Source organism: Primulina eburnea, chromosome 1, assembly GCF_022965805.1.
Source record: "Primulina eburnea isolate SZY01 chromosome 1, ASM2296580v1, whole genome shotgun sequence".
Taxonomy (NCBI): domain Eukaryota; kingdom Viridiplantae; phylum Streptophyta; class Magnoliopsida; order Lamiales; family Gesneriaceae; genus Primulina; species Primulina eburnea.
In genome coordinates this window covers 27,067,625-27,139,713 of record NC_133101.1, presented here as the reverse complement: position 1 = coordinate 27,139,713, position 72,089 = coordinate 27,067,625, and the positions used below count along the sequence as shown (strand labels likewise).

At 38.2% G+C, this 72,089-nt stretch overlaps 2 protein-coding genes across 2 annotated transcripts; both read left to right on the top strand.

The window, feature by feature from the left end:
* The first annotated feature begins 18,423 nt into the window (after window positions 1–18,423).
* On the top strand, window positions 18,424–20,223 carry LOC140806365 (uncharacterized). Its single transcript, XM_073162981.1, has 3 exons — window positions 18,424–19,782; window positions 19,831–20,069; window positions 20,166–20,223. Exons 1-3 carry the CDS (start codon window positions 18,424–18,426, stop codon window positions 20,221–20,223), a joined length of 1,656 nt encoding a protein of 551 aa, XP_073019082.1.
* A 4,865-nt stretch (window positions 20,224–25,088) lies between these two features.
* Window positions 25,089–25,721, top strand: LOC140806355 (uncharacterized). The gene has a single exon (XM_073162969.1). The coding sequence runs from the start codon at window positions 25,089–25,091 to the stop codon at window positions 25,719–25,721; it is 633 nt and encodes a 210-aa protein (XP_073019070.1).
* The last annotated feature ends 46,368 nt before the right edge of the window (window positions 25,722–72,089 follow it).

Here is a 72,089-nt window from a genome sequence, read left to right as displayed (position 1 = left end):
AGACCATGGCAATGAGGGAATCCAAAGATCTGAACCAAATCGAACTTCATGATCTGTTTGCTGTTTTAAAGGCCTATGAATTTGAGCTGCAGACCAGAGAAGGAGAACCATCTACCTCTGCAGCCACAACTGCTCTAGCTGTTGTCAGAACCGAACCAATCAGTTCAGTTGAAAAATATGCTGATCAGTTGAGTAATGATGCTATGTCATTGTTCATCAAAAGTTAGAAGGTTCATGAGAAAGAATCAAGGGAACTTCCAGAAGCCATAACAAAGGAACAATTCCAAAAATGAACCAAATGCCTGCTATAACTGTGGAAAACCAGGTCACTTTATTGTTGATTATCCTAAACCCAAGAAGGACAGTCAAGGCTCAACTGATAGAAGAAAGAAATCATATGAACACGAAAGAAGACCCAAGGAAGATAAGAAGGTCTTCATAAAGAAACATGAGGTACTCTTAGCTGAAGAAAACAAATCTAAATGGGCAGAAACTGACAGTGAAGAGTCGGAACCAGAAAGCTCATGCAGTTCTAGTGATGATGAGGAAGTAAAGTGCTTGATGGCTAATGATGCAGCAGAAGAATCATCTAGCCAACAGGTATTTGATTTCAGCTCAACTGATTTCACACGAGAAGAACTCATTCTAACACTACATGACATGGTAAATGAGTATCAAAAGCTTGCATCATCATTTGAAAAAATCAAAGAAAAGCAAACTGATCTCACAGACAATAAAACTAAAACTGATGAATCAGTTGATTGGTTGATTCTAAAAAGGGAAATTGCTGAGTTAAAAACAGAAAGAAACAAAAATCAGTCATTAACACAGAAGTTGATGCTTGAAAACTCAAAACAGACTGAGCTTATTCAGTCTTGGAACAAATCATCTACTGCACTAAATGAGATGCAGATTTCACAAAAATCAGTTTCTGATAAAACTGGTTTAGGGTTCAACACTCAAGGAGAAATGTATCCAAATGATACTCAACCAAAGCTAACAATAGACAAAAGGAAATACATTCTCTTTGTCATATCAGCAGTGGTACAAGAACAAATTAAGCCCAGTAAACTGATTGAGCAACCTACTAAGAATATGAACAAGGCTAGAAGATATGGGATTGGTTATAGTCAAAAATTCTCAACTGATTCACAAAGTCCGTCATCAAAGAGATTTTACAAAAACTATTCGAATGGCTAGTCCAATTACTATAACTGCAAGCCAGTTCAGAAGAGATATAGACTGAACAATCAGTTGAATAAAGATAAAACACATATTGTATCATCCGTACACTACACAAGCACACAAAAGCCGAGAAAAACCATTTGGAATACAGCTACTGGAAATTCTGTTAGACTAATCCAAGTATGGGTTCCTAAGAGACTAATCAGTTCAGGACCAAAATAGATATGGGTACCAAATTATATTATGTGTGTGACTGAAGGTAATAGGTACAAACAAGAACTCAATATTGTATTTGGACAGTGGATGTTCGCGAAATATGACAGGAGATTCAAGTGTGCTATCTCAACTGATCAAATACAGTGGTCCAAATATCAGTTTCGGGGTACAATTCCAAATGTAGAACTGTTGGTAAGGGTAAGCTTATCCATGGTAACTTTACTTTTAAAGATGTTCTATTAGTAGAAAACCTGAAGTATAAATTGATCAGCATCAGTCAGTTATGCGACAGTGGATTCTCAGTACATTTTGACAAAAACTCATGTTCAGTCAAAACTTCAATTGATGAAATCATACTAACTGGCAAATGTTGCAGAAACACATATAAAGTCAGTTGGAATGATCAAACTTATGCACCAGTTTGTTTTATTGCTTCCAAATCATCTAAAAACTGGTTGTGGCATAAGAGACTAAACCATTTAAACTTTAAAACCATTGCCTATCTGAGTAAACATGAACTTGTAACTGGTTTGCTCAAAATAGACTTTTCAACCGAAAAACTTTGCTCAGCATGTCAGTATGGTAAACAAGTACGATCTTCTTTTAAAAACAAGGGTTGTAAATCTTCATCCCGATGCTTAGAACTGTTGCACATGGATCTCTTTGGTCCTATACCAGTCATGAGCTTAGTGGGAATGAAATACACCTTGGTATTCATAGATGATTTTTCAAGATTTACTTGGGTTATTTTTCTCAAATCTAAAGACCATACTGATTCACAACTGATAAAGCTCTTCAAAAGACTTTTAAATGAAAAATCAGTTGGAATTGATCGAATCAGATCAGATCGAGGAACTGAATTCATCAATCAAACTCTTTCAAATTTTCTAGAGAATGCTGGAATTAAGCATGATCTCTCAGCAGCCAGAACTCCTCAGCAAAATGGTGTAGCTGAGAGAAGAAATCGGACCCTTAAAGAAGCTGCTAGAACAATGCTTGCTGATTCTGGTATTTCTCAAAGGTTTTGGGCAGAGGCAGTAAACACTGCGTGTTATACTCAGAACAGATCGATGATTAATAAGAATCATATGAAAACACCATATGAGATCAGGCATTGAAGAAAAAGTATAATTACTTATTTCAAAATATTCGGCTGCAGATGTTTTATCCTTGATAATGGTAAAAATTATTTAAAAGCGTATGATGCTAATTTGTAGAGGGAATATTTCTTGGATACTCAACAGTTATTATAGCTTATAGAGTCTTCAACAAGAAAATCCTAAATGTTGAAGAATCAGCTCATGTTGATAAGCCAACTGATCAAGAGCTAGTCGATCGATTTACATATATCAGTTTGGAAGATGATGACAAAAATGAATGTCATAATAATCAAAACATATTTCAAACACCTGAACCAGAAGTACTGGATCAATCAGATGCACAGGAAGTCGTTAGTGATGATCAGTTGATAGAGCATAATGATAACACTCAAATACCAGTTGACGAATCACCAACTGAGACTGAAAATTGTGTTCAGTTACCAACTGAAGGAATTGCTGATACAACAAATACTGAATACAGATGGAAAAATCACATCCACCTGAACTGGTAATAGGAAATCCATCAGATCCAGTAAGAACTCGAAATCAAATGCTAAACTTATTTATCCATTCAACTTTTGTTTCACAACTAGAACCGAAGAAAACTGATGAAGCTCTTGTTGATCCTAACTGGGTAAATGCAATGCAAGAAGAGCTAAATCAGTTTATACATAACAATGTCTGGAACTTAGTTCCAAGATCGATTTCAAAAACGATCATAGGTATAAAATGGGTTTTCAGGAACAAACTGAACGAAGATGGTTCAGTTGGACGCAACAAAGCAAGATTAGTAGCACAAGGATACAGACAAGAAGAAGGAATTGACTATTATGAGACATATGCTCCAGTTGCAAGACTGGAAGCAATCAGAATGTTTCTTGCTTATGCATCATACAAGAATTTCAAGATCTTTCAGATGGATGTAAAGAGTGCATTCCTGAACGGTCAACTACAAGAGGAAGTATATGTTGAACAACCCCCTAGGTTTTTTAAATCACAACTTTCCTGATAATGTATATCATTTGAACAAAGCATTATATGGTCTTAAACAAGCTCCCAGAGCTTGGTACGAAACTCTCTCAAAATTTCTAACTGATCATGATTTTTCTATTGGATCAGTTGATAAGACCTTGTACAAATTTACTAAGAATAATCACATTTTATTAGTTCAAATTTATGTTGATGATATCATATTTGGGTCAACAAACCCCAAATTATGCGAAAAGTTTGCTAAGATGATGCAGGATAAGTTTGAAATGAGCATTATGGGTGAAGTGACATTCTTTCTTGGACTGCAAGTGATGCAACTGGAGACTGGCATATTCATCAGTCAGATTAAATATACAAAGGAGCTGTTGAATAAATTTGGCATGGAATCATGTTCAGCTGCAAATACCCCTATGAGCTCATCAGTAAAATTGGACACTGATCAAGGGGAATATCAGTTGAGACTGACATTATATCGTGGTTTAATAGGGTCATTGTTATACCTAACTGCCAGTCGCCCTGATATTGTATTTGTTGTGTGTATGTGTGCTAGATTTCAAGCAAATCCTAAGCAAACACATTTCTCAGCTGCTAAAAGAATTTTGAAATATATTAAGGGTACACAAAATGTTGGGTTATGGTATTCTAAAGACTCTACTTTCAATTTAGTTGGATATTCAGATGTAGATTATGCAGGATGTAAGCTTGATCGTAAAAGTACAAGTGGATCTTGTCAGTTTCTAGGAGACATGCTGATCTCTCGGTTCAGCAAGAATCAGACATCTATAGCTACCTCAACAACTGAAGCAGAATACCTTGCTGCTGGTAGTTGCTGTGCACAACTGATCTGGATCCAGCAACAACTAAGAGATTATGGAGTAATTACAAATAATTCGCCCATATTTTGTGACAATACGAGTACAATTGCCATCACCTATAATCCAGTTCTTCACTGAAGGACAAAGCATATAGATGTCAGACACCATTTCATTAGAGATCATGCTTTGAAGAAGGACATTAGACTAGAGTATATATCAACTGAGCAACAAGCAGCTGACATCTTCACCAAACCATTACCCGAGACTAAGTTTTCTTACTTTCGCAATATTCTTGGTTTGATTGATTTGTCTTAAAATTATTACTAATGTTACTTTACTAATAGAATTATCTGCAGAAAAGAAGAACACAACAAATTGAAAATAATACTTTATTAAAAATACCATCGATCTCAGTTTACAGAAGATATCATAGAACCAACTGAATCCTGCCATTCTCTAATCCAATTATTCAACTCATAAATTTGGATTCTAGAAAATGACCTAGTTGTAGAAATCTTCTCAACCACATGCCATTCCTTCTATAACATTGCTTCTAACAGACATTTGTCATCAATCAGATCTGTAACATGCCTAACTTCAAAACGATTAATGTATTTTCTTGTTGTTGCTGCTTGAGCACGAGTAGGAACAGTACCACTACTTCTTACCCTCTGCAAATCATGAATCTTGAACCATGTTGACATCACTTTCATCAAGACATATTCTTCCATTGTCTTCTTCAATTCTTCTAAATAAGGACTTAATTGCTCATTAACTTGAATATGCGAACTACTGCATGCATCAGAGTTACTTGAATCTGACATATTGAACTGTTATTGTCTCACATTCTATCATCTTATTTATAGATAGATGAAATTTAAATGTTGAAGAAACTGAAGAGACTCAAGTCAACCGAAGCGTTTTTCTCATTTACCGAGGCTTCTTAACTATCAGTTGATCATTATTAACTGATATCAGTTTGACATTTATTACTTAACGCTTAACCAATCATCAGTTCATCTGTTTATGATCGTAATTCATATATAACAACTAATGAAACTTATTATTGGCAGGAAAAAGCAAAACAAAGTTAAGCCAAAATAAATGTTTCATTCAACCATAAATATTTGCTTGGATTACATCATTATATTTCTCTTCTACAACAATTATCCACATTTTCAACCAAGAAGATAAAGGTCCAGTAGATGTCTTGGAAAAGCTGTGAGAACCAGCTATGCGCCTAAGGATCTTCAGCTCCTTTCGAAGTATCAGCTGATAGATATGACCATCTGTGAAGACGTCTACCCACACAGCTATGTTCAAGTGCTTTCGCACTTTCTTCAATTCTGCCACCAGTTCGGGAGTGGTAGCCTCTCCAGAATTATACAGGAACGCAAGCTCCTGTAACTTTTCCCAGTAGGGAAGACTCTTGTAGAAGACTTCGTCTTCTATAACAGCCTTCCTAGCTTCCAGAGTAAACGATGAATCACTTGAGCTACTAGCATCTGCTATTCTTTTTACTTTGAATATGTTTTTCAATATGACTGAAACTAACCATGTAACTTCTATTTATAGCCAAGAGTAATGGAAGATGAAGGGTCGTCAACGTTTCAGCAAACGATAATCTTTCTGACCTTTAAATTTATTTTTATCGTATTTTTAATTATTCTATGAACCGATTAAGGGGGAATATCAGTTTTGAAGAGGTAAACTGAGAAGACAATTGTTTGTGAACTCTCAACTGAAATGAGTCAGTTTCCCAACTGATCGTTCAGCTGGATATTTTACAAATCTTCTCACATAAGTTAACAAATTTAAAACTTATTATATTCCAAATCAACTGACGTGACTGCAGTTTCATAACGTGGCCTATTTTAAACCGTTCATTGTTTTTACAAACGCTCACAGCACACGTACACATAGTTTTAATCAAATTTTTAATGGACTGTCACGTGTCCCGAATTTGAACAGTCAGGAACAACTGTACTAAGCCCGCTTCATTCAAATTTCTTACGCATACAATCAGTTTCTAAGAGCATACTAATTCCAGAGCTTATCGTTTACGAATTTCAGATCATTTTATCTATCGAAATGGCGAATCAAATCCCAGCTTACTTGTTGAACTCTATGGCCACTGATTTTGACTCAGTTTTTCAGTTCAAGAAACTGATGTTAAGAACGTTTTTCTAAATATTGAATCTGCTTGTCTCAGGATGTTTTTGGGACAATTTTCGCAGGAAATATACCCCAGGAAGTAAATGAATTCTATATGAAGGGGTTTGTCACTGCTGATGGAAGCATCTCTGTAACTGTCAATAATCAGCTGTTGATCCTATCTGAAGAAACCTTCGGAGAAATTTTATCTTTGCCAACTGATGGGTACGTCAACTTCTCTGAAATCAAAACATCTGACATTGAGGAAATGCAATATTTGCTCTCTGCTGATGGACGGAAAATCAAAGTTTCCGATCCAAAGAAAGAGCTAAAACCAGAAATACAGTTATTAGCCGACATTGTGGCGAAGGGCATATTGGCTAAGGCCGGATCTTATGCTGCCCTTACACTTGAGAAATTCCAGGTGATGACCATCATCATGGGAGAAAAGAAAGCCAACTGGAGGCATATTATTTTCAATATTCTGAAGAATATTCTTCAATCAACCAAACACTCAAGAGGCTTTGCCATCCCAATCAGTTATCTTTTGAGACTAAAGGGATTGGTAGCTGACAATGCTGGACCATCATCAAGTTCAAAGTCTTCACTGCTAAAAACATCTTGCCACTAAAAACCAAACAGGAGATTGGATCGCAATCACCTGCTCCAAAATCAGCTAAGAAGGCCAAAACTTTGGCCCAACTGAAAACTGCAAAACGAAAACTGATTCTCAATGAATCAGATTCGGAGAAAACTCATTCTCCTAAGCTTGTCAAGAGACCGAGGACGCAGAGAACTAAACCAATAACAGCGGTGGAAGTCATTCCAACAGAGAAAATTACTCAATAAGCTGCCCAATAGCCTATTCAGGCTATCCCTTTGCAGGTAGTCCCACCTGATGATTCAGTTACTAAAGAAAAGGCACCCGCTGAGTTAAGAGCTCCTTTGACTCTTGTAAATCGACCTACCATTTTGCATCGGGCCAGATCTAAAGATGTTATATTGAGGGAACCAGTGGAAACCACTCACTCTGGTTTGGATATTCCTCACATTCTCACAACTGAAAAAGGAAAGGGCAAGCTAGTTGAAGAACCAAGGCCATCTAATACCATCTAAAATCACATTGACCTGGTTTGTGAACAGGTCAACGCATTTGTCACTTCGAAATTAAAATCTTTTGATAATTTGAAAAAGTTTTAGGACTGAGATTTTTGCCAAAGAGTTGAAGAACAAATCCCAACTGAAAAGTTTAATAAACTTGAAGCAATTGTGCTGAAAATAGTCAAAGCTGCTACTATTGGCCAGGCATTGGAAAGGAAAAAATATTTCTTTGATCAATCAAATTCGAGCCAAAAAGCTGACTAGAATGGTTGCAAAGCTGAAATCCAACTACAATCCCACAGGTCCAATTGCATATAATGATAGAGCTGTGTTCACCCAACTGGACATAGATCTCAGTGGTCTACAAGGTGAAATCAGATTTTGGGAACAGGATCAGGAATTGGTTCTTTCTGACAAATCCTCCAATTCAAATGCAAAAAAAGATTCATCCTCCTCCCAACAGAACGAGCCATCTCCACAACTGGCTGCTGAAGAGCCAGTTCAGGATATGCCTCAATCTTCTCAGGTTTAACATCAGCTGTATTCTGAAACTGAACTATCTTTTGCAAACATTGATGAAATCATTCAGGCCGTAGCTCTGGAAGCTCAGCTAGAAGAAATACATTCGATATCAGTTGCTCCTTCAACTGAACAACCAGAACAAGAAGTTCAGATACCATCTGAAAAACTAGTTGAACCACTTGCTGCTGAAGAGCCAGTCCCAGAGTTAATGCAAGAACAACAAGAAGCACCAGTTCAGCCAGAAATCTCTGCTGAACAAGTCACTCAAACTGATGAACTAGAAAAATCTCCAGGTCAAGCAGTTGCTGAAAATGTGGTGAGTCGATTGTTGATTCAAACAAAGGAGCCATAACCAAGTTAAGTAAACTCTCAACAAGAGGCACCAGTGGAAACTGACCAAGCGTTATCTGTTGATCAAAATCCACTTTCACCATCTCAAATTCACGAAGATATTGCTGCAACAGACATTCCAGCTCAAACTATTGCTGAAACAATGGAAACTGACCAAGCATTAGTTCTTGTTGATCAAACCTCGAAGGAATCAGGAACTTCTCATCTAACACCTCCTCCCTTATCAGAAATGGATCTTGTTCTTGAAGAAATCAAGAAAATGCAACACAATATGCAGCAGATGAACACTGAAATCAAGAAAATTCAATCCACACAGTTATCTCATACTGTCAAATTGGATTCTTCAACTAAATTTGATTCAGCAAAACTGAAAGCTATTCAAGCAAACGTGGAGTCTCTTACTCGAACTGTGCGTGAGTTGAAGAATAACAAAGTTCTAGCTCAAAGTCTCTACACAACTCAGGACGTCATCACTCAAAGAGTTGAGCGATTAGAATCTTATGTTTCAAATAAACTGGAATTGCTGCAGACTTTTTTTCCAATCTACTGTCTCAATTATCTCCTCAGATGTCAAAATTCTTTCCATTGACGTTCGAAGATTATCTGAGAAGATGGATCTGTTTGACAAAAAGGGGAAGAAATCAAAGAAATGCTAGAACAGCAGAAGAAATCCTCTTTTCTGTAACAGCCTTTTCTGTACTCAGTACATGATTCATTTGATCAATCTCTACAAAAAGTTCAGTTAGTTTATGATTCAATTGATCAATCTCTTATTTTATCTACATATATGATTCAGATGATCAATCTCTTATCTATAAAGAGTTCAGTTATTATTATTTGCTAAGTTTTGTCAAACACCATAAAGGGGAAAATGTTGAAAACCAGATTCTGGATTCTAGAGTTTGACAAACTGATCAACCAATTGATATGCGCAAGTACATTCAACAACTGGACTTAATAACTGAAATCAGGTGACTGATCAGTTGGAAACTGATCAGTTGATATATTCAGCCGTATGCTAAGCACCCTTCAACTGAACATGTCTCGGGAAAGACCAATCAACCAACAAGAGACATAGAATATTGCAACACCGCACTTCAATCAATACAGCTTAGAACAACACATTTCGGCGAAAGCAGTTAAGACGCCGCATCACAATAAATGAAACATGAAGCAAAAAATGTCCAAAGAATAATCAAGTAGAAATCAACGGATACAAAGATTCAAATTCATCTCAAGTTACCGTTGGAGAAAAGAAGCTTATAGATATGAGAGAAAAATAGCTGAAGGAGTGAGTTAACACTATTCAAAAGCTTGTTGTCACTCTGTCAAAATCTTAGCTCACTTTTACTTGGTATATTCGTAGCAGTTAAGGCTACAATTTGAGCTCACTAGCAAGTTGTAATAATCGTTGAAATTCGATAGTGCTAAGATCAGTTACGCACTGAGAACATTCTGTTAAACTAAGATTTTCAGTTTTTAGCAGTGTTAAGTCCAAACTGAAGTGGGTCATTACAATTCTTGTATTTGATCAAAGTCTTTTAGTGGATATCCTATCCTCGAGATAGAAGGGGTGACGTAGGAGTAATTAAATTCTCCGAACATCCAGAAACAACCCTTTCCTACTTTATTTCAGTTTCGTATTCTATCTTTCAGTCAGTTGTTTTCCGCAACTACTTTAGTTTAACTGATTGTCATTGACCAACAAGATTCCGAGAATCAGTTTGTCACTAAACTGAACTAATAATTAGAAAATACCAGTTTTAACTGTGAGTGTTTATTCAACCCCCTTTCTAAACACTCTTGATACGTTAATCGATCCTATCAGGTATATATACTTAAAAGATAATAATATATAACATAATATAAATATTATTATTTAATATATTGGAACCATTTTATTAAGTGGATTTCAATAATGTTCATTAATGTTAACATTATTAAAATACCAAGAGTGGATCCTTTAATCTCAACTACTTAAATTAAAATTTGAACAATTAAAAATTAGCAATTAAAGATTCAAACAATTAAACGAAAAAATAACAAAAAGACATTGTAGTGGACTTGTGATTACCTTAGCTTCCTTGTGGATACGATATTCGAATTCACTAAATTATACTACTTGTGGACAACCTGCTCTTGGGAATGCAACAATCAAAGTCGCATAATTGAGCTATGATCCTTGGATACCTTTATAAATTATATCATTGGATTTTATTTTGGGATTTGTGAGCATGATGCTATGTTTGACATTATGTGGCCCTTAAAATATGGTCATTCGTGGCCCCGATGATTGATGATTGATTGATTGAGATTTGGGATTTGATGACGCTTTGCCGATGCTATCATACGATCATCCCCTATACTTGATTGAGGCCAGTGTGCCAGCTCGAGCGTGATTTGATAGCGATTCAATTGGTTCTAATACATGCTCAGTTGATGGGCATTTGACCTGATATCTCCACGACATGCCTGCATTTCATATCATATATCATTGTGTTAAAGTTATGTATATATTATTGTTGTTCCATACGGAGCTTGTGCCCACCCCCAAGGGGGGCTATTGTTGTCTTTGTGTGTAGACAATGGCAGGTACTCCAGGTTATCAGGAGACCGGAGATGGTACTTCTGGAGGGAATAACATTTGAGTGGAGGTTGAGTGGTCTATCCCAGTGTATATATGTATCTATATACGAGGCATTTCCCGAGGATATGAGTCATTGTATGTAGTTGATTTTGATTATGTGTGAGCATATTTTATGATGTGATATGTTTAGACGAGACTTTATTATATACTATTTTGAGTATTATAATTATAATTATAATTGACAAATTATGTGCTCATTGTAAAGAAATTTTTTACTCGTTTCCCGTTGTCATTAACTAACTCTAATCAAATTTCATTGTAACAAAGATTAGGAGTTAAGGGCCTCACAATCCAGCTGATTCAAGCTTGAGAATGATACTTTGAACATCTTCGTCCTTAACAGAGAGGTCTGAGTCGAAGTCAATAGCCATTGCATTAAGGATGTATGCAAGAATTTGGCTTGTCGTTGCTGAATGTTTGGATATCTGCGAAGAAGAAAAGCTTGGTGTGTTTTATATGCTCTAAAGGTTGAAATGCTCGTGAAGAAATTGAATAGAAACGGCACAATTACTTATATTGGTGACTATTCAAATTTTTGGACACGTGTCAGTCCAAGATTGACTGGAATAAAATGTGTGTATGTGGTGTGTAATTGTGAATAAGAGTCGATATGACTACGTGGGGCCACATTACAAATTTATATTCAATGAATGACCCATATAAATGCGTTATTTAACGGTCACATCATTTATTGTGGAATTTCACGATAATCAGTCAACCTATATGATAAATTCTGTTAAGTCAATAACTGAGTGAACAGTTGAGAACTGAATTAGTTCAGTTGAAGACAAATTGAAAATTGTCTTATCAGTTAACTAATTTAAAAGTGACATTACCACTAAATAAATGCATATAAGTAAAAAGAGTAAGATAATCTCATCCTCGATGAATTAATTGCATTTGACTCTCTTCATCTTCTTTTGTTTCTTCAGTTAGAGTCTGTTTATAAATAAGATCAAACTTATTAGATACAAAATATTTTAGCAGATAATATTGATCAAGCGCAGATGAAAAAAATAAGCAGTTCCAAAAATTCCAAACCTGCAGTAAGGCTTTCATTCGTGGAAACTTGGAAGAAATATATCGAAGACTTTGTCTTTGATGAAGTAATGTCAACCTGGACGAATATTCCTGATGTGCAATTTATTTAGAGAGATAAATTAGTTGCCACTGATAAACAAAAGGCAACTAAAGTCAAGTATAAGCGGCTTCTCTCTGTCATTCATACTTCAGACCTTGTAACTGATTAAGGTCTCTACTACCTGATGCTCGGCAAGGAGTATATGATTCTGAAGAAAACTGTTTTCACAAAATATTTTAGGAAAATTTCCAAGAGGATGTCCCTATGGTTATCTGATTGGATAAATGCAGTATAAATAGAGCTAAACCGTGTAATAGCAGCGATGAATTATCAATAAAGTTTTTATTTCAATTCATTTTTATTTATTAATTTCACTTCTATATTCTCTGCAACCTAATTGATACTAACTGAACAAAAATTAGTAACAACTGAATAACCACTGACGGACAACACTAGCTGACATAAAATAATACAACTAACATTAAGAAAAATCAATTAAACCAAAAATATTACTAAATTAAGAAAACTTAGTCTCGGGTAATGGCTTGGTGAAGATGGCAGCAGCTTGTTGTTCAGTTGACATGTACTCCAGCCTAATTGCCTTCTTTAGAGCATGGTCTCTGATGGAGTGATGTCTGACATCAATGTGTTTGGTCCTGGAGTGAAGAATTGAATTATATGTGATCGCAATTGTGCTTGTATTGTCACGGAAGATTGGTGATTCTTCTACTAACGTTTTGACAACCTGGCTAATAAATTCACAAACTTTATTAAACGAAAGATTTTAATTAAGCACTAATGGGCCTAATTAACCTTTTTAATAGGCCAAGGCTTGATTAGAGTTTTAACTAACTATTTAATATTAAAAAACCCTACCGCATGCATTCTAACCCCACGCCTACTCTCCTAGCACACACAAACTCTTTCTTCCAAGCTTAAATACGCACACACAAGGAATTGAAGGGGTAAAATCATCGAGTTTTGCATAGTTTTTCAAGCCAAGGATCTCCTCGTCGGCGTTCTTCAATCGTCACATTATTTTGTGTGTAAAACACGCAAAGACATGCCACATTCTTCCTTTAATCATCTATCACAACATAGTATTTATTTGATCATGTTTTGAAAGAAAACAAGGCATACAACATATTATTTTCACAACTGTGCACATACATGTTCTAAACTCTTTATTTTTCATTCAATAACATGTTTATTATGTTGTTAAAGTAGCTGCCATGGTTAGGATATGATCAAGGATGTCTTTAGATGAGTTTATGGTCCTAGAACACACGTGAGTCATGCTGCAAACAAGAAACGGTCAAGCTGGAACCACCCATCGGTTGTTCGATCAAGGGCTCGGCTTTGAGTTCTTTTGAAGCATGGCTGGGCACGGCTGGGACCAAGGATTTCTTAGGTCATGTGAGGGGTCATGCAAGGAGTCCTAGTCATGATAGGACTCGATCACCATGGCCGAGAAAGAGACCTAGCAAGCTAGGACTCCAACCCAAGAGGGGTAGCGCATGTGTGCGCTTGTGTGCAGCAGCCGAGTAAAGGTTAGGAAGCTCGGCCAGGGGGCTTTGTGCTGGGCTAGGGTGACTCACTAGGGTCCTAATATGTTGCACAAGGGGCTGGTTCAGGGTCTGGATCGGTTGGCTAGGTCCTAAGCGTTGATCGAAGAATCCATGCCACAAGGGAGTTCTCGGCCTTGAGCTTGCAGCGGGTGTGTGGCTTGTGGTTGGGGCTAGGGTCAGGTTATTTTGGTGCTTAGGGTCCAATAAGGTACAGGAGAGGGGTGGCTCGAGGTTGGCTCATGATGGTTTGAGCGTGGCTCGATAAAAATTGGAGATGGCTCGAGGTTTAGGCTAGGTGCTCGGTTAGGGTTTTCATTGAGAAAATTAATTCGAAACATGGCTCACGGGGGTCGAGTCATGGTTTACGAGGTCTAAAATAATATAAAAAGTCTAAGTTTTTAATTTTGAAATTTCATATTAAAGTTTGAATTAATTTGGGATTAAAACACATTAAAAATGAATAATTAAGGATTAATTGAAAAGCCTAGTATTTTGCTAAATAAAATTATGAGAAATTTAATTTAAGCTTAAATAATTATTTGGGACATGTTAGAGTCAATGAAATTAAGAAAAAGTCAAATTCGAGGATTTTGACGTCTAGAGATAAAACATTAATTTTGCACCTAGAAAACAGTAAACGTCATGACAGTGCTCTAAATGTTGTATTATATGTTAAAATTTTTATTTTAAATTTTTATGGATTTTTATGAATTAAATATGGACATTTAAAAGATAAGTTTCATGCATTGCATATCATATATCATTGTGTAGATACATGTTGTATATATTATTGTTGTTCCATACGGAGCTTGGACCCACCCACAAGGGGGGGGGCTATCATTATCTTTGTGTGTAGACAATGGCAGGTACTCCAGGTTATCAAGAGACCGGAGATGGTACTTCTGGAGGGAATAACATCTGAGTTGAGGTTGAGTGGACTATCCCAGTGTATATATGTATCTATATACAGGGAATTTCCTGAGGATATGAGTCATTGTATGTAGTTGATTTTGATTATGTGTGAGCATATTTTATGATGTGATATGTTTAGACTAGAATTTATTATATACTATTTTGAGTATTATAATTATAATTGACAAATTATGTGCTCATTGTAAAGACTTTTTTACTCATTTTCCGTTGTCACTAATTAACTCTAATGAAATTGCATTGTAATGACGATTAAAAGTTAAGGGCCCCACAATTCAGCTGCTTCAAGCTTGAGAAAGATACTTCGAACATCTTCGTCTTTAACAGAGAAGTCCGAGTTGAAGTCAATAGCCATTGCATTAAGGATGTATTCAGAAATTTGGCTTGTCGTTGTTGAAATTTTGGATATCTGCGAACAAGAAAAGCTTGGTGTGTTTGATATGCTCTGAAGGTTGAAATGCTCGTAATGAAATTGAATTGAAGCGGCACAATTACTTATGTTGGTGACTGTTCAAATTTTTGGACACGTGTCAGTCCAAGATTGATTGGAATAAAACGTGTGTACGTGGTGTGTAATTTTGAATAAGGGTCGATAGGACTTTGTGGGGCCACGTTATAGATTTTTATTCAATGAATGACACAATTAAATGCGTTATTTTAACGGTCACATCACTTATTGTGGAATTTCATCGATAATCAGTCAACCTATATGATAAGTTCAGTTAAGTCAATAACTTAGTGATCGGTTGAGAACTGAATAAGTTCACTTGAAGACCAATTGACAATTGTCTTATTAGTTAACTAATTTAAAATCGACATTACCACTAAATAAATGCATATAAGTAAAAAGAGTAAGATAATCTCATCCTCGATGAATTAAATGCATCCGTTTGACTGATGTCTCTTCATCTTCTTCTATTTCTTCAGTTAGAGTCTGTCTATAAATAAGATCAAACTTATCAGATACAAAATATTTTAGCAGTTAATATTAATCAAGCGCACATGGAAAAAGTAAGCAGTTCCAAAAATCCCAAACCTGCAGTAAGGCTTTAATTCATGGAAACTTGGAAGAAATATATCGAAGACTTTGTCTTTGATGAAGTAATGTCAACCTGAACGAATATTCCGGATGTGCAATTTATTTTGAGAGATAAATTAGTTGCCACTGATAAACAAAAGGCAACTAAAGTCAAGTATAAGCGGCTTCTCTCTGTCATTCATACTTCAGACCTTGTAACTGATGAAGGTCTCTACTACCTGATGCTCGGCAAGGAGTATATGATTCTGAAGAAAATTGTTTTCACAAAATATTTTAGGAAAATTTCCGAGGGGATTTCCCTAAGGTTATCTGATTGGCTAAATGCAGTATAAATAGAGCTAAGCCGTGTAATAGCAGCGAGGAATTATCAATAAAGTTTCTATTTCAATTCATTGTTATCTATTAATTTCACTTTTATATTCTCTACAACTTATATACTAACTGAACAAAAATTAGTAACAACTGAATAACCACTGACGGACAACACTAGCTGACATAAAATAATGCAACTAAGATTAAGACAAATCAATTAAACCAAGAATATTAATAAAGTAAGAAAACTTAGTATCGGATAATGGCTTGGTGAAGATGTCAGCAGCTTGTTGTTCAGTTGATATGTACTCCAGCCTGATTGCCTTCTTTAGAGCATGGTCTCTAATGAAGTGATGTCTGACATCAATGTGTTTGGTCCTGGAGTGAAGAATTAGATTAAATGTGATCGCAAACGTGCTTGTATTGTCACGGAAGATTGGTGATTCTTCTACAACAACTTCATAATCTTTCGGTTGTTGTTGAGTCCAGAGCAGTTGAGCGCAGCAACTTCTAGAAGCTAGATATTCTGCTTCAGTTGTGGAAGTTGCTATGCATGTTTGCTTCTTGCTGAACCATCAAATCAGTCTGTCTCTTTGAAACTAACATGATCCACTGGTGCTTTCACGATCAAGGCTACATATTGCATAATCTGCATCTGAATAGCCTACTAAATTGAAAGATGGGTCCTTATCATACCATAAGCCCACATTTTGTGTGCCTTTTAAGATATTTAAATATGCGTTTGGCAGCTGAAAAGTGCAAGAGCTTAGGAACTACCTGAAATCTAGTGATAAGTGCATTTTATGCACTTATATTATTCCTATACTTCATATAGATTGTTAGTCTTTTTGGGCGGAATTACGCGCTTTTGTTTTTTTTGGTGTAATTGCAGGAATCTAGGTGAGGATACACCACGTGCGTGAAAACGAGCTAAAACGGCGCCTAGGAGAAGAAGTGTGAGAAATGCTCGAGGTGGAATGCAGTAACCCCGCGCATATGCGCGACTTATTCCCGCGCACATGCGCGCAACTGGCAGAAAGATCGGCGCACATGCGCCCCCAAAGCCGCGCACATGCGCGACCCATACAGTGAGTCTCGCGCATATGCACGAGCAAGGCCCCAAGAAGCGCCGCTCATGGCGCACATATGCGCGCGTAAGAAGAAGGCACGCACAGGAGACCCGCGCATATGCGCGAGTCTGTGTCGCGCATATGCGCGCGGCGCAACCTTTCGGAATTAAATAGGTTTTCGCGTGGATTTTTAAGTGTTCCGTATTTTTTACACACAGCCGTCATACCACTCGAGAAAAGGAGATTAAAAATCAGAGCACGGGACGCGAAGAACGGAGATAGAAGACGTTGAATCCGGACACGAAGACGCACTTTCATCTCTCGCCAACACGTTCTTAATTTGGTTTCTTACTTTTACGTTTTTAATGATTACAAACAGGTATTGTATTGATTTAAATTCGAGTATGAACTAATTTTATATTCTAGAGATTGATGTAGTCTTGGTTGAACCTATGTTAGTGGCATTTTGAATTTTCATGAATTAATTCGTCGTGTTTATTTGTGATTTCTCGTGATTAATGCTTTTGGATTACTGGCCATAATTCGACTGATCTAATAATTGAGATCTAACACTCGAGAGATGTGATCGAAATTAGGACAGGAGAAATCACATCGTTAGATATTTATAACGTGCAAAAGACGTATAACTCTGACGAATCCATAAGAGGACCTTGGTTGCATTTATTATGTGTTGCTTGAGTTTGAATAGACATATTAAAATCGGTAATAGGTAATACAGTTCTATTTATCACTCGACAGAGGGAATAGAAAACAAATTGCGAGTTATTGGTTAGTAAATACGATGCAATTTAATAACATGTTAGTTAATTTTGATTTAGCATAGGGGAAGCCAGACGAAATCATATCTCTAGATTTATTTCCTCAGTGAATTTTCTATTGCGTGCTAGAATTACAGGAATTGTTATTTCATTTGAATTGATTATAAACCAACAATTTGATTTGTCTAAATAAAGTCGAGCTATGTTAATTATGGTAATTAATATAAAATTTTAAATAATTACTCTTCGTGGGATCGATATCTGTACTCAGACCAGTACTAAAACTTGACATCGTATACTTGCGGTAGTGAAAATAACCAACAAGTTTTTGGCGCCGTTGCCGGGGAGTAAACTATTTAATTGCATATTGATATCATTACTAATTAGTCTTTACTTTAATTTAGACTTTATTTTATTTTGTTTTATTTACTTTGTTAATCTATAATCTTTTTGTTTTGCAGTGCATGCGAAGATTTCAAAATCCCGACTTGCTAATTTTTGATCCGGAAATCTAAAGAACTGCCAGGAGATTAAGGAAAGCAAGGAGAGACAAAATTAAAGCAATGGCTGAAACCAGAGATCATCAGAATGAACTCCCGAGAGAGGAGCCAATCCGGGAACATTTCCGCCCAGTCATCAACGCTCACTACTCTGGAATAGCTCGTGGAACTATTGCTGCTAATAATTTCGAGCTAAAGCCTGCACTCATCAACATGGTTCAACAGAACCAATTTGGAGTAGCAGCCACCGCAGATCCCCATCTTGACCTCAGAACTTTTCTGGAGATCACAGATACGGTAAAAATTAACGGTGTTTCTGACGAAATTATTCGATTGCCCCTGTTTCCGTTTTCTCTTAGGGATCACGCAAGGAGTTGGCTCCAATCTCTACCGCTAGGAAGTATTACTACTTGGGCAGATTTAGTTACGAAATTCCTGTCAGAGTATTTTCCTCCTGCCAAGTTTGCTCAGTTGAAAATAGAGATCACCAATTTCAGGCAAAGAGAGCTCGAAGTGTTATATGAGGCTTGGGAGCGATACAAAGAATTACTCAGGAAATGTCCGAATCATGGATATGCAGATTGGGTACAAATCGAGTTATTTTACAATGGTTTAGATGGGCCAACCAGAGGAAATGTGGATGCAGCCTCCGGAGGTACTATTTTTTCTAAAACACCTGATGAGGCCTATGAATTGCTTGAACAGATGACCATTAATAGTTATCAGTGGCCGAGTGAGAGATCTAGATCAAGGAAACCTGCTGGAGTGTATGCTGTAGACCCGATCACATCACTTACTGCACAGGTTTCGGCATTGACTGCACAGATAGAAGCGATGAACAAGCCAGGCCAATCTACGTCTGATGTAGCATTGGTGACTGGTGAGGAAGAGCCAGTTGTGGAGGAAGCTCAGTACATCAACAACCGTGGCTTTGGAGGTTATCGAGGTAATCCTCCCCCTAATACTTATCATCCAGGTTTGAGAAATCACGAGAATTTCTCTTATCCGAACAACAAGAACGTGTTGAATCCTCCACCGGGGTTTAGTAAACAGAAAGGGGAAGGAAAGCCATCTTTTGAAGATCTAGTTGGGACGTTTGTGACTGAGTCTGGGAAAAGAATGGTGAGAATTGAGTCTCGTCTTGATAACATGGAGACACACATTGGTAATATGGGTGCCACGATGAAATCCTTGGAAACACAGATTGGGCAACTAGCCAATGCTTTAAAATATCAGAATCGAGGACAGTTTCTCAGCAATACCGAGGTGAATCCTAGGGAACAGTACAAAGCTGTCACACTGAGGAGTGGCAAGGAAATTTGGGTTCCAGAGCCTACTGAAGAAAGTGTAGAGATTACAGTTGAGGAAGATAAGGGAAAGAGTGCAAGTGTTAGAGAAGAGAAAGTAGAGGAACCTGAGAAAGTACTTAAACAGCAGCCTTTACCGAAGCTAAATCTGCCATATCCATAGAGGTTCAAGAAGAAAGGGTTAGATGATCAGTTTGCGAAGTTCCTGGAAATTTTCAAGAAAATACACATCAACATCCCATTTGCCGATGCATTGGAGCAAATGCCCAATTATGCTAAGTTCATCAAGGATGTGATGTCCAAGAAGAGGAAACTTCAAGAATTTGAGACCGTAAAGCTGACCGAAGAGTGCAGTGCCATACTCCAGAGGAAACTACCACAGAAACTCAAAGACCCAGGGAGGTTTACTATTCCTTGTGTTATTGGTTGTTCTAGAGTAAATATAGCTTTATGTGATTTGGGTGCTAGTATAAATTTAATGCCTTTTTCTATTTACAGGACTTTGGAGTTTGGCGAGGTGAAACCTAGCACTATTACTTTGCAGTTAGCGGACTAGATCACTTACCTATCCACGAGGGATAGTAGAGGATGTGCTGGTAAAGGTAGACAAATTCATATTTCCTGGTGATTTTGTCATATTAGATATGGAAGAAGACCAGGAGACTCCGCTTATCTTTGGAAGACCATTCCTAGCTACCGGGAAAGCATTGATTGATGTGAACAAGGGCGAGCTCACACTGAGAGTAGGTGGAGAAGAAGTCGTGTTCAACATCTACAACACCATCAAAGGACCAATTGAGGTAAGTACTTGTAATAGCATTGATATAATTGATTCATGTGTATCTCATGTTGGTGCAGGTAGGATGACAAAAGACTCTTTGGAGAGATGCTTGTTGGAGTCAGTTTCTACAGTGGATGAAGAGGACTGGGATGTGCGAGAGGAGTTACTTGCTCTCAATACGCTACCTAAAGAAAAGAATAATGCCCAACTTGAAGAGTTACTTGAGGATGCAAGTAAAGAGGTACCAAAAGCATCCCATGTATTGAAGGATTTACCGAGTCACCTGTGCTATGCATTCCTAGACGAGGGTTCATCACAGCCGGTAATTATATCTTCTGCTCTTACTAGTGATGAGAAAGATAGGTTGTTGAGGGTGTTGAGAGAATTTAAATCTGCGTTGGGATGGACAATTGCGGATATAAAGGGGATTAGCCCTACTGTTTTTATGCATAAAATATTGATGCAGGAGTCCTATACCCGTTAAGTTGATCATCAGAGGAGGCTTAATCCAGCCATGAAAGAGGTTGTGAGGGCTGAGGTATTAAAATTGTTAAATGCTGGTGTTATTTATGTTATATCTGACAGTTCTTGGGTCTTCACTAGTACAAGTAGTGCCTAAGAAAGGGGGAATAACTGTAGTGAGAAATGAGAATAACGAATTAATTTCAACTCGTCCAGTGACTGGGTGGCGAGTGTGTATAGACTACAGGAAATTGAATGATGCAACTAGGAAAGATCACTTCCCTCTTCCCTTTATTGATCAGATGCTTGATAGAGTAGGTGGTTATCATTATTATTGCTTTCTAGATGGTTATTCCGGTTACAATCAGATTGTCATAGCACCGGAGGATCAAGAGAAGACTACCTTCTCTTGTCCCTACGGTACATTTGCTTTCAGGAGAATGCCATTTGGTCTTTGCAATGCACCTGCTACTTTTCAGAGGTATATGATGGCCATATTTTCTGACATGGTTGAGGAAATAATGGAAGTTTTTATGGATGATATATCTGTGTTTGGTTCATCTTTTGATCATTGTTTGTAGAATCTAATGCTTGTTTTGCAGAGATGTCAGGCAAAGAATCTAGTGCTGAATTGGGAAAAATGTCACTTCATGGTCTCAGAAGGTATTGCTTAGGCATAAAATTTCGGCTAGAGGGATAGAAGTAGACAGAGCCAAAGTTATGGCAATCGAAAAGCTCCCACCGCCGAAAAATGTGAAAGGAATCAGAAGCTTCTTGGGACATGCTGGGTTCTATCATCGTTATATTAAAGATTTTTCTAAAATTACTAGACCTTTATGTAATTTGTTAGAAAAGGATTCAACATTTATTTTTGACGATGATTGTTTGCAGGCGTTTAACAGGATCAAGGCAGCACTGATTTCTGCGCCCATCATGATAGTGCCTGATTGGAAGGAGTCCTTTGAGCTCATGTGCGATGATAGCGACTATGCTGTGGGAGCAGCATTGGGACAAAGGCGAGACAAGATGTTTAAAGCCATCTACTATGCAAGTCGTACACTCGATGCAGCCCAACAGAATTACACAACTACTGAGAAAGAGATGCTAGCAGTGGTGTTTGCATTCGACAAATTCAGAACATATCTCATTGGCACAAAGGTAACGGTTTTCACGGACCATGCAGCTCTTCGTTACTTATTTGCCAAAAAGGATGCAAAGCCCATGTTGATACGATGGATACTCCTACTTTAAGAATTTGACTTTGAAGTCAAAGACAAGAAAGGTTGAGAGAACCAGGTGGCTGATCACTTGTCACGCCTAGAGTTGGAAGAAAGAACTGAAGGTGGAGTGATTAATGAGTCGTTCCCAGACGAACGACTCTTCAAGGTAAATGTTACACATCCTTGGTTCGCAGATAAAGCTAATTTTCTTGCTGCAGGAGAATTACCACTAGATTAACTTACCATCAAAAGAAGAAATTTCTTCATGATGCCAAGTTTTATCTGTGGGACGATCCCTTCTTGTTCAAGAGATGCGCTGATTAGATCATCAGACCATGTGTAGCAGAGGAAGAAGCTGGTACGATTCTAGAGCAGTGTCATTCCTCACCCTACGGTGGACAATTTGGAGCATCTAGAACAGCAGCTAAGGTATTACAGTCAGGTTTCTATTGGAGGACAAAATAGTGAAAATGTTGTGGCAAGGCAAGTGGAAGTGAGACAAAAGGAAGGAGACGCGTGTTGAAAAATAAATTGGTTTGTTTTCTCTCACTTTTGACTCCCTACCTTCATTTGAATCCATTAGCCATAGCCTAACGTTATAAGCTTAAAAGACCTATTAACCGAGTCACACGTACCCAATATACTAGTGGAGAAAAGTTGTCAAAGTTAAGCCTATGGACACTTGAAAAATGCCGTTGATAGACACAGAATTTGATTGTGTACACGTGCACATCTCATGATTTTGGATTTTATTTGCTTAATTATTGTCTTCATATCACCACTTTGTTTAGCCAAATGTTATCCTATAAGTCCTGTTGATTTGTGAAGGTAAATGTGTGTCTCAATGATTTTGCTAATTGCATGTGTGTCGAGGAGTCCAAAATTTTATGAGATGAACAGCTATGAACTCATCTTGGCATTTGGAGTGGGTAAACGAGAATAGCAGAACACACACGCACGTGAACTGTGAGTAATTTGGCATGTTTTCGATTCAATATCATGGAAACTGTAATCTCTGAGGCTAGTGGTTATCCTTTTATTCCACAATTCTTGTTTGTTTAGTTATTTATTTTTTTTAGGATGTTTTTAGTCGAGTCTAGTTAATGTTTTATTTATTTTTATTTTGCTCGGGACTAGCAAAAGTTTAAGTTTGGGGGGATTCCATGCCAAATTTCTTAAGCAGTTCGTGTAATGACCCGAATTCTTATTTGAATGAAGTATTAACTAAGAGATAATTAATGAGTTGTTAATTAAGTATTATTAAGGAATTGATAATCCGGGATTAAACTGTTGGTATCCACCGAATTTTAAATGGATAATTCAATCTACTTCAGATTACATTATCTCGAGAAATTCAACTAGACAAATGAGATTCTGACACGTGGCTGATAAGATTGGTTCGGATTTTCTGAAATAGTCCGGATGCAGCCTATAAATAGAAGCCGAATTCTTTTGTTTCCTTCACCGCATTCTTCAGAGAGAGTTCTAGTTACACCTTAGGTTTTCTAGCCAGTTTCTAGGGCACTTTGGTGTCAGGAAGTTTTGGAGCTAGTATCGACTTGAGGAGGGGCCGGTGAACTGATATCGAGACATCATCAGCGGGCTGACGAAGGACGCAGGTATAATCCTAAATCCTTAGATAGTGATTTAAGGATCATTAGGGAGAACTTGTAGCATGTGATTTGAGGATCATTAGGGAGAACTTGTAGCATGTGATTTAAGGATCATTAGGGAGAACTTGTAGCATGTTTGATCTGGTTTGTTAGTGATTTCATTATGTTGGTATTGTCTAGGTTCAGAGCTTTCTGTCAGATTATTTTAGTGAGGTACGTGATGTACTGACTGAGATATCCAAGCGTAGTATACACACTTATATGCTGCATATTTATCTATTGTGTGATACATGTTTTAGCGCTTTAACATATTATGCATGACATATCATGTTGATCCTGATATCTTTTGAGATATACCTTGTTTGTTGGGGCCGCTCAGCCCTATACTGTATTATGGACGATGGGGCATCGAGAGCTACAGTGTTCGACGGGACCCGCGAGCTCTGATGACCTGTACATTGCAGGTCCACGTCTTGATGATGAGTGTGGGAGCCAAAACATGCCTAGGGCAGATCAGAGACTACACACTCAGGCGCCTCTAGACTGAGCATGAGATTCTTGACTTGATCTTTATATTTGAGCATATTGCATTTTGCATGCATCATATCAGTTTGTATACTCGTACATTTTTGTATTGGGCGATTGTCGCTCACGTCCTTGTTTTCATCTTGGTCACCCCATTCCACGGGGCAGGTCTTAGGTTGGACGGTTCGGATGACCAGGACAGTGGCTAGAGCAGCTGGGTTTTCGGTGGTGATCCAGTGGAGGTTTTCTGTGGTTTATCATTTTCTCGTTCAGAATTATGTTTTCGTTATGGTTGTATTAATGTTTAAGACTGCTGTTATTGTTTTGTTTTCTTTTGTGTTGTAATATGATTAAGTATTTGGTCTCCGCTGTTTAATTGTTGTTATTAAGTTTAATGTTGCATGTTTATTAGTCTGTTTAGTAGTCGCTCGGGTAAGGGCACTACATTTGGTGGTATCAGAGCATGCAAAGATTTTTGGGACATTAGTAATTCTGTTTTGAGGATTTAGAGGTTGATTTTAGTTTTCTTTCAGATGTCAGGACATGGAAGCAGTCACGAAAGTGTGGGACATGGCCGTTATGGCGATGATGAGGCTGGCCGAGAACATTGTCGTAGAGATCGTGATGGAAGGCGTCACCGAGATCATGATGAAAGGAGACGTAGGAACCGTGTCAACGTTATGGATTTCATGAAGATTGGACCTCCACCGTTGACCGGAGATGAGAATGCTGATGTTGCTGAATCTTTGTCGATATCAGGGAGCAATGTTTTCGAGTGTTGCAATATGACGAGGATGAGAAGATGTAGGTAGCTGATTTCATGATTCAAGGAAAAGCTCGGAAATGGTGGAAATTTGTTTCTGTCATTCTAGTTCAGCAGCAGGGGCGGATTCGTTGGGAACATTTCCGTCAGGCCTTCATCAATCATCACTTTCCGCCAGCTCTTTGTCAGGCGAAGGAGATGGAACTATTGACCATTAAGCAAGGAGATTCGAACATTGAGGATTACCAAAAGCATTTTACGGATCTGTTATCGTATGCTCCTCACATCAGTGAGAATTATGCAGCAAAATATTCTCACTTTTTGAATGGTTTGAACCAGGAGATTTTTGATCGGGTTTCTCTCTGTGATGATCCTACTTCGTACAAAGGATTAATGAATCGTTGTCGTCAAGCCGAGATCAGTATTGCTAGGAGGAAGGCTATGCAAGCTAGCAAAATTTCTAGTTCATTGGGACCAATGAGTCAGTCTTTCAAGAAGTCTGTATCTTCTTCTTCTTCCAGTTCAGGAGGGGTTCACAGCTTTGGTAGCAAAAAGCTACAATGTGGCCACTGCGGAGGCAATCACCCGATGGAGAATTTTCGAAGAGCAACAGTTGCATGTTTCAGTTGTGGTGGTTTTGGTCACATGAAGAGGGATTGCCCTAATTTGGAGAATCAGAGTGGAGGCTGAGGTTCTATGACAGGGTCTTATAGTGGAAAACATTCTGAGTCCACTGTGCAACAGAAAGGTTTTCCTGCTCAAGGTTCTCGTCGAGGAGGAATATCGCAAGGATCTCAGCAACGCCCACGAGTTCAAGGGCAAGTGTTTGCCCTAAACCAAGGGGCAAGTGTTTGCCCTAAACCAAGAACAAGCTGAGGAGCAAAACGAGAGAGTCATTGCAGGTAATTTTCTTTTATGTGGTATTCTTGCATATGTATTAATTGACATTGGGACATCGCATTCATTCATAGCATCGATGTTTGTTAAGAAGCATAAAGTACCCTACGTGTCATTAGATGTTTTCATGTCGGTGTCTACACCGATGGGACAAGAGGTTTTAGCTAAGTGACTTGTGGTAGACTGTCTGTTAGATTTGAGGGAAAATAATTGTTTGCCAATTTGATGATATTGGCTATGGAAGATTTCAATTGTATTATGGGAATCGACCTATTGTCTAAGTATAGAGCGACTGTAGATTTTTATCAACGTCTCGTTCAGTTTCGTCCAGAAGGAGACGAGAATTGGTTCTTCTTTGGTGAGGGAGCTCGACCTCTAATGCCAGTAGTGTCTTCTGTAAAGGCAAAACGGGCTTTAGCCAAAGGAGGAGAAGGATATCTCATCTATGATATTGACGTATCGAAGGATGTAATCGACGTGAAGAACATTCCACTTGTCGATGAATTTCCCGATGTTTTCCTGATGAAATTGCTGGATTTCCTCCAGAGAGGGAAGTGGAAGCGGAGATAGAGTTGGTACCAGGAACCGCACCTATCTCCAGAGCACCTTATAGATTGGCACGAACATATATGAAAGAGTTGAAACAACATTTAAAATATCTTCTTGACAAAGGGTACATTAGACCTAGTGTGTCTCCTTGGGGAGCACCAGTGTTGTTCGTTAAAAAGAAGGATCGGTCTATGCGACTTTATTATCGACAGTTGAACCGAGTAACAGTCAAGAATAAATATCCGTTACCACGGATTGATGATATGTTTGATCAACTGCAAGGGACTCCAGTATACTCGAAGATCGATTTACGGTCTAGATATCATCAACTTCGAGTTCGTCAACGTGATATCCCTAAGACTGCATTTCGAACAAGGTATGGGCATTACGAATTTCTAGTGATGCCGTTTGGTTTGACGAATGCTCCAGCATTATTTATGGAATTCATGAACCGAGTATTCCAGGAGTATCTTGACAAGTATGTCATTTTCTTTATTGATGACATACTGGTATACTCTCGTAGCCTTGAAGAGCATGCACAACATTTAAGGATTGTGTTGCTAACCTTAAGGAATCACCAACTGTATGCTAAGTTGAACAAGTGCGAGTTTTGGCTCGACAGAGTTGTCTTCTTGGGACATGTTATATCAAAAGATGGGATATCAATGGATCCTAGCAAGATCGAAGCAGTGTTGAGTTGGGAACGACAGGAATCAGCTCAAGAGATGAGAAGTTTTCTAGGTTTGGCAGGTAATTACCGGAGATTCATCTCAAGATTTTCTCAGATTTCCAAACCATTGACTCAATTGACGTGTAAGAATGTGCAGTTCGAATGGACACATGATTTTGAAAATAGTTTCAATGAACCGTCACGTTGACAACTGCACCAGTTTTAGCTCTGTCATCTGGATCAGGAGGGTACATTGTTTACATTGATGCATCACTTCAAGGACTTGGCTGCGTTTTAACCTAGAATGGTCATGTGATTGCATATACATCCAGACAGTTGAAGAAGCATGAAGAGAATTATCCAGTTCATGACCTGGAATCGACAGCGATTGTGTTTGCTTTGAAGATCTGGCGACATTATCTCTACGGAGAGAGATTTGATATCTTTACATATCACAAGAGTTTGAAGTATATCTTCACTCAAGCAGAGTTGAATATGCGCCATAGAAGATTGATGGATTTGTTAAAGGATTATGATTGCAAAATAAAGTATCATCTAGGATCAGCGAATCTTACAGCTAATGCTCTTAGTCGCAAGGTGAGATTATCTGCACTTCAGACAAGTTTCATATCAAGTGTAATCCAAGATTGTTGTTCTCTGGGATTTCACTTCAATCATAAGAAAGGAATGAAACACATTCGAGTAACAAGCATTTTATCTGAACCGATGTTGTATGCCAAAATCAGAGAAGCTCAGTTTTCTGATCCGAAGGTGGAAAAGTTAGCAAGGTTAGCTAACGGAGACAACACATCTGGCTTTGCGTTCCAAACAGATGGAACCTTGTCTCTCAGGAAGAATCATAGTTCCAGAATATTCTAAATTAAGCGACGAGATTTTATCTCAAGCTCATAGGAGTAAGTTGAGTATTCACCCTGGAAGCATGAAAATGTATAAGGATTTGAAGACCAAGTTTTGGTGGAAAGGTATGAAGAGAAGTGTTTATCAGTTTGTAGCCAAGTGCTTGGTTTGTCAGCAAGTTAAAGCTGAACATCGACGACCAGGATTATTACTTCAGAATTTTCCTATCCCTGAGTCGAAGTGGGAGCATGTAACGATGGATTTTGTCACCCACTTGCCACTGTCTTCTAATAATTATGATGCAATTTGGGTTGTTGTGGACCGACTGACTAATTCAGCACATTTCATCCCGTATAGTTCGGAATATAGTTTCGATCGCATGGCAAGACTATACATCCAAGAGATTCTTAAATATCATGGTGTGCCAACAAGTATAGTCAGTGACAGAGATCCACGCTTTACCTCAAGTTTTTGGGGAAGTTTTCAAAAAGCGTTGGGAACGACATTGAATCTAAGCACTGCATATCATCCAGAGACCGATGGTTAGTCTGAGAGGACTATTCAGACACTCGAGGACATGTTGCGTGCTTGTGCTTTGGATTTTGGACCAGCATGTCATGATCATCTGCCGCTTGTGGAGTTTGCATATAACAATAGCTACCACAATAGCATTGGTATGGCTCCGTTTGAAGCATTGTATGGTAGACGTTGTCGTAATCCATTGTTTTGGGACGAAATAGGAGAACGACAAGTGCAAGGACCCGATTTATGCAACAAGCGATTGACGTAGTGGAATTGATCAAGAAGAGGATTAAAACTGCTCAAGATCGCCAATCGAATTACGCGAATACCAAGCGTAGACCTCTATAGTTTTAGTCAGGGGAAAAAGTTTTCCTTAAAGTTTCACCATTACGCAGGGTGATGAGATTTGGACTCAAGGGAAAATTAGCCCCAAGATTCATCGGACCTTTTGAGATCTTGGAATGTGTTGGAAATTTGGCGTATCGATTGGCTTTACCGCTGTATCTGTTCAGCATTCATAATGTCTTTCATGTATCGTTGCTACGAAGGTATGTAGCAGATGAATTGCACGTTCTTAGTCCGACAGATGTTCAACTTAAAGAAGACTTGACTTATGTCGAGCAACCGCTTTTAATCCTGGGTAGGAAAGAGAAAAAGCTCAGAAACAAGACCATTCCACTTGTTCTAGTGCAATGGCAACGTCGAGGTACTGCAGAAGCGACTTGGGAGTTAGAGAGTCGTATGCTTAATCTTTTAATAATTTTTGTTAATATGTTTAATGTTGCATGTTTATTAGTCTGTTTAGTAGTGGCTCGGGTAAGGGCGCTACAGTTCGTGTATTTTTTCTGACTGATAAAAGTACCAATTTCCAGTTGCTTCACTTGCAGACCAAGAAAGAACGTCAGTTCACCCATCATATTTCATCTCAAATTTTTCCTGCATTAACTTGACAAATTTCTTAAATAATTTGGGGTTATTTAACCCAAAAATAATATCATCAAAATATATTTGTATAAGTAAAATATGATCATTTTTTTAAAATTTGAAGAGAGTTTTGTCAACTGTTCCAATAGTAAAATCGTGATCAGTTAAGATTTTTGAAAGTATCTCATACGAAGCTCTTGGAACTTGTTTCAGACCATATAAAGCTTTGTTATGATAAACATGGTCAGGAAATGAGTGATTAACAAAACCTAGTGCTTGTTCAACATACACTTCTTCATGCAAGTAACCATTCAGGAATGCACCTTGACATCCATTTGTTAGACTTTGAAATCTTTTAATGAGGCATAAGCAATAAATATTCCGATTGCTTCGAGTCGTTCAACTGGTGCATATGTCTCGTCGTAATCAATTCTTTCTTTTTGTCTATATCCTTGTGCTACAATTCTTGCTTTATTACGCACAACTGAACCATCTTCATTCGGTTTGATCCTATAGACTCAATTTGTACCTATAATTATTTTAGAAACTGTTCTTGGAATTAAATTCCAGACATCGTTATGGATAAACTGATTTAGCTCTTCTTGCATAGCGTTTATCCAATTAGGATCAGCAAGAGCTTCATCAGTTTTCTTTAGTTCCAGTTGGGAAACAAAAGCTGAATGAATAAATTAATCAATCATTTGACTCCAAGTTCTCACCGGATCAGATGGATTACCTATCACCAATTCTAGTGGATGTGATGGTGTTTCAGCTGGTAACTGAATGTTTTCTTCAGTTTCAGTTGTTGCTGCTTCAGTTGGTATTTGAATATCATCGTTTTGCTCCACCAACTAATTATCGGAACAATTTCTTGTCAACTAATTGATCCACTATTTGTGGTTTTGGTGTTTGAAGAAGATTTCGATTGATATTAATTTTTTCTTCAATATCATCCTTCAAACTTATATCCGTAAGATATCAATTTGTAAGGTCCAAAATTAAGACGAAGTAAACCAACTCCATGAAAATCTAAGAAATATGGAAAATGGTTAAGTAATTGATTTTAATTGCTCAATTGATTATGTGACATGTTTATATGATGTTTTAGTAGTTTTTTTCTACGTACATGCATTAAAATGTATTTTTAAGGGTTATTCGAGTTGCGATTGAGGAACGGAGACCGAGGGCTAAAAAAATGAATTTTGTTTTGTTAAATAATTGTTTTAATTATTTAAAATACGATTGATGCTTCTTTTTTTTTGAAAATAAGGGGTTTTGAGGTGATTTTTTACGTCGGGACGTAAGTTTTATCGGTGTTTTGCTTTTCAATAAAAATACTAACGTTTTGACAACCTGACTAATAAATTCACAAACTTTATTAAACAAAAGATTTTAATTAAGCACTAATGTGCTTAATTAACCTTCTTAAGGCGCCAAGACTTGATTAGTGTTTTAACTAAATATTTAATATTCAAAAACCCAACCGCATGCATTCAAACCCAACGCCCCACTTTCCTAGCACACACAAAATCTTTCTTCCAAGCTTACACACGCACACACAAGGAATTGAAGGGGTAAAAGCATCGAGATTTGCATAGTTTTGCAAGCCAAGGATCTCCTCGTCGTCATTCTTAAATCGTCACGTTAATTTGTGTGTAAAGCACAAAAAGACATGCCATATTCTTCTATTAATCATCTATCAGAACATAGTATTTATTTGATCATGTATTGAAATAAAACAAGTCACGCAACATATTATTTTCGCAACTATGCACATACATGTACTAAACTTTTGATTTTTCATCCAAAAACATGTTTATTATGTTGTTAAAGGAGCTGCCATGGTTAGGATATGATCAAGGATGTATTTACATGAGTTATGGTCCTAGAACATACGTGAATCATGCTGCAAACAAGAAACGATCAAGCTAGAACCACCCCTCGACTGTGCGATCAAAGGCTCGGCTTTGAGTCCTTTTGAAGCATGGCTGGGCACGGGTGGGACCAAGGATGTCTAAGGTCATCTGAGGGTCATGGAAGAAGTCCTAGCATCGATCATTAGGGCTGGGAAGGAGTCCTAGCTTGCCAAGAGGGGCAGAGCATGTGCGCGCTTGTATGCAGCAGCCGCGCAGAGGGTAGGAAGCTCGGCCAGGGGGCTTTGTGCTGGGCTAAGTTGTCTCACTAGTGTCCTAAGATGTTGCACAAGGGGATGGTTCAGGGTCTGGGTCGGTTGGCTACGTCCTAGGCGTTGATCGAAGAGTTCATGCCACAAGGGAGTTCTCGGCCTTGAGCTTGCAGCGGGTGTGTGGCTTGCGGTTGGGGCTAGGGTCAGGTTCTTTGGGTGCTTATGGTCCAGGAGAGGGTTGGCTCGAGGTTGGCTCATGATGGTTTGAGCATGGCTCGATAAAAATTGGAGATGGCTCGAGGTTTAGGCTAGGCGCTCGGTTAGGGTTTTCATTGAGGAAATTAATTCGAAACATGGCTCACAGGGGTCGAGTCATGGTTCACGATGGCTAAAATAATATAAAAATTCTAAGTTTTTAATTTTGGAATTTTATATTAAAGTTTGAATTAATTTGGGATTAAAACGCATTAAAAATGAATAATTAAGTATTAATTGAAAAGCCTAGTATTTAAGCTAAATAAAATTATGAGAAATTTAATTAAAGCTTAAATAATAATTGGTACATGTTAGAGTCAATGAAATTAAGAAAAATTCAAATTCGAGGATTTTTATGTCTAGGGGTAAAACATTAATTTTACACCTAGAAAATAGCAAACGTCATAGCAGTGCTCTAAATGTTGTTTTATATGTTAAAATGTTTATGGATTTTTATGATTTAAATATGGACATTTAAAAGATATGTTGCATGCTTGATTTAAAAGAAAAATGATATTATTATGCTTGCTTTTATAAAGTGATGGAAACACGGAATGTTTAAGAGGATGTGAAGGGATTGTGACTAATACGATGATACGATGATATGTTAATACGTAAGACCAAGGCTCAGTTGACGGGTGAGAGTGTCACTGATATCTCCGCCGAACAGTATTGTGGCTACATGTAGATGGATCCATCGCCCCCGATACAAATACAAAAGTCACAATCAACGACCTGAATTCAAAGAATATGAATATGTTTATGAGGAATATGAATATGTTAACGATAATATGAAAATGTTTATGTTTGTGCTTATTTATGTTTATGAAAATGTTTGTGTTTAAGTTTCTACATCTTCATGAAAATGTTATTTTAAGTACAAGTATTTTCACTGTTGCGTGTGATCTGTATAGGTATTATGTTGTTATCAAGATTATGGTGTGTTGAGTCTTTAGAATAACAAGGTGTGATAGATGCCGGTGAGTATGATTATGGGGAACCGGACGCTAATTCATCTTCTTAAATCATCATTGGGATTAATTAGATCAATTAAATAAGCTATGTCGAATTTTTAAAAAAAGTTGAACACCTCATAACCAAGTGTACAAAATACTACAACAAGTTATGCTCCATTTTATTCAATTTACAAGATCAAGTTCAATATCTACAACATGATGAAAGATACAACACTTATCAAAATAAAGTCATAAAAACTAGTGTTTATCAGTCACATATCAGTGTTGAACAACTAGTTTTACATCTAAGCCCGGATCACCACTCTAATCTCGATCTTTCATCCTCTTCTCGACCTTGATCTTGTCCCACATGTTTCCATGCACACATACAAACACAACACCAGCCGAGTAACTCGGGTGAGAAGAATATTTCCCAATATAAACAATGTATACATGCATTTCATACAAGAATATATATGAACATAAAACATGTGCCAAAAACATGTATCGTAATCCAGAATCTAGGAAAACATAAATCGATACAAAACTTAAAATAAAACTCTTTAACTCTTAATCTTTGACTCGACTCGTATCTAGGGATCTCGGTTTGAACAAGAACGTAACAAGTCTCCCACCTACTCTCTCTTTCTAGATGGTGGTATATTCTTATTCCCAGACTTCAGCACACTATATCGAATATCTACAATAGGAGTCGATCTTCTCCTAAGCGCATCGATATAAACCAAAATTCCAGTGACTTGGCAACTCTGCCAAAGACTCTTTCACAATATCTATCTCTTAATTCCATACTTTTCTATAACTCAATAGAAAAAGTACATACATTCAAGGCGTTCGAATATATCGAAACAATAACAATTAAGTATGTGGTTTTGGGAAATCAAGTCGTATTTCACTCGAGTTATTTATCCCGGTTTAACATTGATTTATACCTTTCTTTTCTCGATTTCTGGTTTGACACAATCAAACTCAATCTTGCTTTGCTCGTTCTTCTATCGGTTTTGAAGTGGAATTCTCGAGTCGAAGCCTTCAATACCAAATTAGGAATAACATATTATAGAGGCATAATATCACTATACAACTCAAAGCAAGTCTTGATATGATCAATCTCAATCTAATTACATTTGGACGGTATAATGGCGCCATATCGAGATACTCGGCAACGCAAACAACAATAGATACCAATCACGATTCGTAACCGTCAGCAATTACAACTAAAATTCTCAAAATCTGCACAAGTCCATTCAACATAGGCTAGAAAATGATAACAATTGCATATGTTATCCGTTCTTCGATCTGGTTTTGATTACACGCTTACCATAATCTCAAGAACACATAATATCAATCATATCATGATTTCTCCAACACAAAATTTTCGAATTATGCAGGAAATTAAGAAAACTTACATCCCTTTGAAGCATTTGATGAGAGAAGCACGAAACTAAACTCGGATTGAAAATCGGACGACCAGTTCTTGTACAATCAAAATTCTAAATTCAAGAAAGCTTGAAGATTTCCATGGAGTTGTCTCGGTTCTTTGGCTGAGGATTCTGATTTGAAATGAAGGAGATTACATGTTGATATGCATGTATAGAAATGTGTCCTTTCTTTAATTTTTTTTTCCCTTCAGCACTTCTCGCGCATATGCGTGTCCAATGCTCGCTCATATGCGCGAGACCTACTGCCTCAGCGCTGGTAAATTCAACTGCTCGCGCATATACGCACCTCGTCCCCGCGCATATGCGTGAGGTCTTTTGGACCAACTTCCACTTGCACGCGCATATGCGCGCCTCATCTCCCGCATATGCGCGAGGTCTTCTGCCTCCGCGTTTGGCTTCTCGCGCATATGCGCGCCTCTTCTCCGCGCATATGAACGAGGTTTTCTGGCCTCACACATATTCCATGCTTTCTCATATCTCCCTCGGGGCTTTTCCTTCCATAATCAAGTCAATTCGTCAATTAATTAATCTCAGGTTATAATGATAAAATCACAGGCCTTACAATTCTCCCCCTTTGAGACAAGATTTCTTCCTCAAAATCGTAGGAAATCAATTACATAAAATAAGAATATATAACAGAAGCTAAATAAGAAACTCACATTATTGAAACAATTCTGGAAATTTCTGTCTCATGTCTGATTCAGTCTCCAAGGTGGCTTCTTAAATGCCATGACGACTCCACTGAACTTTCACAAGCGGAATAGTCTTCGTTCTGAGCTGTTTTTCTTTACGATCGAGAATCTGAAGTGGCTTTTAAAAATAACACAGAGTTTCATCGAGTTCGGCTTCATCAGGCTGAAGAACATGAGAAGCATCAGGAAGATATTTCTGTAGTATAGTTACATGAAAGACGTCATGTATTTCACATAGAGACGGAGAAAGAGCGAGTCGATAGGCACGATCACCTATCTTCTCAAGAATCTCATACGGACCGATATACCGTGGAGAAAACATCCCTCTCTTGCCAAATCTGACAATGCCTCTAAAATGAGAAATCTTCATAAATACTCTGTCTCTTGGCAAAAATTCTAAAGGTCGACGTCGAATATTTGCATATTTGGCCTGTCTATCCTTAGCTATCTTCATTCGCAGTTGAATCAGATTTTCTTTCTCAGTCATATCTCAAATCATATCAGGCCCAATTTCAGGCACCTCGGAGATATCATCCCAATAGAGAGGAGATCTGCACTTCTTGCCTTATAAAGCTTCAACGGAGCCATCTCTATACTTGTCTGATAGATGTTGTTATATGAGAATTTACAAAGTGGTAAGTAATCTTGCCAACTAGTGCCAAAATCTAGCACTACAGCTCTAAGAATATCCTCCAATGTCTGGATAGTCCTTTCTGATTGTCCATCAGTCTGAGGATGATATGTCATACTCAGGTGTAATTGCGACCTAGAGATTGTTGCAAACTGTTCCAAAAGTGAGAAGTAAATCGAGGATCACGACCTGATACAATGGATTTGGCTCACCATGCAATCTGACCACTTCGCTTACATAAATCTATGCCATTTGGTCATGTCTGTAGGTCATTCGATAAGGAATAAAACACGCTGGTTTGGTTAATCTGTCAATAACAACCCAAATCGCATCACCACCTCGGGAGGATCGTGGTAGCTTCGTAACAAAATCCATGGAAATGTGATCTCATTTCCATTCTGGAATAGCTAAGCTATGCAGTAGACCTCCTGGTTTTTCCTTTTTGCTTTCACCTGTTGGTAATTCAAACATTTGGACACAAAATCTTCAATATCTGATTTCATCTGTTTCCACCAAAACTGTTTCTTCATATCATTGTACCTTTTTCTGCCAGCAGGATGAATACTAAATCGACTACAGTGTGCTTCTGTCAAAATCTGTTGTCCCAAGTCTGAAACATTTGGCACAACAAGACGATTATTCACATATAACACATTATCACGAATATGATATTCTAATTGATGCCCTGCTCTTACCATCACAATCCAATTCTGAGTAATATGATCGAATTTATGTGTTTCTTTGATTCTTAAAATCAGCTCTGGTTCAACTTGAATGGTATAAAGTCTCATAGGTTTACAATCTGTCTCAAATACTAATCCAGAAAGACAGCGATATTCAATCAAATTCGAGACACCAATCGTCGGTAGGGTTCAAGAACATACCTTTCGACTCAATGCATCAGCTAGTGCATTTGATTTCCTCAGGTAGTATTTGATTTCACAATCAAAATCCTTTAGCAAATCAAGCCATCTTCGTTGTCTCATATTCAGTTCTTACTGTGATAAAAATATTTCAAACTCTTGTGATCAGAATAAATTTCAAACTTCTCACCATATAAATAGTGTCGCCAAATTTTCAATGCAAATACAATGGCAGCCAATTCAATATCATGAATCGGGTAGCGAGTCTCTTGTGCTTTCAATTGTCTCGAAGCATAAGCAATAACATATCCTCGCCGCATCAACACACAACCTAATCCCCTGTGAGAAGCATCACAATAAACAACAAAATCACCAGTACCTTACGGAATAGTCCATACCGAAGTGCTGGTTAATCTCTTTTTCAACTCCAGGAAACTGGATTCACACGCCTCTAACAAAAAAAAAGCGGCATTCTTATGAGTCAACTGAGTAATCGGCTTAACAATACTAGAGAAATCTTGGATGAATCTACGGTAATAGCATGCTAAACCCATAAAACTGCGTATCTCTGGCACTGATGTCGGTCTAGGCCAATTGATCACAACCTCAACTTCGCTAGGATCGACAAAAATACCATCTGTAGATTTAATGTTCCAACTTGTATCAGCCAAAACTCACATTTCAATAGCTTTGCATACAGTTTCTCAGTTCTCAGAGTTTTCAATACAATTCTCAGATGCTCAGCATGATCAATCAAATCTTTGAATAAATCAGAATATCGTCAATAAAGATAATCACAAAATCATCAAGATATTTCTGAAATACACGGTTCATCAAACCCATAATTACAGCTGGAGCATTCGTTAACCAAACGGCATGCCTATACTCATAGTGGTCATACATGGTTCTGAAATCTGTCTTCGATATATCAGAATCTCTGACTTTCAACTTACGATATCCAGATCTCAAATCGATCTTGGAATACAGAGAAGAACCCTGCAACTGATCAAATAGATCATCAATACGAGGCAAAGTTATTCTTTGTAGTAGCCTTGTTAAATTGCCGATAGTCAATGCAAAGTCTAATTGAACCGTCTTTCTTTCTTACAAACAGTACTGGAGCGCCCCAAGGAGAAACACTCGGCCTGATGTAACCATTGGCTAGTAAATCCTATAGTTGATCTTTCAATTCTTCAGTTCAACCGATGCCATTCTGTATGGAGTTCTTGAAATAGGTACTGTACCTGGTATTAATTCAATGCTGAAGTCTATTTCTTGGACTGGAGGCAAACCCAGAATCTCATCTGGAAAGACATCAGCAAACTCACATACCACTGGCAAATCTTCCAAGGAAGGGCTCGACTTCAGTACATCTACTGAATACACAAGGAATCCCTCTACTCCCTTCTGTATTAATCAAGTCATAGACAAAGCAGATACTAAAGAAATTCGAGCTTTGGAACCCTTACCGTAAAATTTCCAAGCATCAACCATCTCAGGTCTGAATCTTACAATTTTCTAAAAAACAATCTACAGTAGCTCTGTACTTGGTCAGCATATCAATACCGTTAATGCAGTCAAAATCAGAAAACCCGAGTACAATACAATCTAACTCTATCTCATTACCATCATACTACAGCATACAATGTCTAACAAAATTTACTGATATAAGACATCTCTCCAAAGGTGAAGAGACGGATACTACAGCAGATAAAGAATCAAGCAAAGCATGCATCAATGCAAATCGCTCATAGATAAAAGTATGGGATGACCCGTATCTATCAACACATAAGCAGGATGATCACAAAGAGAACAGTGACCTGCAACCACATCATCAGGTGCTTCATGGGCTTGTTCCTCAGTCAATGAAAACACTCTGGCCTGCTGTCTCGGAGTGAACAGAAGATGATCGTCTATCAGCCTGAGCCACTGATCCAGATGATCCTGCACCCTGAGATCATTGAGAACCTCTCTGTGGACAGACTTTGGCAAAGTGTCCCGGTTGTCGACAGATGTTGAAACTACCAAACACTCCTTGGCATTGTTCTTCGGGATGTATTCCTCCACATATTCTGCTATAGACCTCTGTATAATTCTGGCCAGACCCAGTCTGTCGTGAGCCACTGGAACTAGATGAACTGCTTGCAGATTTCTTAAACTGTTTTCCTCGAGCTTTCAGAGTATCTTTCTTCCCACTGCTGCTACTGCCACTATCAAATCTGGAAGGTGGTTTTTGGAACTAAGCTGAAGGTTGTTGTTGTTTATGTGTTTGAGCGACATACCAAGTTCCTCGCTGTCTGATCAAGCCCGCTTCAGCTCCCTTTGCCCTGTTCAAGGTATCAACAAAATTATTTGGTTGCCCCATATTTTCCATTGTAAAAATATCAGGATTCAGCCCATTGATTAACTGATCATCCACGGCTTCATCATTATCAGCAACATGAGAAGCAAAACGTAGCAAGGTAGAGAATTTAGCAACGTATTCTTCAATATTCAATTGACCTTGTTTCAGATTGCCAAACTCTGCACTCTTGTCCTTTTTGTACAATACTGGGAAAAATCATTATAAAATTCAGTTTTAAGATCTTCCAGGTAATAATTGTACCTCGATGCTCCAAAGATCTCTTGGTTGTGAGCCACCAACTCTTCGCAACTTCATGTAACTGGTGCCCAATCCGTCTAACTCTACGCTCATCTGTATAGTCAAGTGAATCAAACAACATTTCAATATCATCAAGTCAGCTCTTGCAATCAATAGAAGTCTCAGTTCCCTTCAAAGTCTGTGGTTTGAATGACTGAAATCTCTTTAACAGTGTTTCCGTGGGTGTCGCTGTAACATCCATCGGATTATTTGAAGTACTACCTTGTTCTGGGACTCTTCGAGGAGGCATATCTGATTATCAAAATGGTTATTAATCAAATCTAATAAATCTGTCTCAGTCCTCCTCTGATCATCATACTTCTGATCAAAAATCGGTTCTGAATCATTCTCCAATAATGCATGTTTCCAATCAAATCAGATAATCAGGTAAACATGTACTTTCTAAAGCAGTAAAAACATGCTGTCATACTAGCATATCACGTTTTTAAATCAACGTTATAATAAATCACATGCTAGTATCACAGAAGCAAGAAAGAAAACTCAATGTACTCCGCTCACTCGCTTCTATTTCAGTCTAAGGAACATACAGCTCTGATACCACCTGTTGTGGGGACGCGGACGCTAATTCATCTTCTTAAATAATCATTGGGATTAAGATGATCAATTAAATAAGCTAGGTCAAAATTTTATTTTTTTTAAAAAAAATTGAACACCTCATAACCAAGTGTACAAAATACTACAACAAGTTATGCTCCATTTTATTCAATTTACAAGATCAAGTTCAATATCTACAACATGATCAAAGATACAACAATTGTCAAAATAAAGTCGTAACAACTAGTGTTTATCAATCACATATCAATGTTGAAAAACTAGTTCTATATCTAAGCCCGGATCACCACTCTAATCTCGATCTTTCATCTTCTTCTCGACCTTGATCCTGTCCCACCTGTTGTCATGCACGCATACAAACACAACAACAGTCGAATAACTTCGGTGAGAAGAATATTTCCCAGTATAAACAATGTATACATGCATTTCATACAAGCATATATATAATCATAAAACATGTGTCAAACAACATGTATCGTAATACAGAATCTAGGAAAACATAAATCGATACAAAATTTAAAATCAAATTCTTTAACTCTTAATCTTTGACTCGACTCTTATCTTGGGATCACGGTTTGAACAACAACGTAACAAGTCTCCCACCTACTCTCCCCTTCTATATGGTGGTTAGTTCTTATTCGCGGACTTTGGCACAATATATCGAGTATCTACAATGGGAGTCCATCTTCTCCTAAGCGCATCGATATAAACCAAACGTCCAGTGACTTGGCACCTCTGCCAAAGACTCTTTCACAATATCTATCTCTTATTCCATACTTTTCTATAACTCAATAGGACAAGAACATACATTCAAGGAGTTCGAATATATCGAAACAATAACAATTAAGTATGTGGTTTTGGGAACTCCAGTCGTATCTTACTCGAGTTATCTATTCCGGTTTAACATTGATTTATACCTTTCTTTTCTCGATTTCTGGTTTGACACAAAAAATCTCAATCTTGCTTTGCTCGTTCTTCTATCGGTTTTGATGTGGAATTCTCGAGTTCAAAGCTTTCAATACCAAATCAGGAATAACATATTCGAGAGGCATAATATCTCTATACAACTCAAAGCAAGTCTTGATATGACCAATCTCAATCTAATTACATTTCGACGGTATAACGGCGCCATCTCGAGATACCCGGCAACGCAAAAAACAATAGATACCAATCACGATTCATAACCATCAGAAATTACCACTAAAATTCTCAAAATCTGCACAAGTCCATTCAACATAGGCTGGAAAATGATAACAATTGCATATTTTATCCGTCCTTCGATCCGGTTTAGATTATACGAACCATAATCTCAAGAACACATAATATCAATCATATCATGATTTCATCAACACCAAATTTTCGAATCATGCAAGAAATTAAGAAAACTTACATCCCTTTGAAGCCTTTGACGAGAGAAGCACGGAACTATACTCGAATTGAAAATCGGATGGCCGGATCTTGTACAATCAAAATTCTAAATTCAAAAACGCTTGAAGATTTCCATGGAGTTGTCTCGTTTCTTTGGCTGAGGAATCTGAATGATATGAAGGAGATTACATATTGATATGCTGGTATTGACATGTGTCCTTTCTTTAATTTTTTTTCCCTTCAGCACTTCTCGCGCATATGCGCGTCCAATGCTCGCGCATATGTGCGAGACCTACTGCCTCAGCGCTAGTAAATTCATCTGCTTGCGCATATGCACGCCTCGTCCCCGCGCATATGCGTGAGGTCTTCTGGACCAACTTCCACTTGCCCGCGCATATGCGCGCCTCGTCTCGTGCATATGCGCGAGTTCTTATGCCTCCGCGTTTGGCAGCTCGCGCATATGCTCGCCTCTTCTCCGTGCATATGCACGAGGTCCTCTGGCCTCACACATATGCCATGCTTTCTCATATCTCCCTCGGGGATTTTTCTTCCATAATTTTGTCAATTAATTAATCTCGGATTATAATGATAAAATCTCAGGCCTTACAATTCTCCCCCTCTGAGACATGATTTTTGTCAGGATCGGTTATGGGGGCCCCGACTGAACATCAGTTACGAAGCTGTGCATCAGTCGTTGACCCTTCTGACTAATCTACCAATGAGCTGCAATAGCTCGTGTTCTAAGAATAAATACACCGATGAATTAGATCGAGTTTGGTTAAACAACTAAGCGGAAGACACTCAAAATAATCCTTCGTTAAGAAAACAAACTGATCAATTTTATATATCTTGTGCAACTGGTTAACTGAAGAAAAGAAGTCAGTTAGAGCTTATATCAGTTCGGTTATGGACAGAACTGAACTGATATCAGCTGGACTGATGAAACAATTAAGAACAACACAGTTAAACAGTTAGACTGAAAACAAAACACAAGATATGTTTATGGATGTTCGGAGACTTCAACTGCTCCTACGTCACCCCTTCTACCTCCTCGGGTAGGATACACTAGAAGACTTTGATTTATACAAACCTTTGTACAAACCCACCCAGCTTAGGACTTACCCACTGCCTAACTGAACTCCTAGTTCTAAACTGAAGGCATCACCTTCCAGTCAACACTTCTTTAACGTCTATGTGAGAAAGACTACATACACATGTTTTACGTCTGTGTGCAAGACGGAATCTGAGATGATGAGTGAGTGTGTGTGTGTGTGTGTGTGAGAACTGATCAATGAACACTACCCGAAAGTGTTCTCACACACTGAGGGAAAAAGGCTTCTAATCTAAGCTGATAATACAATGAAGTGTTCCCTCTGGGCTGATTGCTTCTAACAAGCTGATATGTAATAAGCGTGCCCTTGTTCTCTGTTCTCGTTTTTCTCAGTGTTAGTCTTCACTGAACTTCAGCTTCTATTTATAGGCGTTTGGCTGACCGTACAGTAAGACTCAATAATGTGTCCGTTGCATTTTGAATTTGTTCCTCGACATCTTTCTGGAACTTTTGGCTTTAAGCTCTGATGCAACGTCTCTTATTGTACTGTGGTAGTACAATAGCTTTTGTACCTTCGTGCTTAGCTGGATTCCATTATTAAGCTTGTCTTGATCTGCAACTGATTGACTCTGACTGATGCTTTCAACTGGTCAGTTGAACTGGTCTTCTGTTGGGCTGGTGAAATCAGTTGAACTGATTTCACTCTTTCAGTTGAACTGGTCAGCTGGGCTCTTCATCAGTTGAACACTTCATCAGCTGGCCGGGCTTCTGAAGGTCTTCTGCTGAACTGCTCATCAGCTGGACATTCAGTTGAACTAGTCTTTCAGTTGGCACTTTCAGTTCTACTGTTTTCAGTTTATGCGATCAGTTGGACGTCTTCAGTTAGCATTCCTCGACAGCTTTAGTTTTGGCTCGTAACTGATTATTTCAGTTCCAGCTTACTGCACACTAAGGTAGATTATTAGAAACAAAATAACAAGTTTTGTTAGCATCAAAATTAAGCAAAGATTGCGAACTTGAAAAGTTCCAACAATCTCCCCCTTTTTGATGATCACAAAACTTGAACAGTTAAAGTGATATGATTCTCCCCCTTTGTGAGAATCAAAAACATTTAAGCAATCAAAACAAAAATTCAGTTCCAGGAGTGAATGCTCCCCCTTACTAACTGAATTAATAAGAAAAACAATTTAAAAAGAAACTAAGATAATTTCAGTTTGAGGGATAACAAATTTGAAAAATATTTTTTTTAAAAAAAACTCCCCCTCAACAACTGAATTGAAAAATCATTTTAAAATATGAATTTAAAGGAAAACTCCCCCTTAAAAATATAAATAGTCACACGATTTTAAAATTATTTTAAAGCAGCAATAATCATGCAAGCAGTTAAGGCTACACAAAACTGGGATTATCAACTCAGATACATTTAAACAAACTGAATAACATGATGTTCATTTAAACAAATAAACTTCCCTTGTATTACAACTAAGCACACCAGTTATGTAAGGGAAAACTGCTACTACATTTAGCTGGATTTTAAACAACATCAGTTATCAATCAGTTTACACATAATAGAACTAAATGTACCAACTATCGGTTGCCTTGAATCCTTGAAAGACTGCAAAGTCTTAATTTCCTTTTGATAGATGAACAGCTAACTGCTTTGAACTTGAGGTCCTGTGCTAGCCAACTGGTTTAGCTGATGCAAACTGGACTCAACTGATTGCTGAACCGCATTGATCATTTCTCCTGATCTGATATGGCAGTTAAGCGGCGGCACTTCTGATGATTAAGCTCCAGTTAACTCATCAGTTTCAGCTGGTAGTTGGGTTTCGTCTGTTGATCAGTTTAACTGGTAGGCTTGCAACTGAAATCTTGTTCGCATATCAGTTTTGCTGTTCTCCTGTCAGTTGACCTCAAAACCTGCAAGCTGCTAAAATAAGAAAATCGGATTCGAGCGAAGTGGCTACAATATTAATTGCAGAACCAATCCTCTCTTCTCAGAAAAACACGTGAGATATAAAATTTTTAAAAGGGTTTTGAAAACCATTTTAAATACCATTTTAAAACAAATTTAAAATACTTTAAAACATTTTACAAATATTTTAAAAACATTTTAGATCAGTTTTTCAAATGTCTTTCTTAGAACATCAAGCTCTGATACCAGTTGTCAGGATCGGTTATGGGGGCCCCGACTGAACATCAGTTACGAAGCTGTGCATCAGTCGTTGACCCTTCTGACTAATCTACCAATGAGCTGCAATAGCTCGTGTTCTAAGAATAAATACATCGATGAATTAGATCGAGTTTGGTTAAACAACTAAGCGGAAGACACTCAAAATAATCCTTCGTTAAGAAAACAAACTGATCAATTTTATATATCTTGTGCAACTGGTTAACTGAAGAAAAGAAGTCAGTTAGAGCTTATATCAGTTCGGTTATGGACAGAACTGAACTGATATCAGCTGGACTGATGAAACAATTAAGAACAACACAGTTAAACAGTTAGACTGAAAACAAAACACAAGATATGTTTATGGATGTTCGGAGACTTCAACTGCTCCTACGTCACCCCTTCTACCTCCTCGGGTAGGATACACTAGAAGACTTTGATTTATACAAACCTTTGTACAAACCCACCCAGCTTAGGACTTACCCACTGCCTAACTGAACTCCTAGTTCTAAACTGAAGGCATCACCTTCCAGTCAACACTTCTTTAACGTCTATGTGAGAAAGACTACATACACATGTTTTACGTCTGTGTGCAAGACGGAATCTGAGATGATGAGTGAGTGTGTGTGTGTGTGTGTGAGAACTGATCAATGAACACTACCCGAAAGTGTTCTCACACACTGAGGGAAAAAGGCTTCTAATCTAAGCTGATAATACAATGAAGTGTTCCCTCTGGGCTGATTGCTTCTAACAAGCTGATATGTAATAAGCGTGCCCTTGTTCTCTGTTCTCGTTTTTCTCAGTGTTAGTCTTCACTGAACTTCAGCTTCTATTTATAGGCGTTTGGCTGACCGTACAGTAAGACTCAATAATGTGTCCGTTGCATTTTGAATTTGTTCCTCGACATCTTTCCGGAACTTTTGGCTTTAAGCTCTGATGCAACGTCTCTTATTGTATTGTGGTAGTACAATAGCTTTTGTACCTTCGTGCTTAGCTGGATTCCATTATTAAGCTTGTCTTGATCTGCAACTGATTGACTCTGACTGATGCTTTCAACTGGTCAGTTGAACTGGTCTTCTGTTGGGCTGGTGAAATCAGTTGAACTGATTTCACTCTTTCAGTTGAACTGGTCAGCTGGGCTCTTCATCAGTTGAACACTTCATCAGCTGGCCAGGCTTCTGAAGGTCTTCTGCTGAACTGCTCATCAGCTGGACATTCAGTTGAACTAGTCTTTCAGTTGGCACTTTCAGTTCTACTGTTTTCAGTTTACGCGATCAGTTGGACGTCTTCAGTTAGCATTCCTCGACAGCTTTAGTTTTGGCTCGTAACTGATTATTTCAGTTCCAGCTTACTGCACACTAAGGTAGATTATTAGAAACAAAATAACAAGTTTTGTTAGCATCAAAATTAAGCAAAGATTGCGAACTTGAAAAGTTCCAACAATCTCCCCCTTTTTGATGATCACAAAACTTGAACAGTTAAAGTGATATGATTCTCCCCCTTTGTGAGAATCAAAAACATTTAAGCAATCAAAACAAAAATTCAGTTCCAGGAGTGAATGCTCCCCCTTACTAACTGAATTAATAAGAAAAACAATTTAAAAAGAAACTAAGATAATTTCAGTTTGAGGAATAACAAATTTGAAAAATATTTTTTTTTTAAAAAAACTCCCCCTCAACAACTGAATTGAAAAATCATTTTAAAATATGAATTTAAAGGAAAACTCCCCCTTAAAAATATAAATAGTCACACGATTTTAAAATTATTTTAAAGCAGCAATAATCATGCAAGCAGTTAAGGCTACACAAAACTGGGATTATCAGTTCAGATACATTTAAACAAACTGAATAACATGATGTTCATTTAAACAAATAAACTTCCCTTGTATTACAACTAAGCACACCAGTTATGTAAGGGAAAACTGCTACTACATTTAGCTGGATTTTAAACAACATCAGTTATCAATCAGTTTACACATAATAGAACTAAATGTACCAACTATCGGTTGCCTTGAATCCTTGAAAGACTGCAAAGTCTTAATTTCCTTTTGATAGATGAACAGCTAACTGCTTTGAACTTGAGGTCCTGTGCTAGCCAACTGGTTTAGCTGATGCAAACTGGACTCAACTGATTGCTGAACCGCATTGATCATTTCTCCTGATCTGATATGGCATTTAAGCGGCGGCACTTCTGATGATTAAGCTCCAGTTAACTCATCAGTTTCAGCTGGTAGTTGGGTTTCGTCTGTTGATCAGTTTAACTGGTAGGCTTGCAACTGAAATCTTGTTCGCATATCAGTTTTGCTGTTCTCCTGTCAGTTGACCTCAAAACCTGCAAGCTGCTAAAATAAGAAAATCGGATTCGAGCGAAGTGGCTACAATATTAATTGCAGAACCAATCCTCTCTTCTCAGAAAAACACGTGAGATATAAAATTTTTAAAAGGGTTTTGAAAACCATTTTAAATACCATTTTAAAACAAATTTAAAATACTTTAAAACATTTTACAAATATTTTAAAAACATTTTAGATCAGTTTTTCAAATGTCTTTCTTAGAACATCAAGCTCTGATACCAGTTGTCAGGATCGGTTATGGGGGCCCCGACTGAACATCAGTTACGAAGCTGTGCATCAGTCGTTGACCCTTCTGACTAATCTACCAATGAGCTGCAATAGCTCGTGTTCTAAGAATAAATACACCGATGAATTAGATCGAGTTTGGTTAAACAACTAAGCGGAAGACACTCAAAATAATCCTTCGTTAAGAAAACAAACTGATCAATTTTATATATCTTGTGCAACTGGTTAACTGAAGAAAAGAAGTCAGTTAGAGCTTATATCAGTTCGGTTATTGACAGAACTGAACTGATATCAGCTGGACTGATGAAACAATTAAGAACAACACAGTTAAACAGTTAGACTGAAAACAAAACACAAGATATGTTTATGGATGTTCGGAGACTTCAACTGCTCCTACGTCACCCCTTCTACCTCCTCGGGTAGGATACACTAGAAGACTTTGATTTATACAAACCTTTGTACAAACCCACCCAGCTTAGGACTTACCCACTGCCTAACTGAACTCCTAGTTCTAAACTGAAGGCATCACCTTCCAGTCAACACTTCTTTAACGTCTATGTGAGAAATACTACATACACATGTTTTACGTCTGTGTGCAAGACGGAATCTGAGATGATGAGTGAGTGTGTGTGTGTGTGTGTGTGAACTGATCAATGAACACTACCCGAAAGTGTTCTCACACACTGAGGGAAAAAGGCTTCTAATCTAAGCTGATAATACAATGAAGTGTTCCCTCTGGGCTGATTGCTTCTAACAAGCTGATATGTAATAAGCGTGCCCTTGTTCTCTGTTCTCGTTTTTCTCAGTGTTAGTCTTCACTGAACTTCAGCTTCTATTTATAGGCGTTTGGCTGACCGTACAGTAAGACTCAATAATGTGTCCGTTGCATTTTGAATTTGTTCCTCGACATCTTTCCGGAACTTTTGGCTTTAAGCTCTGATGCAACGTCTCTTATTGTACTGTGGTAGTACAATAGCTTTTGTACCTTCGTGCTTAGCTGGATTCCATTATTAAGCTTGTCTTGATCTGCAACTGATTGACTCTGACTGATGCTTTCAACTGGTCAGTTGAACTGGTCTTCTGTTGGGCTGGTGAAATCAGTTGAACTGATTTCACTCTTTCAGTTGAACTGGTCAGCTGGGCTCTTCATCAGTTGAACACTTCATCAGCTGGCCGGGCTTCTGAAGGTCTTCTGCTGAACTGCTCATCAGCTGGACATTCAGTTGAACTAGTCTTTCAGTTGGCACTTTCAGTTCTACTGTTTTCAGTTTACGCGATCAGTTGGACGTCTTCAGTTAGCATTCCTCGACAGCTTTAGTTTTGGCTCGTAACTGATTATTTCAGTTCCAGCTTACTGCACACTAAGGTAGATTATTAGAAACAAAATAACAAGTTTTGTTAGCATCAAAATTAAGCAAAGATTGCGAACTTGAAAAGTTCCAACAATCTCCCCCTTTTTGATGATCACAAAACTTGAACAGTTAAAGTGATATGATTCTCCCCCTTTGTGAGAATCAAAAACATTTAAGCAATCAAAACAAAAATTCAGTTCCAGGAGTGAATGCTCCCCCTTACTAACTGAATTAATAAGAAAAACAATTTAAAAAGAAACTAAGATAATTTCAGTTTGAGGGATAACAAATTTGAAAAATATTTTTTTTTTAAAAAAAAACTCCCCCTCAACAACTGAATTGAAAAATCATTTTAAAATATGAATTTAAAGGAAAACTCCCCCTTAAAAATATAAATAGTCACACGATTTTAAAATTATTTTAAAGCAGCAATAATCATGCAAGCAGTTAAGGCTACACAAAACTGGGATTATCAGTTCAGATACATTTAAACAAACTGAATAACATGATGTTCATTTAAACAAATAAACTTCCCTTGTATTACAACTAAGCACACCAGTTATGTAAGGGAAAACTGCTACTACATTTAGCTGGATTTTAAACAACATCAGTTATCAATCAGTTTACACATAATAGAACTAAATGTACCAACTATCGGTTGCCTTGAATCCTTGAAAGACTGCAAAGTCTTAATTTCCTTTTGATAGATGAACAGCTAACTGCTTTGAACTTGAGGTCCTGTGCTAGCCAACTGGTTTAGCTGATGCAAACTGGACTCAACTGATTGCTGAACCGCATTGATCATTTCTCCTGATCTGATATGGCAGTTAAGCGGCGGCACTTCTGATGATTAAGCTCCAGTTAACTCATCAGTTTCAGCTGGTAGTTGGGTTTCGTCTGTTGATCAGTTTAACTGGTAGGCTTGCAACTGAAATCTTGTTCGCATATCAGTTTTGCTGTTCTCCTGTCAGTTGACCTCAAAACCTGCAAGCTGCTAAAATAAGAAAATCGGATTCGAGCGAAGTGGCTACAATATTAATTGCAGAACCAATCCTCTCTTCTCAGAAAAACACGTGAGATATAAAATTTTTAAAAGGGTTTTGAAAACCATTTTAAATACCATTTTAAAACAAATTTAAAATACTTTAAAACATTTTACAAATATTTTAAAAACATTTTAGATCAGTTTTTCAAATGTCTTTCTTAGAACATCAAGCTCTGATACCAGTTGTCAGGATCGGTTATGGGGGCCCCGACTGAACATCAGTTACGAAGCTGTGCATCAGTCGTTGACCCTTCTGACTAATCTACCAATGAGCTGCAATAGCTCGTGTTCTAAGAATAAATACACCGATGAATTAGATCGAGTTTGGTTAAACAACTAAGCGGAAGACACTCAAAATAATCCTTCGTTAAGAAAACAAACTGATCAATTTTATATATCTTGTGCAACTGGTTAACTGAAGAAAAGAAGTCAGTTAGAGCTTATATCAGTTCGGTTATGGACAGAACTGAACTGATATCAGCTGGACTGATGAAACAATTAAGAACAACACAGTTAAACAGTTAGACTGAAAACAAAACACAAGATATGTTTATGGATGTTCGGAGACTTCAACTGCTCCTACGTCACCCCTTCTACCTCCTCGGGTAGGATACACTAGAAGACTTTGATTTATACAAACCTTTGTACAAACCCACCCAGCTTAGGACTTACCCACTGCCTAACTGAACTCCTAGTTCTAAACTGAAGGCATCACCTTCCAGTCAACACTTCTTTAACGTCTATGTGAGAAAGACTACATACACATGTTTTACGTCTGTGTGCAAGACGGAATCTGAGATGATGAGTGAGTGTGTGTGTGTGTGTGTGAGAACTGATCAATGAACACTACCCGAAAGTGTTCTCACACACTGAGGGAAAAAGGCTTCTAATCTAAGCTGATAATACAATGAAGTGTTCCCTCTGGGCTGATTGCTTCTAACAAGCTGATATGTAATAAGCGTGCCCTTGTTCTCTGTTCTCGTTTTTCTCAGTGTTAGTCTTCACTGAACTTCAGCTTCTATTTATAGGCGTTTGGCTGACCGTACAGTAAGACTCAATAATGTGTCCGTTGCATTTTGAATTTGTTCCTCGACATCTTTCCGGAACTTTTGGCTTTAAGCTCTGATGCAACGTCTCTTATTGTACTGTGGTAGTACAATAGCTTTTGTACCTTCGTGCTTAGCTGGATTCCATTATTAAGCTTGTCTTGATCTGCAACTGATTGACTCTGACTGATGCTTTCAACTGGTCAGTTGAACTGGTCTTCTGTTGGGCTGGTGAAATCAGTTGAACTGATTTCACTCTTTCAGTTGAACTGGTCAGCTGGGCTCTTCATCAGTTGAACACTTCATCAGCTGGCCGGGCTTCTGAAGGTCTTCTGCTGAACTGCTCATCAGCTGGACATTCAGTTGAACTAGTCTTTCAGTTGGCACTTTCAGTTCTACTGTTTTCAGTTTATGCGATCAGTTGGACGTCTTCAGTTAGCATTCCTCGACAGCTTTAGTTTTGGCTCGTAACTGATTATTTCAGTTCCAGCTTACTGCACACTAAGGTAGATTATTAGAAACAAAATAACAAGTTTTGTTAGCATCAAAATTAAGCAAAGATTGCGAACTTGAAAAGTTCCATGCGTGAGGTCTTCTGGACCAACTTCCACTTGCCCGAGCATATGCGCGCCTCGTCTCGTGCATATGCGCGAGTTCTTATGCCTCCGCGTTTGGCAGCTCGCGCATATGCTCGCCTCTTCTCCGTGCATATGCACGAGGTCCTCTGGCCTCACACATATGCCATGCTTTCTCATATCTCCCTCGGGGATTTTTCTTCCATAATTTTGTCAATTAATTAATCTCGGCTTATAATGATAAAATCTCAGGCCTTACAATTCTCCCCCTCTGAGACATGATTTTTTTCCTCGAAATCGTAGGCAATCAAATCACTTAAACTAAGAATATTTAACAGAAGCTAAATAAGAAACTCACATTATATAAACGATTCTGGAAATTTCTGTCTCATGTTTGATTCAGTCTCCCAAGTAGCTTTTTCCATGCCATGATTACTCCACTGAACTTTCACAAGCAGAATAGTCTTCGTTATGAGCTGCTTTTTTTTACGATCAAGAATCTGAAGTGGCTTTTCAAAATAACTCAGAGTTTCATCGAGTTCGGCTTCATCAGGCTGAAGAACATGAGAAGCATCAGGAAGATAATTCCGTAACATAGATAGATGAAAGACGTCATGTATTCCAGATAGAGACGGAGGAAGAGCGAGTCGATAGGCACGATCGCCTATCTTCTCAAGAATCTCATACAGACCGATATAACGTGGAGATAACTTCCCTCTCTTGCCAAATCTTACAATGCCTCTAAAAGGAGAAATCTTCTGAAATACTCTGTCTTCTGGAGAAAATTCTAAAGGCCGACGTCGAATATTTGCATATTTGGCCTGTCTATCCTGAGCTGTCTTCATTCGCTGTTGAATCAGCTTTACTTTCTCAGTCATATCTCAAATCATATCAGGCCCAATTTCAGGCACCTCGGAGATATCATCCCAATAGAGAGGAGATCTTCACTTCTTGCCGTATAAAGCTTCCAACGGAGCCATCTCTATACTCGTCTGATATCTTTTGTTATATGAGAATTTACAAAGTGGTAAGTAATCTTGCCAACTAGTGCCAAAATCTAGCACTACAGCTCTAAGCATATCCTCTAATGTCTGGATAGTCCTTTCTGATTGTTCATCAGTCTGAGGATGATATGTCGTGCTCAAGTGTAATTTCGTAACTAGAGCTTGTTGCAAACAATGCCAAAAGTGCGAAGTAAATCAAGGATCACGATATGATACAATGGATTTTGGCACATCATGCAATCTGACCACTTCTCTGACATAAATCTCTGCCATTTGGTCATGTGTGTAGGTCATTCGATAAGGAATATAACATGCTGATTTGGTTAATCTGTCAATAACAACCCAAATCTCATAACAACCTCGGAAGGATCGTGGTAGCTTCGTAACAAAATCCATGGAAATGTGATCCCATTTCCATTCTGGAATAGCTAATCTATGCAATAGACCTCCTGGTTTCTTCCTTTCTGCTTTCACCTTTTGGAAATTCAAACATTTGGACACAAAATCTGCAATATCTGATTTCATCTGTTTCCACCAAAACTATTTCTTCAGATCATTGTACATTTTTCTGCCCGCAGGATGAATACTAAATCGACTATAGTGTGATTCTGTCAAAAACTGTTGTCTAAAGTCTGAAACATTTGGCACAACAAGAAGATTATTCACATATAAAACATTATCACGAATATGATATTCTGATTGATGCCCTGCTCTGACCATCACAATCGAATTCTGAATATTTTGATCGACTTTCTTTGTTTCTTTGATTCTTAAAATCAGCTGTGGTTCAACTTGAATGGTATAAAGTCTCAGAGGTTTACAATCTGTCTCAAATAGTAATCCAGAAAGACAACAATCTTCAATCAAATTCGAGACACCAATCGTCGATAGGGATAAAGAACATACCTTTCGACTCAATGCATCAGCTGCTGCATTTGATTTCCCCGGGTAGTATTTGATTTCACAATCAAAATCTTTTAGCAAATCAATCCATTTTCGTTGTTTCATATTCAGTACTGAGTGTGGAAATATATATTTCAAATTCTTGTGATCAGAATAAATTTCAAACTTCTCACCATATATATAGTGTCGCCAAATTTTCAATGCAAATACAATGGCAGCCAATTCAATATCATGAATCGGGTAGCGAGTCTCGTGTGGTTTCAATTGTCTTGAAGCGTAAGAAATAACATGTCCTCGCTGCATCAACACACAACCTAATCCCCTGTGAGAATCATCACAATAAACAACAAAATCACCAGTACCTAACGGAATAGTCAATACCAGAGTGCTGGGTAATAACTTTTTCAACTCCAGGAAACTGGATTCGCATGCCTCTAACCAAACAAAAGGGGAATTCTTCTGAGTAAGCTAAGTAATCGGCTTAGCAATACTAGAGAAATATTTGATGAATCTACGGTAATAGCCTGCTAAACCAATAAAACTGTGTATATCTGGCATTGATGTCGGTTTAGGCCAATTGATCACAGCCTCAACTTTGCTAGGATCGACAGAAATACCATCTGCAGATATAATGTGTCCCAAAAATACAACTTGGTTTAGCCAAAACTCACATTTCGATAGCTTTGCATACAGTTTCTCAGTTCTCAGATTTTTCAATACAATTCTCAGATGCTCAGCATGATCAATCAAAAGATTTCTCTAGTATTGCTAAGCCTTGATTTTAAGTAAAGGATGAAATAATCCCAAATAAAAAGTTTTATGGCCAAAAATTAAAATAAAATCATAACTAAGGGTTGATAGGGGTTTCTAATTTCTTGAGGGGTCAATGTGCAATTTTCAAAAGTTTAAGGACTAAAATGTAATTATCGAAAATATAAGGGACTAGATTGCAAATATCAAAAAGTTGAGGGACTGAAAGTGCAATTACAAAAAATTTAAGGATCAAAAATGTAGTTTTCGAAAATATTAAGGGTCAAATTGTAACTATTCAAAAATTTTGGGGACTAAAATGAAAATGTCGAAAAATTGAAGGGCTAAATGTACTTTTTCAAGAAATGCTCAAGTTCAACGCGTAATCTCCACTTAACTTTGGGAGAATAATGATAGAAATTCCTTAAGCTTAAACACGAAAAAATTTAAAAGACATTTTCTCCGCATGGAGGATTATCATTCGCGGTGTAGCTACCTATGCACTGCTAGATTCAGGACCTACACATTCTTTCATATCTGAAATCTTCATCAAGCGACTGAATATTATTCCTGAGGATATGGGTTTGGGTTTCAAAGTTTCTATTTCTTCCGGTGACAAAATGCTCGCATCTAAAATTGTCAAGAATCTGGAGCTTCGTTTATTCAGAGATGTGGTTCAGTCTGATCTTATTGTACTCCCTATGCCTGAATTTGATTACAGGGTATGGATTGGTTATCAGCAAATGGAGCTTCGATTGATTTTCGTCAGCGATTAATGTCTATTTGACCGCCTAGTGGTAAATATTTTGTCTTTAAGGCAGCAAGAAACAAGTGTGTGCGCACATTATCTCTTGTCTGTGTGCGAGGAAGCTTATTATACGTGGATGCCAAGCCTTTCTAGCATTTTTCACTACCGCACATGCTTCTATCAGTCAAAAGTTGGAATATGTTATTGTCAGAGACTTTCAAAGCGTCTTTCCCGAGGACGTTTCTGGCATTCCACCCGATCGTGAGGTGCAATTCTCTATTGAACTAATGTCGGGAACAATACCTATTTCGAAAGCACCTTATCATCTAGCACATGCTGCAATGAATGAATTAAAAGATCAAATCCAAGAATTGCTAGACAAGGGTTTTATTCGCTGACCAATGCGCCAGTGATCTTCGTGGATCTCAAGAATCATGTATTTCAGCCATATCTGGATCAGATTATTATAGTCTTCATTGATGATATATTGATATATTCGAAGAATAAATAAGAGCATAGTCGTCATTTGCGGATAGCACTGCAAGTACTACAAGATAGAAAGTTATATGCAAAATTCAACAAGTGCGAGTTTGGCTTGATATAGTGGCTTTCTTAAGCCACATCATTTCTAGAGATAGAGTTGAAGTTTACCCAAGTAAAGTTGAGGCAGTGAGAGAGTCGCCAGTACCGAAGAGTGTTACCGAGATTCACAGTTTCTTGGTACTAGCGGGCTACTATCAAAGGTTTATTCAAGGATTTTCATATATAGCCGTACCTTTGACCTCCTTGACAAAGAAGAATACAAAGTTTATTTGGGGATCCGCGTGTCAAGATAGTTTTGATAATTTGAAGCAAGCCTTGATTTCTACACCGGTGTTAGCTATGCCATCGGGGCAAGGAGAGTATGTTCTTTGTACAGACGCTTCTAAACTTTGTTTGGGTGCAGTTTTGATGCAAAATGACCGAGTTATAGCCTATGTGTCGAGATAGTTGAAAGTTCACGAGAAAAACTACCCTACTCATGATCTTGAGCTTGAAGTCGTAGTTTTTGCATTAAAGATTTGGAGACATTACTTGTATGGGGAGAAGTGCAAGATATTCACCGATCATAAAAGTTTGAAATACTTCTTCACCAAAAAGGAGTTGAATATACGACAGCGAAGATGGCTCGAATTAGTAAAAGACTACGACTGTGAGATTAGCTATTGTCCGGGAAAAGCTAATGTAGTGGCAGACGCATTGAGTCAAAAATCAGAAGTTATCACTCAATTATCACTTCAGAGACCGTTGCAGTCCGAGATACAACGGTTTGAGCTTACAGTGTATGCTAGGGGCGAGGACCCTAATGTTGCCACCTTATCAATACAGTCGACTTTGAGAGACAGAAATGCAAGCTCAAAGGGAAAAAGCGGGGTTTCAAACCTCATACCAAGAGAAAGTGAGGGACATTCCACTGATGAGCAATTGAAAAAGTGAAGAGCAAGAGATGAAGCCAAGGGCCGGAAGTTATTTTCTGAGATGGATGGTATAGTTCGTTATCGAGATCATTTATGGGTTCCTAGTGACGACTCTTTAAGGGAGCTCATTATGAAGGAAGCTCATGACATTCCATATTCCATTCATCTTTGAAGCACGAAGATGTACAAAGATTTGCAGTTACTATATTGGTGGTCGGGCATGAAGAGAGATATTATGTGTTTTGTGACCGAGTGTTTAACATGTCAGCAAGTAAAAGCAGAGCATCAGAGGCCAGCGGGAAAGCTTAAGCCACTACCTATTCCCGAGTGGAAATGGGAAAATATTACTATGTACTTCGTTGTGGGATTACCGAGGACTATCAAGGGATTTAATGCCATATTGGTGATAGTTGATCGTCTTACGAAATCAGCGCATTTTCTACCTATTAAGACGAAAATCACCATGATTCAGTATGCAGAATTATATATTCGAGAGATAGTTTGTCTGCATGGGATTCCCGTATCTATTGTTTCCGACAGAGATCCGAGATTTACGTCATCTTTTCGGAAGTGTCTACATGCACCGATGGGGACCAAATTATTATTCAGTACAGCATTCCATCCTCAAACTTATGGTCACTCCGAAAGAGTTATTCAAATTTTAGAAGATCTACTGCGAGCTTGTGTGATCAATTTCCAAGTAAGTTGGGAACCGAAATTACCTCCAATGGAATTCACCTACAATAATAGATATCAATCATCAATTGAGATAGCTCCTTTTGAGGCACTTTATGGAAGGAAATTTAGATCTCCTATTCATTGGGACGAGAATGAAGAGAGATTGGTCCAGATCTGATTGAAGAGATAATGAAGATTGCACAAAGCCGACAGAAGAGTTATGCTGACAAGAGACGAAGGGACTTAAAGTTTGCAGTGGGAGACCACGTGTTGTGAACAATATCACCTATGAAAGTTGTTATACGATTTGGCAAGACATGCAAGCTTAGTCCAAGATTTATAGGTCATTTTGTGATTTTGGAGAGGATTGGAACACTAACCTATAGAGTGGCACTCCCACCAATGCTTTCTGGAGTTCACAATGTTTTCATATTTCGATGTTGCGAAAGTACATGTCGAACCCATCACATGTACTAAATCATGAACCTCTACAATTGACTCCAAATATGACTTATGAAGAAAGACCTATCCAAATCTTGGGAAGGCAAGAAAGAAGACTCCGAAACAAAGTCATTCCAATGGTCAAGGTCAAGTGGCTGAATCACTCTGAAGAAAAAGTTACTTGGGAAACCGAGAGGGAATTGAGGAGTCCCTACCCAGAGTTATTCAATAAGTTCTAATTTCGAGAACGAAATTTTATTTAAGAGGGGGAGGAATTGTAAAGTCCAAAACTAAGACGACGTAATCCAACTGCAAGCAAATCTAGGAAATATGAAAAATGGTTAAGTAATTGATTTTAATTGTTAAATTGATTATGTGACATATTTATATGATTTTTAGTAGTTTTTCTACGTACATGCATTAAAATGTATTTTTAAGGTTTATTCGAGTTGTGATCGAGGAACGGAGACTGAGAGCTGAAAAAATGAAAATTATTTTTATTAAATAATTATTTTTAATTATTTAAAATATGATTGATGCTTTTTCTTACTTTTTAAAATAAGATGTTTTGATGTGATTTTATACGACGGGACGTAAGTTTTATCGGTGATGGATTTTCAACAAAAATACAAACGTTTTGGCAACCCGGATAATAAATTCACAAACTTTGTGGAGACCAGGACGCTAATACATTTCATAATCATTATTAAGAATCAATATAACAATTCAGTAACGTGGGACATAAAAAAAATTTAACTGCAAATGCGGAAACGTAATGTACTTGATCCGATATACATGTCAATACAAAAGTACAAGTCTTGTACAACATTTATTTATCTCAAACTCAAGTTCAGTCACTATCTCAAGTACTGAAAATCAATCTATTCTAAGACTAGATCTCCACGCTAATTGTAATCTCTCATCCTCTTCCTGATCCTGATCATGTCCCACCTGTTGTCATGCACACATACAAACAAGACAACAGCCGGATAACTCCGGTGAGAATATAATCCCAGTATAAACAATGAATAAATGCAATCATATAAAACATATATAAAAGCATAAAACAGATATCAGTAGCATGTATCAAATCAAAAAGACATGTATCAATATCAAGCTGTAAATAAAATCTGGACTCGTCATCTCATCTCTAATCTAGGGATCCGGTTGAATAAGAACGCAACGTTCTCCCACCTACTTTCCCCAGCTAGATGGTGGTACGTTCTTATTCCCAAACTTTAGCTATCTATATCGAATATCTGCAATAGAAGTCGATCTACTCCTAAGCACATCGATATATACCCAAAAGTCCAGTGACTTAGCGGTTCTGCCAAAGACAAGGCAAATCTGCCCAAAACTCTAACTCATGCTGTGGGGACCCGGACGCTAATCATCTTTTTAAACGTCATTGGGACTAATTATCCATTCAGATAAACAAGGTCTAAAAATTTTCTTTTTAAAATGTAATTGCGGAATGAAGAACCTAAAGGGGGGGGTGAATAGGTTCTTTTAGGCCCTTTAGCGTTTTTAAAACGAGTTTGCAAAAATTGCAAGCGGAAGACTTGAGGGACAATCACAAATAAAATGAATGCGTAAAGTAAGTGCGTAAAATAAATGCGTAGTAAAATAAATGCGTAAAGTAAAGAGGGATAGAGATGTTTATGGAAGTTCGACGAAGAATCGTCTACGTCTCCCCTTCTCGATGAGGATCGAGGTATCACTATATCGACTTGGCTTTAGGAGCTCCAAGCTAGCTTTTACAACCACGCCTCGATGCGTCTACTTGGCCTTGAGGGCTCCAAGGATAGCCACGAACTTTACAACCCACTCGAGAGTATTACTTTCACTCTTTTTCTACAACTCTTTTGATATTACAACTCTTTTAATCAACGCACACAAGAGATAGTAGAAAGCTTTGTAAGAGACAAGAGAGAGTGGAGTGGGATGATTGAAAATGCATCCTCAAAGGCCTATTTATACTAGTCTTGGACGCCAAGGTTCGGATCTTCTGTTTATGATTCGGAACGTCCGATGTGATTGAAATCAATTTGCGTAATTCTGGGATGACTTCGGATCGTCCGTTCTTGACTTCGTAGGGTCCGAACATATGCTTCGGAGGGACCGATCCAGCTTCGTTTCTTCCGAACAGTTCTTTTAGACAGTGTATGCACATCTTCGGAAGGTCCGAACTAAAGTTCGTACCGTCCGAACATTCCCGCGTTTCCAGAGATTTGAAATCTTCAACACTTCGTAGCGTCCGATCATGTCCTTCGTAGCGTCCGAAATCTTACTCAATCAACAGTCAGATCAATTTGTCTCCGCATTCAAGTGATTTGATTGCTTGTGTTCGGAACGTCCGATCACGTCTTCGGACCGTCCGAACTGGCTCCTCGCAGCTTCCGAACAGCTTCCACTTTGCTTCTGATCGGCACCGTTTCGGAACGTCCGAACCAACTTCGGATCTTCCGAACTTAACTTTGTTCTTAATTTCCTGCATGCCTCAATATAAAACATTAGTACATTTTTAAGCCAAGTTTTGGTATCATCAAAACAAAAACTTTGGGATATGTTACAGCATTAAAAACATTAATCTCATCCTCGAGATTTGTATGCGTTTAAGGCGTAACAATCTCCCCTTTTTGATGATCACAAAACTTGGTTAAAAATTGAGAAACAATAATCAACATAATCTAAATTATTATTAAATAACTCCCCCTTAATCAAATAACAAGTCTAAGAGGTTGAATTAAGGGTTGAATTAAGGCGAATTTATTTAATAACCATTTAATAGCAATTTTAACCAAATAAATTCTCCCCCTTTTTGTGATAAGCAAAAAGACATAAGCATAAAGAGAGACAAATAAACAGGTAAAATATCCACTAATAAATGCAAGTCTTTTATACAATGATGCATAAAGATAAAATAAACAAAAATAACAAAAACATAATCTAAGAATCCGCATCCCGCGACTCTCTATGTCTCCTCATCTCAGCCTCGATGGAATCAAGACGCGAGGAAGTCTCAGTATGATGACGCTCTAAGGTAGACTCCAAAAGAGAGAAACGAGTGTCGAAACGAGTTTCCAATCGCTCGAGATACTCGAAAATCCGATCGTAGGGTCCAGAGGGAGCAGGCGGAGTGAAGCCATGAGGAAGGTCATCCATGGTCATCAAAGGAGTGCTAATAGGGTCGGGAACACGCTGATGGGATGAAGAGGGAATATCAACCGAAGGGGTAGGAGTGGTACCCGTAGTAGGGGGACCAGCGGGAAATCCTCTCGTCTGAACGTGAGGAGGAAGGAGACCGAAGGGAACATGAAAGTGTTCGGTCGGACGATAGGACGCAAAGATGCGATCCTTGTCGATGACCCAAGAGGATAAGACGGGATTCCAAGAGAGTCCCATCTTAACAACAGTATCATGGTCGATAGTCTCGCGGGGAGAAATAGATAAGGATTCTTCATCTGTAAAGTCAATGCCCAGATGGGCTAGAATCCGGTTAATGAACCGGCCAAATGGAAAAGAGACGCGAGTAGAAGAAGCCGCGTACTCCATGGCGTACATAAGAAAACGGGGAAGGTTAAAAGGACGCTGGGAGACTAAATAATAGAGAATGTACAGATCGAGATATTTGCAAGTGGAGAGGTCTCCACTGCGAGGAACAATAGAAGAAGTGATGAGCTTCAGAACAAGCTGAAGCTGAGGAGGAAGGTCCTTCGCATGAGGACGGTCATCGGCAGGAGTAGGCGGACGACCGAAGATGGTGGACAAGGCAGTGACTCGATCAAAGTGGGGTCATTCTCAGTCCAAGACTGAGAAAAGAACTCACTCGGTCCGTCTCGAGGAAGATCGAACCAAGTGGAGAGGTCGGCGGTAGAAAAAGAAATGAACCGACCCTGAACAATGGTAACAACACGAGTGTCATCACCACCAAGAACTAAGGAAAAGTTCGCATAGAACTGATGTATGAGAGAGGGGTAGATGAGATCGGGTACGGAAGGTAGAAAGAAGTTTCCCCAACGTTGAGACTCAATAAGAGTAATCAACGTAAAGAAATTTGCACGAAGATAATCGGTGTGAAGGGTACGACCAGGCAGAATGTTACGGGTTTCGAATTCAGGTGGGATAGGACGAGGGTTGGGTGGTTGGGTAAGATCATGGTGAAAGGCACCGTGACGAGGGCGAACATTTCGGCCAGCTACGTTACGGCGCGGAGGCATAGTGAGTAGTGAGTGTTTTGTGTGGGGAAAGAAAGAAGGAGTGAATGAGCAAATAAATCAGAGGATCCGAACGCCTATTTATAGGCCATGTTCGGACGGTCCGAACATGAGTTCGGAAGGTCCGGAATTTGAACGGAACGGTTATCTGGCAGACAGTTCGGACGATCCGATTCACAATCGGACAATCCGATCATAGAACGGAGGCTACGAAGCGTAAACGGAGGGTCCGAAGTCTGACAATCAGGCATGGGAAGGCGCGAACATTAAATGACATCGGAAGGAGTTCGGACGATCCGATGTTTGTTCGGATGGTCCGAAGAGGGAATCGGAGGTTCTGGAACCTATGGTCAGGTTCGGACGATCCGAACACGTTCGGTGGATCCGAGGTGAAACGGAGCATCCGAATAGGAGCGGTGATTCCGAAGTAGCCAAGATGAGGAACACCTAAAATTTAAAAATATTTAGCACATAAATGAATGTTGAGCCATAATTATGGATAAATACAATTAATTTGTATTATCCGTCATTATAATGCTCACATTAATAATACTCCCCCTCAATTTAACAAATATGTACGAGAGTATTTGACTAATGTTTACAACTCAATCATGCCAAGTTCACCACGCAAACGAGTAAAAGTAGATTCATCTAGTGGTTTTGTAAAAATATCAGCAATTTGATTCTTGGTGTCAACATAGTGAAGTTCAACATCATTTTGCTCAATGTGATCACGAATGAAATGATGTCGAATGTCAATATGTTTAGTACGAGAATGTTGAACTGGATTCTTTGTTAGACATATGGTGCTTGTATTATCACAAAAGATTGGAATTTTTGAAAAAGTAACACCATAGTCGAGTAATTGATACTTCATCCAAAGAATTTGTGCACAACAACTACCGGCAGCCATATACTCGGCCTCGGTCGTTGAAAGTGCAACACAGTTTTGCTTTTTAGAAAACCATGACACCAAGCAATTTCCCAAAAAGAAACAAGTTCCACTAGTGCTCTTTCTATCCACCTTATATCCTCCAAAGTCGGCATCACAGTAAGCTTTTAAATCGAAAAATGAGTTCTTAGAATACCATAATCCGAGATTTGGAGTATTTGAAAGATATTTGAAAATGCGTTTTAAGGCGAATAAGTGTGATTCCTTTGGACATGATTGAAATCGTGCACACAAGCAAACACTAAACATAATGTCAGGTCTACTAGCAGTCGCATAGAGTAGGGAGCCAATCATGCTACGAAATAACTTTTGGTCAACAGGTTTACCTCCCTCATCTTTGTCGAGTCTGACTGTCGTGCTCATAGGTGTGGATGAGGCTTTGGAAGACTCCATCCCAAACTTTTTTAGCATATCCTTGATGTACTTCCCTTGGTTGACAAAGAAACCATCCTTGCATTGCTTGATTTGGAGACCAAGGAAGTAGTTGAGCTCGCCCATCATGCTCATCTCAAAGTGATCCTGCATAAGCTTAGAAAAATCTCTACACAAGTGTTCATTAGTAGCACCAAAAATAATATCATCTACATATATTTGTACTATCAGCAAATCATTATTTTTAGTCAAGGTAAATAAGGTAATATCAACTTTACCCCTACAAAAACCATTAGACAACAAAAAGGTAGATAATTTCTCATACCAAGCTCTAGGAGCTTGTTTCAAACCATACAAAGCCTTATCAAGTTTATACACATAATCAGATAAGTGCACATCTTCAAAACCAACAGGTTGCTCAACATACACTTCTTCTTTCAAATCACCATTAAGAAAAGCACTTTTAACATCCATTTGAAACAATTTAAAGTCTCTAGAGCAAGCAAAAGCAAGTAGCATGCGAATGGATTCTAGTCTAGCAACAGGGGCATAAGTCTCATCATAATCAATTCCCTCTTCTTGACTATATCCTTTAGCTACTAGCCTAGCTTTATTTCTAGTGATTGTACCATGCTCATCTAACTTGTTCCTAAATACCCATTTAGTTCCTATGACAGGTCTATCAGTGGGTCTAGGTACAAGATTCCAAACTTTATTCCTTCTAAATTCATTTAGTTCATCTTGCATAGCAATAATCCAAGAATCATCAAGTAAAGCTTCTTCTATGTTCTTAGGCTCTATGTGAGAAAGAAAAGCAAGATAATTGCACATATTAGAAGAGCGAGTAGATACTCCCTTCGATGGGCTACCAATGATGAGGTCCATGGGATGATCCTTGTGTGTAGTCCACTCCTTCGGAAGAGGTGCGTCCTCTTGATCTTTAGGAACATCATCTAGGCTTGTGGACTCCAACTTTTCGCCAAGGATATCTATATCATCATCATCAGAAACAACAGGTCTAGGCAAGCAAGGGTTAGTTTCATCAAATATGACATGAATAGATTCTTCAACTAGTAAAGTACGTTTATTAAAGACTCTATATGCTTTGCTAGAAGTAGAGTAACCAAGAAAGATACCTTTGTCCGATTTAGCATCGAACTTACCCAGGTTGTCCTTACCATTGTTGTGGATGAAGCATTTTGATCCAAAAGTGCGGAAGTAAGAAATGTTAGGCTTTCTCCCTCTCCATAGTTCGTATGGAGTTTTCTTGAGAATTGGCCTTATTGATACGCGATTGATGATGTAACAAGCAGAACTCATTGCTTCAGCCCAAAAATATTTTGGTAGAGAATGCTCACATAGCATGGTCCTTGCAATCTCTACTAGGGTCCTATTCTTCCTCTCAACGACACCGTTTTGTTGAGGAGTTCTAGGACAAGAAAAGTTGTGACCAATGCCTTTGCTTTGACAAAAAATTGAAAAATTTTCATTTTGAAATTCCGTTCCGTGGTCACTACGGATTTGTTTGATCAAAAGATTTTTCTCATTTTCAACCTTTTTGACAAAAATTTTGAAATGATCAAAGGCATCATTTTTGTGGGCTAAAAACAATGTCCAAGTAAAACGTGAAAAATCATCTACAATGACAAAAGCATAAGATTTTCCTCCTAGACTAGTTGTCCTCGAGGGACCACATAAATCTAGGTGAAGTAATTCAAGGGGCATAGAAGTGGATACAAAATTTTTATTTTTGAAAGATTCCTTTGTGTGTTTACCAAGTTGACAAGCATCACAAAAAGAATCTAATTTTAAATTCAGCTTTGGCATTCCGAAACTAGGTCAAGTTTTAAAAGTTTTTCTATGGTGCTCATCCCAACATGACCAAGTCGTCTATGCCAAAGAATGTTGTCATCAACATTTAATGTTACAAGGCTTTTTATTTTTGAAAAAGATGAAATCTTTAAATCGACCTTGTAAACATTTTCACTTCTATAACCTTTGAAACTAATGGTTTTGTCAGTTGTGAGTGATACAGTGCAATCGTGTGGTGTGAATTTGACTTCATAACCCCTATCGCACAATTGACTAATGCTTAGGAGGTTATGTTTAAGCCCTTTCACAAGAAGTACATCATCAATAATAGTAGAGTTAGATATACCTATTGAGCCGATGCCTTCTATGATCCCTTTGCTGTTGTCTCCGAAGGTCACCGATCCCTTTTCTTTTGGTCGAATGGATTGTAGCAGCTTCTTTTCTCCCGTCATGTGTCGAGAGCATCCACTGTCAAGATACCAAGTGCTCGATGACTTGTCTCCCCTTTGTCCCTACAAGGTTGAGATACAGTTTGATAGTTGGTACCCGTTTCTTTGGGTCCTTTGAGGTTAGTAGTAGTTGGGGATTTGGGGATCCATTTCCAATAACTATTCTTGTTGTGTTGGTGTCTAAGTTTCTTGCATTTAGGTCTTATGTGGCCTATCTTACAACAGTAAGTGCATGTTGGTGGTGTTCTTGGTTTTGCCTTTGCGATAAGACTAGCGAAGTTGACTGATTTCTTTTCATATCCTAGACCTCCTTTGTCGAAGTTACACCTTTGCATGCTCAAGAGGTTTTCTAGTTTACCGCTACTCACATTGAACTTGTTGAAGGCTTTCTCTAAGTCTCTTAGGTTTGTTTTGAGCTTAGTGTTGTCATGCATCCTAGCTTCTAGTTCAGTTTTAAGTTGCTTATTCTCATTTCTAAGTGACTTAGCCTTATTGTACATACTAGTGTAAGCGGAGAGTAATTCATCGTAAGAGGGTACCTCGTCGTCATCCGAGTCGGTCAGATGATCTTCCTTCGCCATGAAGCATAGGGTAGACTCCTCTTCGTTGTCGCTGTCGCTCCACGTGGCTAGAAGAGCCTTTTTCTTGTCTTTGCCGGCCTTCTTCTTGGAGGGACACTCGTTTGCATAGTGACCCTTTTGTTGACAGTTGTAGCAGGTCACTTCCTTCTCAAACTTTTTGTCTTTCTTGTTGAAGTTGGAACTCCGCATGAATCTTTTGAACTTTCTAGTGAGGAGTGCCATTTCTTCATCGTCGCTATCTTCAAGTTGACTGGTCAAGGCGATCCCTTTCGCCTTTACTTTGTCGTCATCTTTCTTTGTCTCCTTCCGGGTAGATACTTCAAGTTCATGGGTCTTTAGGGTCCCATGAAGTTGATCAAGGTCGTAGGATGCCGCATCTCCCTTGTTGGATTCAATGATAGCCGTGCGCTTTGCATCCCATTCCGCCGGTAATGCTCGAAGGGCTCTCCTCCACACTTGTTTAGTTGGGTAGTTCTCACCAAGTTGGGCAAGCTCATTGATGATTTGGGTGAGCCGCCGGAACATGGTGTCGATATCCTCCTTGGGTTCCATCTCAAAGGTCTCGTACTTGAGTTGGAGAAGGTCTATCTTCGTTTCTTTGACTTGATTGGTTCCCTCGTGGCAAATCTCCAATTTGTCCCAAATCTCTTTGGCGGAGGTGCAAGCCGAGATTCGGTTGTATTCATTCATATCTAGAGAACAATGAAGAATATTCATAGCTTTAGCATTTTGAGAGATAAGTTTCATATCGTCCTTGGTGAAGTCATCCATTCCCTTAGGAATTTCCTTATCATCCACCGTTTTCATGGGGATATAGGGACCTTTCACCGTTATTTTCCAAAGGTCGTAATCGACGGATTGGATGTATAGAGATATTCTATTTTTCCAATATCCGTAATTAGTACCATTGAAAAGAGGGGGACGATTTGTGGATTGTCCTTGGGCATACTCGCTTGCTAGATTGGCCATTTAAAAGATTTTGAAAAACCTTGCTCTGATACCACTTGAAGAACCTAAAGGGGGGGGTGAATAGGTTCTTTTAGGCCCTTTAGCGTTTTTAAAACGAGTTTGCAAAAATTGCAAGCGGAAGACTTGAGGGACAATCACAAATAAAATGAATGCGTAAAGTAAGTGCGTAAAATAAATGCGTAGTAAAGTAAATGCGTAAAGTAAAGAGGGATAGAGATGTTTATGGAAGTTCGACGAAGAATCGTCTACGTCTCCCCTTCTCGATGAGGATCGAGGTATCACTATATCGACTTGGCTTTAGGAGCTCCAAGCTAGCTTTTACAACCACGCCTCGATGCGTCTACTTGGCCTTGAGGGCTCCAAGGATAGCCACGAACTTTACAACCCACTCGAGAGTATTACTTTCACTCTTTTTCTACAACTCTTTTGATATTACAACTCTTTTAATCAACGCACACAAGAGATAGTAGAAAGCTTTGTAAGAGACAAGAGAGAGTGGAGTGGGATGATTGAAAATGCATCCTCAAAGGCCTATTTATACTAGTCTTGGACGCCAAGGTTCGGATCTTCTGTTTATGATTCGGAACGTCCGATGTGATTGAAATCAATTTGCGTAATTCTGGGATGACTTCGGATCGTCCGTTCTTGACTTCGTAGGGTCCGAACATATGCTTCGGAGGGACCGATCCAGCTTCGTTTCTTCCGAACAGTTCTTTTAGACAGTGTATGCACATCTTCGGAAGGTCCGAACTAAAGTTCGTACCGTCCGAACATTCCCGCGTTTCCAGAGATTTGAAATCTTCAACACTTCGTAGCGTCCGATCATGTCCTTCGTAGCGTCCGAAATCTTACTCAATCAACAGTCAGATCAATTTGTCTCCGCATTCAAGTGATTTGATTGCTTGTGTTCGGAACGTCCGATCACGTCTTCGGACCGTCCGAACTGGCTCCTCGCAGCTTCCGAACAGCTTCCACTTTGCTTCTGATCGGCACCGTTTCGGAACGTCCGAACCAACTTCGGATCTTCCGAACTTAACTTTGTTCTTAATTTCCTGCATGCCTCAATATAAAACATTAGTACATTTTTAAGCCAAGTTTTGGTATCATCAAAACAAAAACTTTGGGATATGTTACAGCATTAAAAACATTAATCTCATCCTCGAGATTTGTATGCGTTTAAGGCGTAACACGGAAGGTAATGGAATCAATCTATTATACAAACCAGTATAATAAATACAAATCTTGTACCTCATACATCTAGTTTAAAACTAAGGTTCAACTACTATGATCTAGTACTGCAACCTATCTACATCCAAGTCCGGAATCACCACTCTAATCTTGATCTCTCATCTTCTTCTGGACCCCGATCCTGTCCCACCTGTTGTCATGCACACATACAAAACAAGACAACAGCCGGATAACTCCGGTGAGATATAAATATCCCAGTATAAACAATGTATACATGCAATCATATAAAGCATATATAAACGCATGAATTATATCTTGTCACATGTAGCATAATCAACAACATGTATCAGTACCAGTCTGTATATAAAACATGAATCGTAATCTACGAAACATAAATTAATACGGATCTGTGAATCAAACTCTAGTCTTAATATCTAAGACTTGACTCATCTCTCATTCTAATCTAGGGATCTCGATCTAATTTAGACTTCGGTATGCTGTATCGAGTGTCTACATTAAACGTCGATCTACATTTAAGCGCGTCGATACACCGTAAGTCTAGAGTCTTATCGGTTCTGAGAAAGACTCGGCTGTTCTGCCCTAGCTAGGCTGTCTGCCCTAGACTCGGACTCTGACTCTGTTCTAAGTCAATACATTAACATATCAATCTGATAATATGCAAATATCAATGCAATAAAATAAAGTATGTGATTTAGGGAAACTCAAGTCAAACCTAACTCGAGTTGTGCAATCCCGAATCAACATTTATTTATACCTTTGTCTTCCCGCTCTGACGAAGACGAAGTCTTGTATTCTGATCTGTCCATACCCGGTCTGGCAATGACAATCACATAGATACAATATCAGTATATATCTCAATTCAACATCTGTTCTGATCAATACTCAACTCAGTATATAATCTGATCTATATCTGAACGAGGTACAATCTAATTCATATCAACTATATCACATTACAAACGAAATCATTACTGAATCTGATCAATCTAATCAACTGATGTTTTGACGGCATAACAATGCAATCTGAATAACCCTGTCAATCTGAACATCCCAATTATAATACCAGCACTCATAATTTCAATATCGGTATATTCAAAATCAATAATATACAATTCTGATATCAAAATTCCACTCAATAACTTTCAAAAATCATAACAATTACAGAAACGGTCTGTTCTTTAATTTGAATTCAATTGTACAATATCTACGGTAGCAGCAACATCATATCTGATTCATATTCAATTCTGACAATATCATAAATTCAAATCTTGTCTAAACGTAACAAAACTTACGTCCAGTTGTAGCCTGCGTTGCTAGGAACACAGTACTGTACTCGGATTCGAAAACAGACGGACGGATTTCTCGCAAATACGAATTCTTCACGTCAAAGGAAGTTGAAGCTTTCTCTGGAGCTTTCTACGTTTCTGGCTAAGGAATGAAAGAGAAGCAACAATTATATATATCTCTTGCATGCATTTCGTACGTGGCTTCTTCCAGATTTTCGTGTATTATAATCGGCGCTCGGGCGGTCATAAATTTCCGCTCGGGCGCGGAAATTTCTGTCAAGATCCTCGGTTGAACATCTCCTGGCGCTCGGGCGGTAATATTCTACCGCTCGGGCGGTAATATTCTACCGCTCGGGCGCCAAACATTCTGTCTAAGAAATAAAATTGGCGCTCGGGCGGTTCTTTTCTGCCACTCGGGCGCGAGATGTTCGGCTTAACATCTTGAGATGTTCGGTCCAACATCTCATCTCGAGATGTCCAGTCCAATATCTTAAGATGTTCGGTCCAACATCTCATCTCGAGATGTTGAGTCCAACATCTTGAGATGTTCGGTCCAACATCTTGGCTAATAATGTAAAGATGCCCTGCTTCTTCATTTCAAGTTCGTATAATTTCAATCATATACATTAATCAACATATGATTACAGTAATTAAGTCTCGGGCATTATATTTCTCCCCCTCTTAGATCTGAGTTCGTCCTCGAACTCGCAAGCAATTAATTCAGATATATCAGAAGAAATGTATAACAGAGTTTAAATCAAACTCTAATCTCAATGAATCCATTCTGAAATCTCTTTCTTGTATCAACCTCTGATTCCAAATCTGGAATAAGACTTCATGAAGTATACTATCATAATACTTCTTAAATTCTGACAGAATCAATCTTGCCATGTTGGTAATACAACATTCGTATAAACCCATCTACAGCTCATCACCTATCAGTACCATCTGCTGTTATCAAATCTGTTTCTTCCCAATCAAGGACATATACCATCTTCAGCTTCAAATACCAATCGTCATCATCCGACGTTGGTTTCCTAAGTCTGTCCATTCTGAACTATCTTCGAATTTTCTTCAAAAGAAATCTGTAGTATTCACTGTATACCTGTCTTGTCTATAACTATCTCATTACCCATCTGATAAACTGATAGCTATCATCATATCATAACTCATACAGTGACAGTCTGTCATATCCACTAGTGCTAGCATCTTGCACAGCCGCTTCCTGGATGTCTTCTAATATCTGAATAGCACACTCTGGCTATCTTCTAGTCAATCTGACCATTTCTTTGACATCGTTCTTTGTCATCTGGTCATGTTTGTACGTTATCTGGTACAAACTAATAGATATAGATTGAACAATCTGTCAATCACAATCATATCATATCACAATCTGGAAAGTATTGCAGTGATCTTATTACGAAATTCATCGAAATATACTCCCCGTGTCTAATCAGAAATCTACAAATTCTGTAATAAATCTTCTGATTTCTTTCTTTCTGTCTTCTCTGTTAGCGATTCAGCCATATCAGCACAATTTCTGCCAACATTTCTGTACCAATTCTGTCACGACTGATCTAATCTGTCTATATCATACATGTCTGTTCGAATCTCATACATTCTCAGTCAGCAAACTGAAAACTGAATCTACTACTATCTGTTTCTGACACCATCTGTCATCTCAGATTCAAACTGTTCGGTATAAACAAATCAGTTAATAATAAAATTTAAAGAAAAATACCTACCTGGTATTCGGCTCTGATTATAAATATCAATTCTGTTATACAACTCTGAAACATTCTGATATTATAACACAATCAGTCTAATACAAAACACCAAATCACATATCTGTTTTTCTGACCGATACTCTGCTCTGATTATCGAAATACTGTTCTGACCACTCTGATCACGTTTCTGAACTGCTGAAATTCTCGAATTCATTTCTGATACAAACTGAACTGTATATACTCTCAACGGTTCATAAAATCTGTATCAATACTGATTCAGAATAACAATAATCTATACTAATCTAGTAAATATATAGGATCGTAAGTTCTAACAATACTATCAATTCTGACAAATCAATCAGATCTTCATGCCATTCTGATCAACTGCTATATATCATTTGCAAATATAATATGCTCCCCAAACAATACAATCTGTATAAAATACTGATCTAGAAGCAATAATTCTCAAGCAGTTCAAAACACAATCATATCAGATAATCTGTCAATTCATATAATATCAATCTCTGACAATTCTGACATTTCTAACCTTCTGATCTTTCTGATATCGGTATCTGATCAGTCACTGATCACAATATCAACTGTCTCAAAATCAATTAGTATACTAACATCAGATATCATTTATTCTGAATACAATCTGTTTCAAACAAAATACATATCTGAACAGTTTCTATATACAAGAATCATAATTCTCAGAATATTTAATATGATCTTTCAAATATTCTTTCAATTCATTTTGTATCATTCTGTATAGTCAATACCATTCTGTACTATATCTACTATACAAACAATACCTGATCTCAATTCAATTCTGAAATTTATCCTTCTGATATAACACCATTTTGAAATCTTATCTAGGCAAACATCAGCCAACTTGTATAATACTGACCAATCTGTCAATACTAAACTCGATTTCAGTGGATCTACTGAATACATAAGGATGCAATCTGCTCCTTTCTGTACTAATCGAGTTATATACTACATAGATATCAAAGGAATTCCAAATCTAGAATCCTTATTGTGGTATCTCCACTGATCAGTCATCTCTGATCTGACTCCTACCATTTCTGAAAAAATTCTACAATATGTCTGTACTTGTTCAGCATATACATATCAATAATGCGTTCAAATCAGAAAACACAAGTACATCATAATCTAACTCGATCTCATTCTTATCTTACTGCAGTATATAATATGTCACAGAAATCTCTGATATCAACATTTTCCTCAACAAGCTAGGAAATCAATACTATAGTACAACTAGACCCAATAGATACGGCATATCTCCATGCAACTCAGTCAAAGATATTCTTAACAAATGCATTAGTATATATCAATACATATGCAATAGAATCATAAAGAATAGTACCTGTTATGGATTTTGGGTCTATTTCTCAATTGGACGTTGTTCCCTAAGATCTTCGGGACCGTCGCTGGGGACAAACTTTAGCAAAGTGTCCCGGCTGTCTGCAGATACGACAACTACCAGTCACTCCCTGGCATTGCTCGGTGGGATGTCTCCCTCCGCAACTCCTGCAATACACTTCAGTATGGCTTGGACCATAAATGCTAGAGCTAGATGAACCACTTCCCATCTTCTTGAATGGCTTCTTCCGAGCTTTCAGCAAATCTTGCTTTCCACTCGTACTGCCTCGATCATCTCGGAGAGGGGATTGCTGTGTCTGGGGTT

Excerpts from the sequence above, each read along its gene's own strand:
- LOC140806365 (XM_073162981.1), top strand. The coding sequence starts at position 18,424 with ATGGCTGAAACCAGAGATCATCAGAATGAACTCCCGAGAGAGGAGCCA. Across the intron at positions 19,783-19,830 it reads AAGTAGAGGAACCTGAGAAA|AGGTTCAAGAAGAAAGGGTT; the intron begins GTACTTAAACAG and ends CCATATCCATAG. Across the intron at positions 20,070-20,165 it reads AAACTCAAAGACCCAGGGAG|GACTTTGGAGTTTGGCGAGG; the intron begins GTTTACTATTCC and ends TTCTATTTACAG.
- LOC140806355 (XM_073162969.1), top strand. The coding sequence starts at position 25,089 with ATGATTCAAGGAAAAGCTCGGAAATGGTGGAAATTTGTTTCTGTCATT.